Here is a 59,084-nt window from a genome sequence, read left to right as displayed (position 1 = left end):
TTACTAATCTATGTATTACTAAATTATTTGTTCTAATTTAATTAATTATAACAATTGTGACATCAAATTTGGACTCATAGTTTGTTGAACTCTCTGACCGCGTATTTTTTCGCTCCATTTTCGCACATCGCTTTGACAACAAATAGCTGTACGATTATGTAGCCATCTAGCGAGATTCAGAGGAACAATATCGATCTAGCAAAACAAAAATGGCGGGATAACAACGTAATTAATGCGAGCACGTCGAAATCGCGGGATGCGTAAAATTAAACTAGTAGATATTGCGTGCGGAAATCGCGGGATGTCCGGATTAGAGGGTTAACCATAGAGATTCTATATTAAAAGGTGTTCATAGACAAAAAAAAAAACAGATCGTCAAGTTTAACAATGTATTACTTACTTCTAATATTTTGTACTTCTGTATATAAATTAGTTAATAATATAAACGGTAATTTATCGAATGGTCTCATGTAATATGTATCTATATAAATTCTCTACGTTAATTAAATATAATATATGTATAATTATATATAAATATTACTTTAAAATTATATTTTAATTTAATAACTACCGCTTGCTTTAACTTACATATCATCAGATCGAAAAAGCTCGACTAGTTTCAGAATCAATTCGTGATACTTAGCCATGAGTGAGTTATTAGTCAAGCTCGTGCTCGAGTCACAGTCACTCACGATAGATAGATAGATAGATACTCTTTATTGTTTCCTCCAAAAGATTACAATAGTAAACTTATTATAAATATAAACAATTACAAACTCACGACTAAGGACCACGAATTGATCACGAAACTAGTCGAGTTTTTTTTAATTATATGTAAGTTAGTAGTTATTAAATTAATACAAATAATTAAAACAATGTGATTATAAAAGATTGATGAATGTGGAGGAAGCGAAAGAGGTCTGTTTGAATCGAAACATTTGGCGTTCCATTGTTTCTGTCTACCCTAATGGGAGACAGGCGCGACAGATACGTATGTATAAATGATTAGCTAATGTAATAATTAATTCCTCATAAAATTATGTGCAATATTAATATTATATTAAAATATCGCTGTATAAAATTTCGAATTTAATATTTGTAAGTTAATATATAATATTTAGTATTAAGGCTACTCGACTATTAACAATTTCAACGTCAAACTCGTGAAATTAAATGTATTAAAGTGTTTGGAAATATGTATATTGTTGTTTTAATTGTTTTGTTTTATTTTTTATACAATTTAGAATGGCAAACAAGCTGACGATCCACCCAATGGAAAGTGGTAACCGTCGCCTATAGACATGAGCCGTACCATGGACATAACAGAGAATACTGTTTCGCTCATGTAACCTCCCATGCGTCGCCATTCCTGAGGACTATAAAGTTATTGGACGCAATGTTGGACGATCCCCCCTAGATGGAGTGACGACGTGAGTCTAAGTGTCTAGAGACAGAGTCTGAGTGTCTAGAGACAGTCTGAATGTCTAGTGTCTGAGTGTCTAGTGTCAGAATGTCTGAGTGTCTAGAGACTGTCTGAATGTCTAGTGTCTGAAAGTCTAGTGTCTGAGTGTCTAGTGTCTGAAAGTCTAGTTTCTGAGTGTCTAGTGTCAGAGTATCTAGTGTCAGTGTGTCTAGTGTCTGAGTGACTAGTATCAGTCTGTTTAGTGTCTGAGTGTCTAGAGACAATGTCTGAGAGTCTAGTGTCTGAGTGTCTAGTGTCAGAATGTCTGAGTGTCAAGCGTCTAAGTGTCTAGTGTCTAGTGTCTGAGTGTCTAGTGTCAGAATGTCTGAGTGTCTAGAGACTGTCTGAATGTCTAGTGTCTGAAAGTCTAGTGTCTGAGTGTCTAGTGTCTGAATGTCTAGTGTCTGAGTGGATAGTATCTGAGTGTCTAGTGCCCGAATGTCTAGTATCTGAGTGTCCAGTGTCAGTGTGTCTAGTCTCTGAGTGTCTAGTGTCAGTGTGTCTAGTGTCTGAGTGTCTAGTGTCTGAGTGTCTAGTGTCTGAGTGTCTAGTGTCTAAGTGTCTAGTGTCTGAGAGTCTGGTGAATGAGTGTCTAGTGTCCGAGTGTCTAGTGCCAGTGTGTCTAGTGTCTAAATGTCTAGTGTCTGAGAGTCTGGTGAATGAGTGTCTAGTGTCCGAGTGTCTAGTGTCTGAGTGTCTAGAGACAGTGTCATATATATATATATATCAGAATCGATTGACCAACCGACGATCTGAGAACTGCCTCCTTTTTGTGGTTAAACCATCGTGGTTAATTCTAGTCGAATTAGTCCACCTATTAAAAAAAGATCCTTTTAATTCTACCTCACTGATGCCCTGCCAGAATAATAACTCCTTCTGCGCTATCGGTATACACTGGCGAGGCACCACCAGGGATGCATGATTGGTGAGATTGAAAAGGCAGAGTCACCGTGACAAATTCAACGATAAATTAGTCACAATGGTTTCCATGGAAAATCGCATGGAGGCCGCCTGATAGGGTGACTAACCTCTCCATCACTAACAATCCCTTTCCCCTTACGTATACCGTTAGCGCAGGCGGGGTTTACCATTCCATTATCATCTATTAAGAAAAACCTATATGTAATACGGAGAATAATAATAATGTAGGTTATTTATTTATTTACGCTTTATTGCACCATTTATAAATAGTAAATACATTTAACTGTAATAAGATATGATACAAAAAGCGGCCTTATCACTAAACAATCTCTTCCAGACAGCCTCCCCTTTGGGTACATATATATATATATATATATATATACATATACATACATAAACATACACCAACTTAAAAGCACACATACAACAGGAGAGAGTGACACTGTAAGATGAATATAAAACATGGGAAAATAGTACCTAAAGGGAGAGATAATGGGCTTTAACAGAGGTTCTGAAGGTAGCGAGAGATTTAGCGCACCGAATAAAGGTAGGTAGTGAGTTCCACAGGCGAACTGCCTGAACAGTAAAGGAATTACGAGTAGAATAAAAGGAAGTAGAGTGAGTGGGAAATTTGAGACGAAAGTTGTTGACACTGCGTGAAGTTTGGCCAGTGGCCTCACTGAGAAACACAAATCGGTCTTTAAGTTAATCAGGAACAATGGGGTTAAAAAGAATCGCGTAAAGGAGAGATAGGATATGTAAATTACAACGAAAATAGATAGGGAGCCACTTGAGTTGAGGGAGACTGTACAAAAGTGGTTTGCTTGGGTACCTCTGTCCCATTCGTGTTTTAACCGTGAAACAGTTGTGTTTGTATGGCTGTGTTCTGGTTTGAAGGGTGGGATATAGCGTGAATTTACTGGGTATAGAGGAATAACACCTGAGTCCTCAGGAATGGCAACGCATGGGGGGTATCATGGGCGAAACAGTATACTCTGTTATGTCCATGGTACTGCTCATGTCTATAGGTGACGGTTACCACTTTCCATCAGGTGGGCCGTCAGCTTGTTTGCCATTCTAAGTTATATAAAAAAAAAGAAATTGAAAAATGTGATAATATTTGCGAAGACCAAATATGAAGTGAATACATAAATTTTGGAGACGCTCAAGCTTGTTTAATTGCCCTTCAGCAAGGTTTAAATAACAGGAATTCATTCAAGGCGCTAGTAACAGCTAACATTTTTTTGCTAACCTCTGAGATTTGCGGAGACTATGATAAAGTTCTGTCAAAGATAATGCCAAGATTTTTTTTACTTTATAGGAGTTTATTTTTATTTATATATTTATTTATTTAATAAAAAAATCACAGCTCTTAAAAACAAATTACATGCTAAGTCTCTTATAAATACAGCCAATAACGGACTTTATTTATACAAACTAAAATTATAACTCTAAAGCAAGGTAGGCGAGTTAGAGTGGATGTATGCAAGTAATGTACGTGTATGTATGAAAGAAACTATATATAATAATGAGTGTCCATAAAGTCAGGTTAATTAAATATACAAAATAAATAAAATCCATGTTGCTACAGTTCTAGCTGACCCCGTAAACGTTGTTTTACCACTTATTGCGAAATATAAAAATCGCGATTACAGGGGTTGATCGTAAAACGATCAAAATTTAAAGTTGTATGTATTTTTCAATGCTAAATTATAATAATTTAAAAATAAAAAAAATTTACAAAAAAATAAAAAAAAATTTGGGGGGGGGGTCATCCTTATCATTGACGGGTATGAAAAATAGATGTTGGCCGATTCTCAGACCTACTCGATATGCACACAAAATTTCATGATAATCGGTAAAGCCGTTTCGGAGGAGTTTGGTAACAAACACCGCGATACGAGAATTTTATATATTAGATATATTATTCTTAATAGGATGAAACCAGTAAACTAGTTCTAACTAATATAATTCTAATTGCTTCCTCTCCAACATCCGTGAAGTAACGGAATGAGAACACGTGTTACCATTTTATAAGTTAATTTTATGAGAGACGAAAATTAATGTAATCATTCAGGTAAACTTTCCACTTCCTTACCCGTGGGTGTCGTAAGCAAGCATACAATATACCCAACCAGGTCGACCTCCTCGCGGTTCCCCCTGGAAACCATCGTGAACAATTCTTGTTGAATTCGTCACGATGGGCTAACTGACCTACTTCATCCTCGCCTATCATCCTTCAATGGTGCCCCGCTGGTGTATACCGATAGCGCAGGTGGGGCTAACATTCCATTATCATCCATTAAAAAAGCTCTATAGATTAGAGGAAAGGGATTCTTAGTAATGCAGACTACTAGTCCCATTGCTAGCAATATACTCTGACAGGTCGACCTCCACGTGGTGCTCCCTGAAAACCATAGTGCTGAATTCCAGGAGTATTCATCAGGATAAGCTAACAGACTTGCCTTTTCATTTTCACCTATCATCCATCACTGGTGCCCCACCAGCGTATACCGTTAGCGCAGGCGGGGTTACCACTTCATTGTCATCTATAAAAAAAACTCTATAGAATCATGAAAATCAGTTTAGAATTAACGACGTAATCGCCTAACGTAGTCGCAAAAAATTCAAATTAATTGATATAGCTATTCCTTTCCGAAACCGCTTAAAAACCTAATCCGGTATCTACATCTTAAACAAAGCGGCCATCAAAACATTTACATGAAACTCTTTGATTCGTTAACGTCAAGTGAAATACAAAGCTGACACATCTTTGCGGCCCCTTTATAAAGCGTTGCCTCGCAGCGGTCCGTTAAAGTAACAAGACACGCGTCCGTTCCGTTCGGTTTCTGACAACGAAGTGCCCTTCTTCGTTCCAAATTTGAAATGCCCGCCCGCAGCCATTATGAATCTTTGACGTCAGAAAAACGTGTTTTGCGAAAGGGTAAATGTTGAATTGTCGGAGATTGTGTCGTCAAAGCTGATGTCATTTTGTGTAACATTTTCTTTAGTTGATTTTGTTTACATTAATATATACAAACTTAAGATTTTGTTTTAAAAAAAAACTACTTTAATTGTAGCAAAATGGTTTTGCTACAATTAAAGTAGTTTTTTTTTTGTTTTGTTTTAATAAATAAACTACGAAACCGATTTTGATAAAACTTCTATGGTACTAATCTGTAAGTATAATATATCCTTTGAGATAAAAAAAAAGACTTTTTCAAAACGGTTTACAACTGACGAAGTTATGAGGTAATAAAATATAGAAAAAAAAACAACCGAATTGAGGCTCTCCTTTTTGAAGTCGGTTGTAAATTGTGTATTAAAACTTTTATATTTCTACGTCATCAAATCTGGAGATCAAATGATGGAGATTTTGTACAAAAGTCGTTTGCTTAGACACCTCTGTCCCATTCGTGTTTCTACCGCGAAGCAGTTATGTTTGCATGGCTGTGTTTCGGTTTGAAGGGTGGGATATGACAATAAAATTACAGGGTAAGAGGTCTCTAGTCTCACTTTAGTTCTCACGCATGAGGGGTATCATGGGCGACACAGCATGCCTATAATACTGATTTTGTCTATAGGCAACGGTTACTATTTTCTATCAAATAGGCCGTCAGCTTTTTTTATGCAACTTAAAATGGCAAACAAGCTAACAGCAAACAAACATAGACATGAGCAGTACCATGTATACTATAATAAAGTATACTGTTTCACCCATGATACCCCCCATGCGTTGCCATTCCTGAGGACTCAATGTTATGCCACTGTACCCTGTAAATTCACGCCATATCCCACCCTTCAAATCGAAACACAGCTATACAAACACAACTGCTTCACGGTTGAAACACGAAATTTGTTCGATTCCAAATTGCACGAAAGAAATTTTCAAACTTTTTGAGTCGTTACTTCTTGAAAATAAAAATACATATACAATGTATTCATGTGATTGATGTATGTTGGATGGAAGACTGAATTCGTTTTGTGAACTGTCGTTGAAGTACCGTATACGCGTGTGTGTGTACGTAATCGAATAGGCGGTTTACGATTTCGAATAATTACGGACTTTCCCGACATTTTAATGCAATAAAGAATATATTTAACAACAACAAGTTAATAACAATGTTAGCATTGTTTTTCCTTTTTTTCTTTTTATTCTATAATCTTAATAACCACTAAGTTGAATTTGTATCCTTATTTAAACAATAAATTAGATTTGCACGCCTACAATTTTAAGGCAATTAAACAGATGCCAAAAAGTTTTGTCACATGGCCCTTAGAATGTCAAATGTCTGTTTAAAGCAAATAAATATTTCATTTCATTTCATATAGATATGAGACTGTCACGAAGGGAAACTTTCAAAAAACAAAATAATCATTAGAAGCGGTTCAACATTAAATGTTTATGCATGGCGTATTGAATACTAATCGAAAACATCCTCTTTTTGAAATGAAAGAAAGAAAGATGTAAATTTTATTTAAATAAACTTTAATTTAATCATTCTTGAATGACCGCTAACCATGAGTCTAACATCCATTCGGAATACAATTTTGATTGAGAAGAACGGGCAATAAAATCAGCTGTTCCTTTTTTAAAAAGTTGAAATTTATAAAAAGTCGCTTATGATTCGACTTCAATCTTAACTAAACTACTTATTATTGGGATGAATGTAAATGTGTTTGTTTTGATAAAAGAGTTCAACAACTTTGTGTCGAAAGTGTAGAAAAGCAAAAATAAACAATTACTTCTTTTTTAAGTCAGTTCTCATACCCTATCAGCCGTTAACTGCCCACTGCTCAACGTAGGACTTCCCCATAAGAGGAATTTTGCCATTGGTTGCCATATTTGGCGGGTTGGCAACCGTAGTTAGACTTTGGTGATTTTTAAGAGGGACGCTGTTGTACATCCCTCAACCATTAAATCCCCATACCAAAGGAAAAAAAGAGACGGCTCATTCTACGCCGGGACCACACGGTGAAGTAAAAATTTTTAAGTTGGTTAATAATGCAAAATAACAAAATAGTTTATTTAAGAACTTTCACATCCGCCCTGTGTGGTCCCGGCATAGAATGGGCCACCCCTTCCTTTCTCGTGGGTGTCGTAAGAGGCTAGAGGATGGGATGAGCACCAGAGTCCCTCTTAAAACATCTTTAAAAGCCTAACTGCGGTTGCCAATCCGCTTGCCAAGCGTGGCAATTACTGGCAAAGCTCCCCTTATAGGGAAGACTTATGCCCAGCAGTGGACAGTCAACGGCTGAAATAACAATAAAACACAAACAACCAAGGTTTATATACAGCCACGTGTGGCCACAATACATTTTAAATCAAAATTCGTTGTACGGGGACTGACGATAGATGCGATGGGCACTCGGCGTCAGCCGTGCCGCGTGACAGACGAACTGACAACACGGACGCCTGCTTAATTAGATGCCCGCAACACGGCCACTCGAACTCGTCGAACGCGGATTAATCCTGTCTATTCGTCAATTTGGAGACACCCTACAATTGTCTATGGCATGAATATGCCACATCATCTATCAATTGGCTTTGTTAGTTTTAAAATAAGAATAGAAATTTATTTATTTATTAATATTTTTAAGTTGTACAATTTTTTTTTATACAACTTAGAATGGCAAACAAGCTGACGGCCCACCTGATGGAAAGTGGTAACCGTCGCCTATACACATGAGCAGTACCATGAACATTACATCTTACAATTACCGAACACCGACCAGATGGGGGGAAAGGGATTGTTAGTAATGAGGTCTAATTGATCTACTGCTAGCAATACACCCTGTCAGGTCGACCTCCACGCGGTTCCCCCTGGAAACCATCGTGGTTAATTCTAGTGGAATTCTTCACGATGGGCTAACTGACCTGCTTCATCCTCACCTATCATCTAACACTGGTGCCCCGCCGGCGTATACCGATAGCGTACCATTACCGTTCCATTATCACCCAATAAAAAAAAAAACACCTACCAGAAAGCAATAAAGTTGCCATATTTAGAAACGTGTGGATTGCTTTCTCAACATTTATAAATTTATACTTTTGCACACATTAAAATATGTCTACAGGGCGGACTTAATGCCTGATGGCATTCTCTAACAGTCAACCGTTACGATCAACAGAGAGTCAATGGCGGTATATTGGTCTAATAAAATCAACTTGCAATAAATATTTTGTGCTTATAAATTTACAGATTAAACCGCAACAAAATAATAATATAAAAATTAACAATACTCAATTAGAACAAGTAAATACATTTAAATATTTAGGCAGTTTAATCACGTGTGATTCCAGATGTACTCCGGACGTAGTCACGAGAATAGCCACGGCCAAGCAAACCTTCAATAACAAAAAGCAACTTTTACAGGTTAAGATAACAAAAGATATTAGAAAGCGGCTTAACAAAACCTATATCTGGAGTATAGCTCTGTATGGATGTGAGACGTGGACATTAACTCAGAAGAAAATGGATAAACTTGGAGCCTTTGAAATGTGGTGCTGGAAAAGGATGGAGAAAATTAGCTGGAGGGATCGAATTAGCAATGAGGAGGTCCTGCTTAGGGTTAAGGAAAAAAGACAAATTATTAGAACTATTGAGGACAGAAGGGGAAAAATGTTGGGACACTTGATACGACACGACGAACTTATGAACATTATAATAGAAGGTAAGATAGATTCCTTCTATCTTAGGAAGGAGGGGGAGAGGGAGACCGAGACATAGTTACATCGGGCAGATCAAGGAAGGAGTTGGTGTCGTGTCGTATCAAGAGGAAAATCGTAGTGAGTGGCAAGAGCTCCACCGACAAGAGCGCAGCTCTTAAATAGGATAGATAGATAGATGTACAGACATCGTTTAGATACAATGTACAATGATGGATGATCGTCATTTACCTGACAGAGATGAACAAAATCAAACCCCAAGGAATAAACTGTGACGCCCATGACACAGCTCGTGCAGTGCCACGAGGTCTAGGCCGTACAACAATGTACAAGTAATGTACTGCTCAATAAATACGAGGAAATACCATTTTCATGTCTTATTGGATTACAATTACGCACAAAATCATTATTGTGAATCACGTATGGCAATTAAAACACAGCGGTGACTCAGAAAGGTGGTCAAAACGGGTTCAACTGGTGCCACAGTCTAAAAATATTCAGTACATCCACAATAATTTTTGCATAGATATTAGTCTATAGCATTTAGTCCGCTTTTTGTACCACTTTTTTTTTATCAATAATAAAGAGTTAAGATATCGCCTTTGATAACTTTGTTCTTTATTTGTTGTTATTACATTATGTTATGGTGCAATAAAGAATTTTTGTGAGACTTATACAAGCTAAAAAGCGCTAAACCCTAGAAATCAATATAATGAAAGGAAAGGAGGTACTTATAAAGCATATAAAACAATGAAAACAATGAAAACTTGCTTCTAAGGATCAATATGAACTAAATTTTTATCAAATATAGGTATACCTTATTATAAATTTATTTATTTATTTTTACTTTATTATATACAAAAATTTAATTGTTATAATTTACTTTGAATAAAGATGTACAACAGGTTAGCAGGAGCTTAACTCTGTAAGAGTTCTCTTCCAGCAAACCCTGAGTGGAAAGGAGCATTAATTACCAGCGGACAGTGTGCGTACAATAAGAAAAGAAAACAGTATAGTTGTTTATATTAAAAATAATAAAAACGCTTACCTAAATACAAAGTAACTTATATATTTACATTCAAAATACATATATATATTTGTATATAATTTAGTTTACGATGGCTCATAAAACGATAACTTTGCGAAGCTATCAAATTAAAACATTATATGAAGGAATAAGCTTAGAATGAATCCGAATGTGTACTTGTAAGGATGAGTATATAGCAATACCTATATATTTTAGTTATAATATGTATATACTGGTGCAATAACGAACACGTTATAAATCTGTTACCCAAAAAATAATATTGGATAACAGACTTTTAACATATTCGTAAATAGATATCCGACTGATACTCGTATGGGCGAAATCAAAATGTGTCATCACCTCTTTCCATCATCAATGTCTAGAAGAAACCAGAATATAGAGATCAGATAGGTATCCATAATTTTTTTTAATTTGGAATGGTAGCCCCACTCGTGCTATCGGTATACACCGGCGGGGCACCAGTGAAGGATAATAGGTGAGGACGAAGCAGGTCAGTTAGCCCATCGTGACGAATTCAACAAGAATTCACGTTCACGATGGTTTCCAGGGGGAACCACGTGGAGGTTGACCTAATAGGGCATATTGTTAGCAATAGGGCTATCAAACTCCATTGCCAACAATCCCTCTCCCACCGGTATACATATTGTCCATATTGCCCATGCCTATTCCTAAGTCTTTTCTGCATTTGAACTACCGATATAATGCTACTCTGTAACATCGATTTATTAGTGCATCGACATATCTCGTCGTAAACAAATTATTTCCATTTAGCAGACAATCTTCGCGGCCAACACTAGTGTGTAGAATCGAGATACGCCTCACAATGAGGACTCTGGTATGTACAAAAACTTTACTTCATTAATTTACAAATATTTTACATATAACTGTAAACTAATGATATGTACAAACGCTACCTAGGTATATTTATTTAGTTTTTTTTTTATCTGTTTGACCTTAAATAAAATAATTTGTAAACTAAATTAGATATTCGATGTACAATAAAATACTGTGATAGGTATTGTTTAGAGCAGGGGTTTCTAAACTTTTAAGATTGTTGTAGTATCAAGTTTATTGATTCAATAAAGTTCCAAAAATATTTATATATTGGTCATGAGTGGTAACAAATATTTATTGGGCGTCTTATTTTTGGAAGGTGGCAACTCCTTTTTTTTTTTATTAGTATGTGCTCTCTCTTGTCTGTGGTCCGTTTAGAAAAAGATTATCATGTAAAAGAAGTGTTCTATATGACAGGGCAGGCAGTTTTCGTCCATACGTAACCTTTTTATTTTTAAAAGTGTTGCCATCTACAATTGCAATGTACAAATAAATGAGATAGGGATGCCATATATGCAACAAGAACTGTTAAGTAAAAATAAAGATACCAAAATATTGTCTGTTGTTTTTATAAAAAAAAAACCATACCAAGCTTCAATATAAATTTACATCAAAAATAAATGGAACGCCCACCAAATACCTTTTATTTTATGAAACAACATATCAAATGATTACAAATGAAAATCACTGTAATTTTAATAAAAAAATAAAAGGTTTTATTAGAAATATTTTAAAAGCATAACTCTTTATAGAATTTTCTTTAAACCTTCTTTGCATGATTTTTATTTTATTGGCGAAATAAATCAAGGTGATATAATTCATGTTCAAAATTAAAGGACAAATTGTTAATAAAATAAATTTGACAGCTATGTTTTTTTTTTCTGCAATGGACATTAAAAAGGTATCGAGACACGATCAACTTAACGTGAACTTGTCCTTTTATATAATTTTTGGGCATTCAATGTTATGATGGGAATTTCCACCGTTTTATCTTTTTCCAGAATTTTTAATGTGAAGTATGAAATTGTTTGACTGTATAAATAATTTCTCGAAATGCTGATGAATTTTTTACGGAACCCCTAGATTCGCGGAGTCCACTTTAGGAATCGCTGGCAGAGAGATAATATTCAATTCAATTTAATCATTTATTGTTATTTCATGTTGTAACAATATAGGTCTTAAGCTATTAAAAGTATAGAATCAACATGAACCCTGGAAGGGCACAGCAATCGCATTAATAAATATTTCATAAAGTATATAAATAAATTTTTACATTATATATATATATATATATATATATACATCGTCGATTAACATAAAATAAATAAAACATTATTACATTAAAACAAATAGGTACAAATACAATAAAATTTTTTCATTGAAAAATTCCTGTAGCGTATAATAACTTTTTGTAATTAAATATTTTTTTAGCGCTATTTTAAACTTTTTAGAATCATCCTCACCTTTTAAGTTAATTGGTATTTTATTGTAATTTTTTTTTTTTGTAAATTTTTAATAATTGTAATAATTACCTTATTGTAAACATTTTGTTGAGGAATTTGAAATTTCTCGTATGCATACATGTCATTATTTATCTTGTAAATGGCGTTCATTACAATTTTTCCTTACGATATTTAGAATGGCGAGCAAGCTAACGGCCCATTTGGTGGTAAGTAACCGTTGCAATAGATATGAACAACAGTTTAGGCGTCACAGTATACACTCTGGCAACCGCAGTTACACTTTGCAAATGTTTTAAGAGGGACGCTGCTGCCCATCCCTCGCCCTCCCTCAGTCGCCTCTTACGACACCCACGGGAAAGGAAGGGGTGGCCTATTCTATGACGGGACCACACGGGACCAATAACAATTTTATTCCACTATATTTCATCTAATGTATAAAATGTGAAAATTTCCAGATATTCGTCCTGCTTGTTCTAGTCGTGGCGTGGATGGGATCTACATCACCCATAGACCCCAAAAGACAGCTCATCAACCGACCCAAAGTGGATATCTACCATAGACAAAGACGCTCCCCGCAAGATGTTAAAGGAGGGAGTCGAAATGCAGTAAAAGGGGGTGAGCGCCAATTTAATCCTAATTAAATCAAACAAAATTATGAATAATTTTATTGAATCACCTTCTCTGTTGAGTAATTCTTATATAAGGTTTCCCCGGGTGAATTCTAGACATATTTATTTATTTATTTCACTCTTTATTGCACCGTAAAAAGATAAAAATAAACAATGACATATAAACAATGTACATAACATAGTAAGTTATTCAGTATACCTTTGTAAATGTTTATATTTATAATAAGTTTACTATTGTAATCTTTTGGGGGAAACAACAAAGAGTATCTATCTATCTTTTTCACTCACGAATTACATGAGTAATTCTCTTTTAAGGGCCTGCAATTATCATAATCAGCAGTTTCTCTCTTTAGACTTATTCAGAGAAGATCTATACTTATTAAAAAAATACGTTAGAGAGGATCTCGGTTTGATTACAGAGAAAAAAATAATATATATATATATATAGATAGATAGATAGATACTCTTTATTGTTTCCTCCAAAAGATTACAATAGTAAACTTATTATAAATATAAACAATTACAAGAAATAATCACCTTTTGATGGAGAGGAGTAATTATAAACAATTTGGTGGGAGGCACAATGAAAAATTTTGTTAGTTCTAAATATGGGAGATGTGATACATATAATAATATAAATATAATGTATATATATATATCTCGTTTATTTAATGTTTCGAGTTGATACGCCGGTAAAAGCTACACAGGAAGGTTGAGGTGCAATAAAACGACGAAGTGGTTGGTATATAAGCACTATTAATATTATGTCAATGATATAATATTTAACGCCACACCATACATATATAAATTCAATCAATTATAATTATTTTCCTTCACCGTATACATAAAAGCAACCACCATGTTTTTTTTTTTTTAAAAAAATTTCCTGTCAAAAAGACAGGGTTGCCACAAATGTGTTTGTTGTGGAAACTTCACTGATTCATATTACTGCTGTGTTTACTGTTATATATGTTTTAGGTATTGTATTGTTGTATATGTTCCTCTATTAAGGTAAAATTAATGTATATTAATAATTCTGTTTGTAGGTCACACGCCACCTACGATACATCCGAGAAAAGGCGAGTACGTGTGTGGAGACAAGATGTGCAAGCTCAAGCCGGGGGAAGTGCCCAAGAATTGCAACGGAGTGTGCCAGTACCGGGTGGCTTGATCAATAAAAGACTTTTTGGAAAATATTACAAAAATTTTGAATTAATTTTCAAAAAGAAGTTTCCATTGTTCCTACCTATCCTAATGGGAGACAGGTGGGGCTAAAGGGATTGTTAGTAATGGAGATTAAAAATCCCATTGCTAGCAATATATCCAACCAGGTCGACCTCCTCGCGGTTCTCCCTGGAAACTATCATGGTTAATAAACATGAACTTGTTTTATGGTCAGGATAATTATTCGTTTACATTTTCATTAGGTTTCGTTGAAACTATACCTATATATATGTTTTTTTATACAACTTAGAATGTCAAATAAGCTGACGGCCCACCTGATGGAAAGTGGTAACCGTCGCCTATAGACATGAGCAGTACCATGGACATAACAGAGTATACTATTTCGCCTATGATGCCCCGCATGCGTTGCCATTCCTGAGGACTCAGGTGTTATTCCTCTGTACCCAGTAAATTCACTGCCATATCCCACCCTTCAAACCGAAACACAGCCAAACACAACTGCTTCACGGTAGAAACACGAATGGGACAGAGGTACACGAGCAATCGACTTTTGTACAGTCTCCCTCCGGTGTGTGTATGAACCGGTTATATTGATTTAAAACTAAACAACACAAAGGATTTTGATAAAAAAAAAATGTATGGGATCAATCTGTAAGTATACCTTGTCAAATAAAATAAGATTTTTTCAAATCGGTTAACAACTGACGGAGTATGAGGTAACAAACAAATATAAAAAAATACATCGGAATTGAGAAAGAGCTCTCTTCTGTTTGAAGTCGGTTAAAATAATAAAAAAAAAGATTAATGAATATTTATATTCAAAAGACAAACCACTTAGCCCTCAGACAATTCTAAGAACTCCACCACATCATACTCAGGCTTTTGGGAATTCCTTTTATACCCATTCGACTATGGAATAGTCTGCCATCCGAAATAAGGGAATCAACAAGTAAAGGCATGTTTAAGCGTCGTCTAAGGGAGCATTACTTGTTACTATGCTGACGTATTTTTTTTTGGTGGGTGAAAATGGTATGGTAACCCCGCCTGCGCTAACGGGATACGCTGGCGGAGCACCAGTGAAGGGTGATAGATGAGAATGAAAACAGGCCAGTTGGCCCATCATGATGAATGCATCAGGAATTAACCATGATAGTTTCCAGGGGGAACCGCGAGGAGGTCGACTTGGTTGGGTATATTGCTAGCAATGGGATTCTCAGTCTCTATTACTAACAATCCCTTTCCCCCTATGCTGACGTATTATGTATATGTGTATGTATATTTATGTGTGTATATATATGAATGTGTATATATGTGTATGTTTACAGGGTTTATGTATTTTATGTAATTTATAATGTGTAGTTTGTATTATTCTTTGTGTATACATGTCTTATGTGTTCATACAATGTACGCAGATCGTATGGCTGCCTATTTTTATTTTTAAAATAACATCCAATTTACATGAAAAGGTTTTGCTGGAACAAATCTCTTATTAGAGATAAGCTCGCCTTTGTACATTATGAATTGTGCTTAACATTCTATTTTGTATACAATAAAGAATAAAGAAAAAAACCAAACAATTACAAACATTTATTATCAGTCTTCAAATGCGCTTGCTCCCACTTCTTCTGGGACAGTTTGAACGTGTCGACGCCTAGCTTGTTGGCGAGCAAGCGTCCGTACTGCGAGCCGTTCAGCAGGCTGCTCTTGTCCGATATCTCGAGCATTATTTTGATCCTCTGCTCGTTGGACGCCGCGCCGTAGATTTGCTCGAACGCGCGCGAACCGTACTGAGATAGGGCCAGCTTTTGGTAGAATCCCTGAAATGTAAGTAAAATGGCGAATACTAAAATCGGACCAATAAATGGAGTTTAACATTTCGTTCGTCACACATCCTATCATAAAAGTCCAAAGGAACAATATTTCAATATTTTTAATATTTCCAAACGGCATGTATTATGTAATTTTAACATCAAATTTGTGTTTCGTTTGGCTCCGAAATTTCGGAAAACATTTCATGGTAGGCCTTCTGTTTACATCATCTGGTAGCCCGACGGTGTGTGCCAATAACGAGGGTAGGGTTGCTATTCCATTATCATCCAGTAAAAAAACACAACTTTTTGGTGGTAGAAACAAGAATGGGACAAAGGTACCCACGCAAACGACTATTGTACAAAGACTCCCGCGGATTAAATGTGTTGCCTACCTTTAGTTTCCACACAAGTTTATCCCTGGACTTCACTCCAACACACTGGCTCTTGCAGAAGGCGTCGGCCACGTGGCAACCCTTCGCGTCCGTGAAGATGACCAGCAACTCCTCGGGGGTCAGCTCTAGGAGGCTCGTTACCGCTTTTGCGGGTCGCTGGAAGTAAAAATAATAATGTAGGTAGCATACAAGCAATGCAAATTTTTCTTCGAAAAATGAAAAATGTATTGAGTTTGGAAAACCTTCAAATTTGGAGAACCATATAACAGATGGGGGTACCCATTACATTAAGATAATAAAAAAGATTATTTAAGTAAACTACTATGTCCCATCAATCTATTGGTGATCATGGTTCATGTCTATGGTAGACACATGCATTAAGCCTGGATGGTCATGTACAGCGTAGTCTCAGAGATGCTTCCTTCCACAAATCCTCAGCTTATGAAGTGAGCTCCTTGTCAAGGTTTCCCCAAGAGACTACAGCATGTGGTTCTTCAAAAATAGGGTTAAAAGGTTACTTCAGAGTTGGCCTATACCCCAGGTATTGCAGGTGTTCATAGGCTATGGTATGGTAACAGCTTATCTCCTGAGTCCTCAGGAATAGCAACGCATGGGGGGTATCATGGGCGAAACAGTATACTCTGTTATGTCCATGGTACTGCTCATGTCTATAGGCGACGGTTACCACTTTCCATCAGGTGGGCCGTCAGTTTGTTTGTCATTCTGAGTCGTATAAAAAAAAATTATCATTCAGTGGACCACTGGCTTGTTTGTCTTGTGGTCAATTTTTTCTGACATGCTTTCATCCTCACCTATCATATCTTACTGGTATCCCAGCCAGTATCATTAATTAAAGAAATAACTCCCAATATCCAGCTGTACCTGGTGGGGGGAAAGGGATTGTTAGCAATGGAGTTTGACAGCCCCATTGCTAGCAATATGTCCTATTAGTTCGACCTCCACGTGGTTCCCCCTAGAAACCATCGTGAATTCTTGTTGAATTCGTCACGATGGGCTAACTGACCTGCTTCGTCCTCACCTATTATCCTTCACTGGTGCCCCGCCAGTGTGTACCGGTAGCGCAGCTCGCCTTACCATTCCATCATCATTCATTAAAGAAACAACTCCCAATATCCAACTGTACCTGGTACTCGAGTATACACTGCAGTATGACGGAGCCATGAACGTTGATGAAGTACTCTTTGTCCAAGTTGTCCAGCTGCACGCGGTCAGCTGGCAGCAACCGCAGGCACAGCACCGCGAAGTACCTCTGATGCTCCTCCTTAGCAATCAGTACTGACTCTAGGCTCTGTAAAACGAAAAGTAAATTTTTATGATACTCAAAATGGAAAATATATGGACATCAAACTGAAAACGATAAAATAGGAAATCGAGACATTCAGCAAAAACTATCAGTCCAGACTGAACAGCCATAAAAATAAATTGGCCGATCAATTACAGGGATCGGGAAGCATTCGTTTCTCTCAATTAAAAAGACACAGCATCCAAGGACTGATAGAAAGATTTACAGACAGAGACTGAGAGCTGGTTAATAGATTGGCCTCATCGTATATTAACAAGATTTAAACTTGACATCCAAACAGCAGATTGGATTATTGTTCTATAAGGAACAGATTACCAATTATCAGGCTAGAAAAAGAAACAAAAAAATGGTAAACAATCTGTTTACCTGATGGTAAAAGGTAACAGTAGCCTATACACATGCACAGCATTAGGGATATCTTTGTGTCGCTCGCGGTACCCCTAATTTGCTGCCATTCTTGAAAACAAAGATTTTTGCTCTACAAAGAAAATTGGCGACTTCAACATTCCATTCGTAGAGACCAACCATATAATAATTATCATCATATCAGCTGTAAAATGTCAACTACTGAATATAGGCCTCCCCCCTAAGGGGGGGTTTGCCAATAGATGTCATACTTGATTAAATTAATACTTTGACGTTAAAACTCATTAAATTAATAATAATTGACATATAAGAGAAATTATGTCTATTTTATTTTAATTTGGTGATTAAATGATTATTCTTTGTTATATTAATTGTATTGTCAAATATTTCATATTTATTTGCAATCAAGTAATGGTAATAGTATTTGAATGTTTCAATGTTAATGTAATTGCTAGCTAATTACCTGTTCTTAAATTGTTGCATGTCCGACAGGGTTTTTTTTTAAATGGATGATAATGGAATGGTAACTACACCCGCGCTATCGGTATACACCGGCGGGGAACCAGTGAAGGATGATACGTGAGGATGAAGCAGGTCAGTTGGCCCATCGTGACGAATTCAACAAGAATTGTTTACGATGGTTTCCAGGGGGAGCCACGTGGAAGTCGACCTGATAGAGCATATTGCTAGCAATGGGGCTGTCAAACTCCATTGCTAACAATCCTTTTCCCCCCTGCCCGATAGGGTATAACTGTTGACACTGATATCAAATCCAAAGCAATGGTTACTGCTATATGATCTACCATCTGTATCGCCTTCATTGGTACCCCATCAGCATACACCGTTAGCGCAGATGGGTCACTATTTCATTTCATCCATTACAAAAAACAGATCATCTGTTTCATGTATATTGTAATATTTTTATAAATAAATGATTGATTGATTGACAGGAGTAAACCCCAGAGATTCCAAAAAAGAATATATAAATGCAATAAAGAATCTATTCTTTATTCTTTATTCTTTATTGTACACAAAACATACTGGTAATTACAATTCATTATAAACATAATGTACAAAGGCGAGCTTATCTCTAATAAGAGATTTCTTCCAGCAAAACCTTTCCATGTTAATGTGTTATTTTATAAATAAAAATAGGCAGTCATACGATCTGCATATATTGCATAAACGCATAAGTTATGTATACACAAAGAATAATACAAACTACACATTATAAATTACATAAAATACCCTGTAAACATACACATATATTTACACAAACATACATATACACATACATATATATACACATATAAACATATATAAATATACATACACATATACATAATACGTCAGCATAGTGATAAGTAATGCTCTCTTAGACGACGCTTAAACATGCCTATACTTGCCGATTCCCTTATTTCGGATGGCAGACTATTCCATAGTCGAATGGATATAACTGTAAAGGAATTCCCAAAAGCCTGAGTATGATGTGGTGGAGTTCTTAGAAGTAATCGTGTCTGAGGGCGAAGTGGTTTATCTCTTGAATATAAATATTCATAACGCTCGCGGAGATAACAAGGAATGGAGGGATTATGCAAGATATTGTAAAGAAGCGTCAGTATATGGACATTCAATCGAAAACGTGAAGGTAACCATTTCAATTCTTTTCGATATTTGGAGACATGATCAAACTTACGCAAACCATAAACGAAACGAATGCATAAATTTTGTAGACGGTCAATTTTAGAAAATAACTCTGAAGTGGCGTCAAGAAAACATACATCTGCATAATCCATAAGGGGAAATAATAATGTTTGGGCTAAATTGACCTTTGTTTTAATAGGTAGAAAATTTTGTAGACGTCTGAGTGAGTGAACAGTCGCATGTACTTTTTTACTTATCTGGTTTACGTGAGACGTCCAGGAAAGATTTCTGTCAAAAAGTACGCCCAGATTTTTAACGACATTTGTATATGATATTATTGTCCCCTCATACACCACAGGTGGAACAGTCATACGATCTAATAAATCTGTCATGTATCTGCTTCCGATAATAATAACTTGTGATTTTGTTGGATTCACTAATAGACCATATGCATTTGCCCATCTTGAAATGTTTACCAGATCATGATTAATCAAGTCTATAGCAGTACCGATATCACAAATGTCAAAAAAACTGTACAGCTGCAAGTCATCTGCGTATAGATGGAAGTAGGATGAAAAACGTCCTGCCAAGGAATTAATGAAAATAGAAAATAGAAGTGGTGACAGGACGCCACCCTGTGGAACGCCGGCAACAAGACCACACCAGTCGGAGCTGGTTTCATCCGACCGAACACACTGCATACGCCCCACAAGATAAGAATTAAACCATGCTATTACCAGTGGAGATATATTAAGTGAGTCAAGGATACCGAGAAGGATATCAAAATCTATTGAATTAAAGGCACTACTAAAGTCGAGTAAAGTGAGAATACATAGCTGTTTCCTATCCTTAGCAAGACGAATATCCTCAGTAACTTTTAGTAGTGCAGTGACAGTACTGTGAGCTGTACGAAACCCAGACTGAAAAGGAGTAAGGAGTTTATTTTTAAAAAGATAAGATGACAATTGATCGTAAACTAGATTTTCAAGTACTTTAGATAGAACAGGTAAGATAGAAATAGGACGATACTCGGAAAGGTACGTGGGATTGTTGGTTTTGGGAAGCGGAATAACGTAGGCTTTTTTCCAGGCAGCAGGAAACGAACCTGTTTCCAGAGAATAATTTAATATGTGAGAAAGAATCGGTGCAAGCTCATCTAAGAGAAGACGAAGCATCTGAATACAGATTTTGTCATCACCAACTGCTTTGGAAGTAATAGACAAGATTGATTTTTTAATATCACACGTAGTAATAGCTAGGAAAGAAAATGGTTTACAATTGGGTTTAGGCAAGTTTTTGAGTTCTCCAAGAGTAGTCTTTTTAATATGGTCCTCCATAATTACCGGAGGCGTCGAAAAATGACTATTCAATGCGTTGCTATCTAAATTAACTGGACACGAGTTTAAACATTTACCAATCCCTTGTGTTCTTAGGAGTTTCCAGAGTTGAGCTGGCTTAAGACTTTCAGCTGATTCATGAAAGTAGCGTCTCTTAGCATCTCTGCACATTCGATTACTTCGGTTTCGCAACCTCTTATATTTATTTAAATTTTCGATGGAGTGATTCTTTTTATACCTACGTTTAGCCTGATCACGTTTTGCCATTATATTGCGTATGTTTTGTGACAACCACGGGGCCGGTAGATGCTTCACTCTAACTTTTCGGATAGGAGCATGTTTATCGAACAGATTATTTAACGTTTGATTAAGATATGTGACTTTTTCATCAATAGTATTTAAATCATAAAGTATGAACCAATCAATCCTGCCAAAATCACTCCGTAATTTCTCCGAATCAATTTCCCTAAAATTTCGAAGCTCAAGAAATTTTACTCTCGGCTTAGGCATACGAATTTTGTAGGACAGATAGATTAGATCATGATAGGAGAAAGGTGCACAAAACTGACCGAAAGTAGTAACCTTATCAGGATCTGATACAATCATGAGGTCGAGAAGTGTAGGCGCACTGTTTGGAGGCGAGTGTGTAGGTTGAAGTGGAAGGAGATGAAGATTAAGAGAGGAAGCAATAGAGCACAATCTTAAAGAACGTGAGTCATTTTTGAGTAAGCAGGTGTTAAAATCACCAAGAATAATAGTTTCATTGTATATGGGACAAAGTGATTCCAGAAGAGCCTCAAAAGACTGAAAGTAGTCCACACGAAGAGATGGACTATAATATACGCCAAGTAAGATTTTCGAATGATGGATACACAATTCCAGAAAAAGATACTCCGCTGAAGCACTATATACTGAGTCAGATTGACTAATTATTTAGTCTGGTGGAGGCCAAAGCTCCCCTAGCCGACTTCATCGGGGCCGCCGCGGCTTTCGTGTTTATTTCTTTTGTTGGATACTGTGTACTTAACAGACGAAACTCACTCATTTGTTCGATCTTGCGACGCGTCTTATTAGATAATAATATTACGATTTTGCCATCAGAAGTCCAACAGTTCTTAATTCCAAAATGTGCTCTGGCTGCCTTAAATGTGTCATACCTTGATTTTGTCAAGAATTCAGACATCGTGACCTGCGTCCCCTTTAAAAGAGTCTTACTTTTCCAAACTTGACTACGGATAGCATAACTCATAAAACGCACCAATATAGGCCTTGCTTTAGTTTGCCCAAAACCAAGCCGATGAACAACAGATATATTAGTGATACAATCTGACGTCATTTTTAATTGTTCCGTGAAGACTTTTGTAACCAAAGTTTTAGCATCTTCATCTGTATTTTCGGGAATACCATGCAATAATAAGACCTTTCTTCTAGAGGACATTTCATGACGGTCCAGACTTATCAGCATAAGCTCCATTTGGTTTTTCAACATTGCAACTGATTTCCAAATAAGCTGCTTAAAATCATAGAACTCACGTGTCAAGGTTTCGAGATTTGACTGCGAGGGTTTGGATGTTTGCTGCTCCTGAATATTTCGCTCCATTTGCTCCATCCGCGAGTTAAATAAGTCAACAATGGCCTCCATGTTAGAACTCAATTTTGCATACAGATCCATATTAATAGTATCAAGCTTTCTTCTTTTCTTTTCTTTTTGAAAGTGAGAGTATTTAGGGAATTAATAATCCAAAGTGTTACAGAGCTAGTAAATTACACAATTCCTTGTTTAAAACATAGAATAGATAAAATTAAACTATATAAATAATTAAAATATTACGGACCTAGTTAACTTTGATGTTATTCGTACGGCTACCCCCTTTTTTTTTTCATATCTATGAATGAATCTATACACTTGAACAATAGATATAGCAAATATTTTAACAACTTGTCAGCAAGGGAGGGCTTATCTCTAAAAGATATCTCTTCCAGCCAACCCAGTAGTTAGAGAGAAAACAATAATAGAGAGAATGCTTAAAAAATTTGGAATTAATAAAAAAAAATATAATTCATATTTTTCTAACTTTAGTCCTGCACTACTCGGATCGTGACATTGTTCTTTTTACCACTACCTTCCATTCCAGTAAAAGAAATACTATATAATACCATACTAACGTTGATGAACTGTATCTGTTTAGCTTTGATCCTGAGGCAAGCCTTCGCGAGCGCGACGAGTACGCCCGTGTTGCCGCTCGCCAGTATCGCGTCGAACTTGCTCGACAGCTCGTCGAACATTGGCTCCAACTGAAATGTTCAATTTATACTTTTCTATTTTGCCTGCGCTATCGGTATACACTATGGTAGGTCCTGAACCATACGTTGCACTTGCATCAAGTATTGTTAACTATGCCCTTGGAGAGTATGTGAGGAAAAAATAGCAAAAGAAATGGAGGACTTTGAAGGGTCTTAGACAACCTAAAAAGTTCTTAAATGACAATGTTGAGGGATGGGATAAACTCATCTACAGCGGTGGCAGACAACAGGCAAGACTCATTATGGGTGCCCTAACTGGACATATGCCAATAAGGCATATACTACACAAGATGGGTCTATCTTCGGACACACTGTGCAGACTGTGCGGGGAGAAACCGGAATCCATGGAACACTTGATGTGCAACTGCGATTCGTTGGCAAGTATGAGTCTACTGGGAACGACTTATCCAGAACCAGGGGACTACAGATATCTTAAACCGCGGGATATCATTAGGGTAACACATAGGATCTATGAAATGATGGTAGAAGCACAAAAGATCCATATGGGTCGACGTGATCGGTATACACTGACGGGGTACCAGTAAGAGGTGATAGGTGTGGGTAAAAGCAGGTTAGTTAGCCCATCGTGAAGAATTCCATGAGAATTAACCACGATGGTTTCCAGGGGGAACCACGTGGAGGTCGACCTCTGACTGATAGGCTATACTGCTAGCAATGGAACTTCTAGATCACATTTTTTTTTTACAACGGGGGCAAACGAGCATGCGGCTCACCTGATGGTAAGTGACTACCGCCGCCCATGATCACCCACAACACCAGCGGCATTGCAGGTGTGCTGCCGGCCTTTTAAAAAGGAATATACTCTTTTCTTGAAGGTTATGTTGTCGTATCGGTTCGGAAATACTGCTGCTGGAAGTTGATTCCAAAGAATGGTTGTGCGTGGAAGAAAGTGCCTTGAAAAACGCACGGTGGAAGACCGCCACTCATCCTTTCCACACATTACTAACAATCCCTTTCCCCCCAAGTATCTATATATTTACCTACCTCTTCTTTTATCTGACAGTTGTCTATGAGCCGTTGGACAGTGAAGTTGAGCATTGGAACTGTGGAAAGTTGGCCCAGTCTGTTGATGAAGCAACGAGCATATATTTGCGTGTACATCTTTTTCTTAGCTACAAATAATGCTGCTTCTAATAACCTGTAATGTAATATTATATACTGTTATTATTATTCATCTTGGAGTAACAAACAAGCTAAAAGGACGAAACGACTGCGCGAGCTGCCAGATGACGCCGCTCACTGCAGTCCAGTCATGACCAGGACATGGTGCAATCCACATCGAAACATTGGCAATAAAGAGACAGGTATGTAAGTACTATTTACCTGTAAAAGCTATTTTCATCCTGTCAAGTCTCAATTGTGTATTTAAAATATAGGACATATTTCTATTATGTCCATGGTACTGCTTATGCCTATAGGCGACGATTACCACTTTCCATTAGGTGGGCCGTCAGCTTGTTTGCCATTCTAAGTTGTATAAAAAAAAAAATTATTTATGCAAATTATATGATGAAGCTCCTGCCCTTGTGGTAATTTTGCTCTGGATATTCAGGTGTTCACTATGAGTTTACAAAATTGATTATTATATATAAAAAAATAATTATTAAAATAATAATACCTACCTCACAGCAGATTGATTCTCAAATACTGGTGGCAAACTTCCAGTTGTAACACCATTCGTTTTTACTTCTTCTTTATCGTCAACTTTCTCTTCCTCCTTCTCTTCATCAGCACCAGATGTCACCCAGTCTTCGGGAGCGAAGCTTTCATTCAATAACTTCTTTAGCAACTCCTTTGTAAGGCTTTTATCTACATTCTTAATAGAATATAACAACACTTGCAATAACGCAGATGTTAAGTTCTGGTACGGTAGATCTTTAAACTGAGGCCAAGCTGAGAGCCTGCTGGCGAATTCTCTGACTAAATCTTTAAACTCATCTGGCACGTTCTTATACTGCATTTCTGTTTGATGTGGAGGAATACCCTTGTCAGTTTGGACGGTCTCTCTAAAAAGGTTAACTTTCGGCTTCTCTCCTGGTAAAAGTGTAATTCCACTTAAACATTTCAAAGCACTTCTCAGTATATGATTAGCGTATGAATCCCATACAAAGTCCTCGAGATTATTGAGTGCGTATTTACATATTTTTAATGTGAATTCGTAACAATTCTTTATGTGTTCTTCGCTGTACTTAGATTCTGTTTTCTTCTTCTTCTTCTTCGGTTCTTCTTCAGTTTCGTTCATTTGTAAATGTTCAGTTGCACGGCCACAGGACACTCGGAGCATTGTCTCGATGACATGACTTGAGAAATTGTCAGAACATAATCTACGGAGTTCCGGTGATAGTATTTCAATGAACCGTTCCAGATCTTCTGCAGAGGAGTATGGTAGGAGTATTTCAACCACTCTACAACCGAGCTGGTTGCCGACTATGTTTAATTCTTCCCCTTTGGTACGTTCTAGGACATTGTTTACTAGAGATGCTGAAATTTATTATTTAAAAAAGTTTTTAATGTACATTTTTCAATATTCAAATAGTAAAAAAATTTTAAGTATCAATAAGCTTTAAAAGTTATTATTACAACTTTTTTATGCAAGGTGAAAAGGAATGATGCCATTATTTTTATTTTGTTACCACACCAAGACCTGACAATAGAAATTAACAATTCTTTTTAATTAAACATCCAAATATTTTATATGTAGATATTGTTAGGATCTTCAAGCTCGTTCGATATTAGATCCTATCCAATATCTGTCAGCTTACTACCCATCCTCATAAATTAAATCAAAAGGGTCCAAGATCAATAGGGTTGCGTTGTTTTATTACAAAGTTTCTATGGTGGCCATTCAGTTCAGGTATCCATAAAATTATAGAATTATTGGGACACCGATAAAATCATCAAAATTTTTCTTAATCCTTGGCCCATAATGCGAATATCTAAAGGCAATATATCAACAAGCTTAATAAATCGATTATAAAAGCAACGACGAACGAAAACACATGCAGACGAAGTAAATATATATAAATGAAAATCTTCTGCTATGATAAAAGTATTGTGATTTACCTCTTTCCTCGTAATCCTCACTGCCCTGTTTCATCACTTCTAATATACCGACGAAGTATTGATACAGTTCCTCCGACATCCTGGTCCCGCGGCCCATTTGTCCCTTTTTTGCGTATTTCTTAGCATTGGCTAGGAAATTTTTACGTTTCTTTCTTATTCTCTTCTTATTAGGATTATTATCAACTGTTTCTTCACTCATTTTGATTATTATTTTTAGAAAAACACAACAATAACAATAAAGAGGTACTTTTTAGAGGTTATGACAAAATGTCAAATTCACGTTGACGTGACGTCACTGACATTAATTTTTTTTAAAGGCTTTCTTTAGCCCAAACTTTTTGTCAAAGACAACTAACACTATACAGCTATAAATAAGTATAAAAGTTATATTTATTTAAATCTGTCTAGAAAAATCAATTGATGTTCGTTAATTACACTAAAATAATAAAAAAAGTTTGACCGATTTGAATATGTTTTTTTCTGTTTTTATTTGAATTTGTTATATAGATTAGCTAAAAAAACCTAAAAATTGAAAATAAGTAATTTTGTATGGGAATCGGACTATTTTTAATAGATGGCCATGTAGATGTTACGAAATTCGTTGCACCGAGTCATCTAGTTAATAATAAATAAAGTCTCATCAAAAAATGACAATTTTATTTAGGTTTAACTTTTATATTTATCTGTCTTAAGAATAGCAAACTGGCATATAGCCCGCCTGATGGTAAATGGTTAGCATGAAAGTGAGTGGTTGCAGAATTATTCAGAAGTGTCTGTTAATTTTTGTATGATATGTAACTAAGATAATTAAGTATACTTTACTCGCATCTATCATACCGAACAAATTTTAAGCATGATATTATGGTACCTATGGAAAAATTACCAATTCTTCCATTATTCATTTTAAAGTACTTCTTAAACGTGAAGTAGTGGTGTAGTATTAAACGATTTGAACAAAGTCTGGCAAGTTGGCCAGTATAATACTTACAACAAATTCACAGCCTGCTGTGAATACTAAGTGTCAATTCGTCGACATTAGTGATTCATATAAGCGTGGCTGGTTATCAGAACTATAGTTACCGTGAACGGCAAAGCAATCCAAACTTTAAAGGAATAAAAAAGGAATCGTATACCCCTCTCTGTCTATTTAACGCATGTAAACGAATGCAACTATGGGCACCGAACCAAACTAGTTTGGCGCCGGCTTGCGCGGGAGTGCTCGTTGGTACATATTCCTGCAATACTGCTCGAAATAAAAAACAACACATGACTTTCCAATAGTCCTTTATATAAAGCACATTTAAAAAAAATTTAAGCATAAATTTAAAAAAAATAAAAATATCTTTTCAATGAATAAATTTAAATAAAAAAGAAATAAAAAAAATACATTTTTAAATTCGAAAATATTGGCATAGACAATAAAGTAGGAAATTTACTGAATTTTTTATTCTTTTTTTTTTTTGAATAAGTTTCATCGCGTTTGGAGGAGAAGGAACAATAATCAAGGTGAGTTTAATTAACGCCTCTGCAAGTTGTGAGACAAGTTGGGAAATGCCTGGGAAGGCAATGACCGCTCCCGCGCCGCGGTGACACTCGTGTAATCAAGCTTTCTTATGCGGTGAAAATATAGTTTATCCTATTTGTGTTAGATGAAGTCAGGAAATTAAAACAGCAATATGCCTGTAGATAAAAAATAGGAATTAAAAATTTTTATTTATTATTTTTATGTTTTTCTTTTTTTTATAGGTTAGAAATTATTTCGAATTTGTAGAGTCGAATTTAATTAAACAGAAAATACTATACGTTTATTCACAAAGTTACGTAACATTTAAGTAATTTTTTTTTTTTAATTGATTCGACCATGATTGAGTCTGGGCCCTAATGGTGGTGAAGAACCACTGTTCAGTGGACATAATTAGCTACATACTGTTAGAATACCAATTTACACCGACTTGTGTAAGATATTTACGCAGAAAATGACTAATTCAGTTTCTAATTGAACACAGAATATAGAGATTTTAAAATAGAGAACTTAATTAAAAAAAAAAATATACAGCATAACAGTCGTGGTCATGGCTGGAAAGAAGCCATATAGTATATTTAAAAAAGAATGATTTGAATTTTAGCATACCATTCTTGTATTTCTTCATGTAATGTCTTATAACTATAACTTTGTTATGTAAATAAATATAAAAAACACTAGTGGAACTATAAAAGTGGTATCATTTTAGAGTACGTCGTCTAGTCGAATCTAAGATTAGTAGTCAAATAATAGGCAAATGGAATTCTTAACAGAGTATAAGAAGGGCGCGAACACAAAAATAACCGGGATGTAGATTTTTTTTACCCCATAGCGCAAAAACGTGTTTGTTTACAAGATTAATGTACGAGTGTCTACCAAGTTTGCAAATAGGAATGTTGTTAACAAATATTTTCTGTTCGAAATATAGCGCTAGTACCTATACAACCAATCTTATTGCTAGCAATATACCCTGTTAGGTCGACCACCACGTGGTGATCTCCACTTTCACATTTATAATATTACTAACGATAAGTAAGAGATTATCCTAGCAATAAGATCGCCTTCTGTACCCTTATGTGTATATTTTAATCTGTACTTTTCGCTACTGTATTTCATTTGAATTGTTTATATGTTATTGTTTATTTTTATGTTTCTGGTGCAATAAAGAGTTAATTGAATAAATAAAAAAGATTATTGAAAATACGGGAAATACGTCATCACTCAAAGCCGCGGGCAAAAGCTTGTGTAGATTAGATTTTAAAATATATAGCAAGTTGAAAGTGTAGCTAGATTAAAATCAAAGATTTAAAATAATCGTTTCAAAACATTTCCTTAACCATATAAAAAAAGTTCGAACTATTATTGTTTTGTCTATGCCTCTACAGTCGGTAACGCGCGGGAACTGTCCTATGGACATTAATGTATGTAATTAAATACAATGACCTATTCTAAATGACAACGCTACTTGAATTACAGTTGTTGCACGTAGCTGGATGGAATCCGTATAAATTGGTATTGTCCCTAAATGGAATTTATAATTATAACAATAAAAACATGCAATCAGCTGAACGAGCTTCCTGTCGTATTACGTCGAGTAATACGACAAGAAGCTGATTTCTTTCTTTGATTATTATAGATAGAGCATTGAGTCTCGAAACGGGTCAACTTTCTGTCAGTTAATTGTCAAATTAGCTGACTCGTTTTTTTTTTATCAGTGTTCACATAATGTATCTCGACGTATCTATATTTAATTATTAAATAAATAAAATTAAGTTTTACACGTTAAAAATATGCAAAAATTATAAAACAAAATAAATATAGAAGTTGTAAAGGAATCATTCATAAGTATTTATCACGTAAAATTGTATGAAAAAGTTGACCCACTTTTCTCGAAGCATTTGTATGGAGACACTGTCTATATAATCTAAAAGTACAAATAGAAAATAAATTTAATTGATTAGATGTTTCGATTTGTTACTAATTTCATTAGTTACTGTAATATTTTTTTTATACCACTGAGGTGGCAAACAAGCATACGGTCCTCCTGATGGTAAGCGGTTACCGTAGCCTATGAACACCTGCAATACCAGAGGTATTACGCGCGCGTTGCCGACCCTGAAGAAACCTCTTTACCCCCTTTTGAAGATTTCAACAAATGATCACGTTTTCACTAAATTTTATTACAACAAATTATAAGCAATTCATTAGCTATGTCGTATATTTCCCATTCCGACTCTAAAGAAAAAAAAACCTCCTTAGTAACTTCAGACAGTTTTTTGACCTTGAGAAGTTCAATACCGTTGAACATGGATATATAAAATAAAATCCTAATTCTTCAAACTGGAATCGATCTAGCGGACCGGTTTATCCGCGATAACTATATTTGTACCGCTGGCAAGCCTATTCCACTTTTTTCAATCGATTTTGAAAAGAAATAGGTTTCTTTTTTATTGATTTTTTCGATTGTATTTTTTTATATTTTATTGTTTTATTTTTATTTTTTATGCTACTTAGAATGGCAAACAAGCTGACGGCCCACCTAATCGAAAGTGGTAACCGTCGCCTATAGACATGAGCAGTATCATGCACATAAAAGAGTACTGTTTCGCCTATGATATCCCCCCATACGTTGCCATTCCTGAGGACTCAGGTGTTATTTCTCTGTACCCTGTAAATTCACGCCATATCCCACCCTTCAAACCGAAACACAGCCATGCAAACACAACCGCTTCACGGTAGAAACCCGAATGGGACAGAGGTGCCCAAGCAAACGACTTTTGTACAAAGTCTCCCGCTCTCATAAAGCAGTCTAATATGTACTGGATTTGGAAAATACTTTTTTTTTATCTGAAAGGATATATTTTCGCATAGAAATTTTGTCATAGTCAGTTTTGTTGCTTAGTTTTTAAATAAAAATAAAATAAAAAAAAAATTCTAAATCGACTCGCAACTTTTACGGACTGACGGAGTTGGAAGGTAACAGATTTAAAAAAATAATACCACCAAATTAAGCACTTCCTTCTTTTTTAAAGTTAGTTAAAAATACTACGAAACAAAGACACGCGAGCGAAAGTTTAGCACTTTTACCGAGTCTCGAAACAATCCCGTATCAGGTAGGAGATTCTTGCCGGCTTAGATCACCGGTGACCGCTTATGAAATTGACCCGGATCGTGGACCGCAGGCTGCGGCTTTAATCTGGGAGATAATTACTATAGCAACCCGTTCATTGAGGCCAACTCAATAGGAGCATAGCGCGGACGTGGCTTGAGAGACAAAGCGATTTAAGGATTTTTATGATACGCTTGCTTTTAGACGCGACTTCGCCTGCGTGGCCGGGGTATGTTGACTGAATAGGTATAGTCTCCAACCCGTATACTATTTGTATACTAAATTTCATAGTGATTGGTTAAGCCGTTAAGGTGTTAAGAAGTAACAAACAATTTTACTTTCTTATTTATAATATTGGTCGGTCCCGGCATAGAATAGGCCACCTTTTTCTTTCCCGTGAGTGTCGTAAGAGGCGACTAAGGAAGGACGAGGGATGGGCAGTAGCGTCCCTCTTAAAACATCTCCAAAGCCTAACTGCGGTTATCATCCGCCTGCCAAGCAGTCCTGGATTTATAAATAGGCCATATAAGCCGCGGCCTAGGGGCGGCATCGTCCTTGGAGTGGCAAATTTTAGAGGGGGGACACGGTCACTCGAATTCAGAGGATAAAAATCAAACACGTCCACTGGTTTTCTCATATTTTTTTTTTATACTTTAAATAAATCCCTATAGAAACTAATTCCTTTTTTTTTTATTCGTGTGGAAATGCATCATGCAGACCCAAACGCCCCGAGGGAGGCGTATGGGTACTGCCGGACTCCTACCGGCTAAAACCACCACGGCATCCCTCGCCGCGCCATAATGTTGGGGACCCGGGTTCCCTATCGTAGTCCACCGAGTCCCGCACCGGCTTGCGGGCCCCGACTCCAATATGGAGCAGGCGCCTGATGTTAAGCGCCCGCCCACTCTTCAAGGGGAAGCACGCGGGGATGCGCGCGCAATAGAAACTAATTCCTATAGTAACCTATATTATCGCGTGAGATTGGTTGTTCAACTTCAGAAATCCACGTGTAAAAAGTAATGACAAAAAGTTAGTCTGTAATAAAAACCTTTTATCAGGGGGGAAAGGGATTGTTAGCAATGGAGTTTGACAGCCCCATTGCTAGCAATATGCCCGATTAGGTCGACCTCCACGTGCTTCCCCCTGAAAACCATCGTGAAGAATTCTCGTTGAATTCGTCACGATGGGCTAACTGACCTGCTTTATCCTCACCTATCATCCTTCACTGGTGCCCCGCCGGTGTATACCGATAGCGCGGGTGGGGTTACCATTCCATTATTACCCATTAAAAAAAAACCCCTTTATCAAGCGTGACTATTCTTTTTTAATTAGAATCTAATAAGAAATAGCAGTGCGTCAGTGTAATCGATTTTGATGATTCATCAAAATCGATTTAGAATTGGCAAAGATATGGTGTAACATATGTTTATAATTACTCCTCTCCATCTAAAGGTTGGCTGGAAGAGATCGCTTTTAGCGATAAGGTCGCCCATTGTTTTCTCACTGTGATTATTTCTTGTAATTGTTTATATTTATAATAAGTTTACTATTGTAATCTTTTGGAGGAAACAATAAAGAGTATCTATCTATCTAACATTTACACGAAACATGCAGACATATAGAACTCCCTACTCCCTGTAATGGCTTAAAAATTTTTTTTTTGACGGGTGAAAATGGTATGGTAACTCCGCCTGCGCTAACGGGATACGCTAGCGGAGCACCAGTGAAGGGTGATAGATGAGAATGAAAACAGGCCAGTTAACCCATCATGATGAATTTATCAGGAATTAACCATGATAGTTTCCAGGGAGAACCGCGAGGAGGTCGACCTGGTTGGGTATATTGCTAGCAATAGGATTCTCAGACTCCATTACTAACAATCCCTTTCCCCCCTGTTGATTACTATTAGATTACCATAGATTTAGATTTATGGAATGGCAACCCCGTCTGCGCTAACGGTACACGCTGGCGGGGCACCAGTGAGCGATGATAGGTGAAAATGAAAAGGCAGATCGGTTAGCCCATCGTGATAAATACATCTGGGATTCAGAACGATGGTTTCCAGGGGGGACCACGTGGAGGTAAAACTGACAGGGTATATTTTACTAACAATCCACTTTACTAACAACCCCCCCTCCCATAGATTTAATTTAGTAGATACCTACCTATCGTTCTCTGTCTACGCGACAATAATGCAGCCGAGCGTGTCATACATAAATACATTTGCATTTAATGAATGAAAGGAACAACTAAAGAATGTTTCAATGTCAAGTTGACCATTTCTATAAATGGACGTACCTAAAACGTGTGTTATAATATGTAATACAGAGTAACACTGGTAATACTAATATAATTAGCATACTTATTTCTTGCATACTTTTCGTGAACAGTATTTATATATTTTTATGTATTTCTGTAGGCATGTATGTATGTATATGTATTTGTATATGTTAGTATATATATATATATATAAATATATATATATATATATATATATATATATATATATATATATATTATATTTATATTATTATATGTATCACATCTCCCATATTTAGAACTAACAAAATTTTTCATCGTGCCTCCCACCAAATTGTTTCTAATTACTCCTCTCCACCCAAAGGTTGCCTGGAAGAGATCGCTCTTAGCGATAAGGTCGCCCATTGTTTTCTCATTGTGATTATTTCTTGTAATTGTTTATATTTACAATAAGTTTACTATTGTAATCTTTTGGAGGAAACAATAAAGAGTATCTATCTATCTATCTATAATTATACAATGTCTTCTAAGGTTGCATGGAGGTTGACCTGACAGACTGATGAAGAGGAACATAGGCTCTTTTTTAACCCGTTTAATCAACTCATCCCAGAAAGTGATAACCGTCACCTGTAGACATAAGCAGTACCATGGACATAACAGAGTATACTGTTTCGCCCATGATACACCCCATGCATTGTCATTCCTGAGTACTAAGGTGTACCCTGTAAATTTACTACCATGTCCCACCCTTCAAACAGAGAGGGGAAAAGGATTATCAGTAATGGGGATGTACAATCCTATTATTAGCAATATACCCTATTCGGTAGACCTATTCGCGGTTCCCCCTGGAAACCGTCATGGTTAATTCTATTGGAATTCATCACGATGGACCAACTGACCTGTTTTCATTATCACCTCTCACTGGTGCCCCGCCAGTGTATACTAATAGCGCAGGCGGGGTTACCATTCCATTATCCTTCATAAAAAAAACTCCTTCAAACAGAAACACAGCCATGCAAACACAACTGCTTCACAGTAGAAACACGAATGGAACAGAGGTACTTCTATACAAAGTCTCCCTCTGGTAAACTATTACCACAGATAATATAATACTATACTAGTACAGATACATCATCTTGACACATATTTTATAAATGATTTTGTTTGTTTTCTAAGACTTACGGAAGCATTAATAGTAAATCGCGACTAGTATCGCCATCTATCAAAAAAATTTCCGCGCGGCCATTTCATTTTTCGTTATCATGTCCCCCTGCTATTACTAAAATAATAACATACTATTATGTAAAATAATTTATCATTAGCTCTAATCAAGTTTAAGAAACAAGTATTGCTATTTGTTTAATGTGTTATGTTTGTTTCAAATGTCTTGGGAAATTATTGTCTAAATTGGCAGTCTATGTGTCCGCATGTAAATTACGCTTCAGTATGCATCCACTTACTTTACTATTACCACGCCTGCTCTCAAGTTTGTCTTTGTCTACATTATTTGAAATATCGAGCGATAGACGAAATGTGTAAGTTATGTATTTTTTATCATCATTCTCATCTTAAGCCTTCTTTCACCACTTCTTCGGTTTATGTCACTCGTAGATCCAAAAACACTACAGAAAAAAGTGTTTTTTTCTACTTGTCAATAAATGTTTTTTTCATTATCATCAAATAATCATCATCATCATCAGACGTTAACTGTCCTTTGCTGAACATAGGCCTCACCCTATTGGAGAAGGTTTGTAGTTGCCACGTTTGACAGGCGGGCTGACAACAGCAGTTAGGCTTTGGTGATGTTTAAAGAGAAACACTGCTGCCCGTCACCACATGGCGAAAATATTTTTTACATTAAAGTTTGTTGGGCACGAGATGAATTGATTCGAGTCAAAACATTTTCACCGTATGGTCCCGGCATAGAATGGGTTCCCACCTCCTTTCCCATGGGTGTGCTAAGAGGCAACTAAAGGAACTTAATGGTTGAAGAATAGGCAGCAGCGTCAATCTTAAAACACCACCAAAGCCTAACTGTAATTGCCAATCCGCATGCCAAGCATGACAACTACTGACAAAACACCCTCAGGACTGGACTGAAGAGGCAGTGTGTTCAGCAATGGACCGTTAGGAGCTGATATGCTAATAATTTTGATCATGTTATATATGCTATAATAATAAATGCCCATCTATTTTTTTTTATACAACTTAGAATGTCAAACAAGCTGACGGCCCACCTGATGGAAAGTGGTAAACGTCGCCTATAGACATGAGCAGTACCATGGACATAACAAAGTATACTGTTTCGCCCAAGATACCCCCCATGCGTTGCCATTCCTGAGGACTCAGTTGTTATTCCTCTGAACCCAGTAAATTCACTGCCATATCCCACGCTTCAAACCGAAACACAGCCATGCAAACACAACTATTTCACGGTTGAAACACGAATGGGGGAGAGGTACCCAAGCAATAATAATAATGGAGTGGTAACCTCACCTGCGATATCGGTATACGCTAGCGGGACACCAGTGAGAGATGATAGGTGAGGATGAAAGCAGGTCAGTCAGCCCATCGTGACAAATTCAACAAGAATTAACCACGATAGTTTCCAGGGGGAACTGCGTGGAGATCGACCTGATAGGGCGTATTGCTGGCAATGGGTCAGTTAGACCCTATCACTAACAATCCCTTTTCCCTCTATCTATCTATTTAAAAAGAAAAAAGCACAATACATTTTATTATCATAAAGTTATTTCATACGATCATTGATTCTAGAATTTGCGCGCGGGAAATTTCAACGCACTTCGGAATTCAATTATAAATTCTGTTCAGACGGATTTAAAGGTGAAAATATTGATTGTAAACAGTAACAGCCGGGCTCCGTGCCAGCTTCAAATCTCAACAAACTGCAAACAAAATTGTCTGACATATGATTTTAAGAAATACCTGCGCAGATCCAAGAATTGTTTATAGATCAGTAGTATATCTATAGGTTTACCAGAGTGAGACTTTGTACAAAAGTCGATTGCTTGGGTGCCTCTGTTCCATTCGTGTTTCAACCGTGAAACAGTTGTGTTTGCATAGCTGTGTTTCGGTTTGAAGGGTGGGATATGGCGTGAATTTACTGGGTACAGAGGAATAACACCTGAGTCCTCAGGAATGGCAACGCATGGGTGGTATCGTGGGCTTAACAGTATACTCTGTTATGTCCATGGTACTGCTCATGTCTATAGGCGACGGTTACCACTTTCCATCAGGTGGGCCGTCAGCTTGTTTGCCATTCTAAGTTGTATAAAAAAAATAAGTTTTTGTATCAGGGGTGTCCTTCTCTAGAACCGATTCTAAAATAAGGGCATACGGGTATGCGACCCCGGAGTTCCGAGCCGCTGCAGAGTCCCAGTCCTTTCCGAAACTGCAGTGCCGTCCTTTCCTTTCCCGCATAAGTCCCTTATTCCTCTCATTTACCAATTTCCTTTCCACAGTTCCAACGTTCCCTTCCTTTTTTCCACAATCTTTTCCTCCGTACCGTAGGTGGCGGAAACCACCAACAAATACATTCCCAAAGAGGGTTGACATCAGGCAGGCGGCCGGTTGTAAAACTATAAGGCAAATCTTTTTGTAATATGTATATAAAATAAAACAAACTACGTCGACCCCAAATAATAGTTGGGATAAGGGTAGGAAGGTGATGATATATGTACAGGTTTTCTTAACAATGTAAAGTCTACCCTATGTTTGAGTTAAAAAAATACATATTTACAAAATGTAAGTACTCTTTATTGCATTAAAACATAGAGTAATAATAACAAATAGAAACAATGTGGGGGGAAAGGGATTGTTAGTAATGGAGACTGAGAATCCCATTGCTAGCAATATACCCAACCAGGTCGACCTCCTCGCGGTTTCCCTGGAAACTATCATAGTTAATTTCTGATGAATTCATCATGATGGGCTAACTGGCCTGTTTTCATTCTCATCTATCACCCTTCACTGGTGCTCCGCCAGCGTATCTCGTTAGCGCAGGCGGGGTTACCATACCATTTTCACACATCAAAAAAAAAATAGAAACAATGTAAACAAACGTGAATTAATCACTAAAAGAGATCTCTTACAGTCAACGTAACACAGCGGCATAGGAAGTAGTGAGTGGGCAGCAGTGGTGCAAAACAAAAATCGAAATAACAATAAATGTTTATATAATTTACAAATTATGTGTCTACATTTGAAATATACAATACTGATACATATATATGAGGCGTATAAAATCAAAGGCAGCTAAACGCCATAAAATCGATTTCATTTTGCACACTGTACTCAAATATTTCTCTCAATTAAAAATCAAAAAGAGGTAATGCTGCCAGTATCTTGGGTGCGCTGCCTCGGCGTGGTGCGTTGGGAGATTACTTATAATTAGTATTAGTATTTAAGGAATTGTATATTAACTTTAATTTATTAATGTATTGTATATATAATTAAATAACTGAAGTCATTAAAATTTATAAAGATATATGTGAATAAGGCAGGAAAATATCAAAAACTAATATTCTAATGTTCTACAATCTGATTTCAAATATAGAATATCGTTCCATATCCTTGATAAAAGTTTTTGTAGGTTTCTTAACATTTGACAGACTTGGATTTAGCTGTCTTTGATTTTGTAGGCCTCATGTGTATTAGATATTGGATAGATACGAGTATTAATATATAAATAGATTTCATAAAAAAATAAATGAACGGTTTCGGAGATTGACGTAAACGAATAACGAGAGATTGGATAAAAATGACTGAGTATTGTTTGAACTGTTGGTAATGTAAGTAGCTATGATTTAAACAAGATAGATTCAACAGTGAAAGCAAATAAGACTGCTGGAGCGCGTCTTGACCCATCCGCTCGATGGTGTGTGACTGCTACTCATAACTGAGCAATCTTGTTTGGGTACTGCTGCTTAAAGGAACAATATTATTACACGTATTACATCTCCATATTTAGAAATAATAGGATCATCATCGCGCCTTCAAACTGTTTACAACTACTCCTCTCCATCCAAAGGTCGCTTTTAGCGATAAGGTCGCCCATTGTTGCCTCATTGTGATTATTTCTTGTAATTGTTCTGTATCTATAATAAGTTTACTATTGTAATCTTTTGAAGGTAACAATAAAGAGTATCTATCTATTTTGACTCGATTTTTTACACATATGGTCAATTATAGTTTCCCAATTCATTTTCTTGTCAATGCATAGTCCTAAAACTTCATATTCATTCATTAATATTCTTTCCATTGTAACTAATGTCAAATTTAATTTAATTATCATTTAGTCGCTGTTTAAAATACATTAATTTTGTACTAAAACCACAATGTTTTTCTACAAAATTACGATAATAATACTAAATTCCTTAGATAGTGCATTTTTCTACAAATAATACGCTGGCAAATGCTAATTGATATTAAAAAAAAAGGACGTGCTTATAAAATTGGATAGATCGGGGGACGGGACGAGACTCTATAAGAAATAGTGTTCAGTACGTGGCCAGTAGTTGCCACGATTAGCAGGCGGCAACTGCAGTTAGGCTTCTAGAGATTATTTAAGAGGGACGCTGCTGCCCATCCCTCGACTACATGTCAATATATTGAGTAGAATCCAAATAAGTAATCAGCATTCTTTCTAAGAGCATAACTGAATATGTTTATCATAGAAACTTCTTCAAACGACGAGTAATCAAGAGCTTCCCATGCTTATGGTTTAATAACACAATCGCTTAGGTAAACTCTGGTAATTTAGTGTCTTCTCGACATTTCGACCAGGTTACACCATCCGTGGTCACGCGTAGATTGATCTAGCACTATCATGCCTCCATTTCTGAGGCAGAAGTTTTTTTCGTCTACCCGCTCATTGTGGGGGGAAAGGATTTGTTAGGAATGGAGATTGACACCCCTATTGTTAGCAATATACCCTATTAGGTCGACCTCCACGTGGTTCCCCCTGGAAACCATCGTGAACAATTCTTGTTGATTTCGTCACGATGGGCTAACTGATTTGCTTCATCCTCATCTATCATCCTTCACTGGTGCCCCGTCGGTGTATACCGATAGCGCGGGTAAGGTTACCATTCCATTATCACCTATTAAAAAAAAATACCCGCTCATTGTCCCAGATCATAGTTTATCTAGATGATCCGTCTCTTTGTTAACTATAAACAATGCAACGCGATAGCTTTAAAGTTAACATTCCCATACTACGAGTGAAACTAATTCACTGGTTTTCTAACCGTGAAAGTGAAGCCAATTGATTCTTCCTCCAATTTTTTGCTCTTTTTCGACCCATATTGCTCTCTGGGAAAAATATTCAACTTGATTGGTATACACTCTTTAAAGAATGCTAAGTGCCACCATTAAACTTGGTATTTGGTCATCTCTAAATGAGGCATCTTCAGGCAAATTATTACATTATCCTCTCGGTACCCAAACTACCCAAACTCTTAGACATCTCTAAACCCTGACTGCGGTTGTCAATCCGCCTGCCAAGCGTGGTAACTACTGGCAAAATCCCCCCAAGGGGGAGGTTAATTATTCAGCAGTGGACAGTTAAAGGCTGACATGACGATGATATAGATGATATACAATGACTATGATTAATATACGTAACGTACTTACATATTTTTTTATACCACTGAGGTGGCAAACAAACATACGGCCCACCTGATGGTAAGCGGTTACCGTAGCCTATGAACGCCTGCAATACCAGAGGTATTACGCGCGCGTTGTCGACCCTGAAGAAACCTCTTTACCCCCTTTTAAAGAACCTCATGGTGTAGTCTCTTGGGAAAACCTCGGCAGGGAGCTCATTCCATAACCATAACGTAGTTGTTATAATAATATTGCAGGTGGCATTATGCGCGAGAGCTTGCGCCGGCTGGCTTCAGACGAGGGCATCAGGGAGCGGCGGGCAGGCGGAGACACGCGCCGCGTCCGTGTCGAGCTCATGGACGGAGACCACATCACCGTCGAAGTTCATGTAGGACCCTTTTTAAGTGATTTCTATAAGGGGTGAGGATGATTACACTGCGCCCATGAGGATCGTGGGTGCAGGGTAATCTGTGCTGTTCATATTCTTAGGCGACGATTGCCATTTTCGGCATTCTGAGTTTTATAAATATATTAGAGACCCGCCCCGGCTTCGCACGGGTGCACATTACATTCCATCACATTAGAAACCTCTAAATTTGTCAGTGTTTCTCTACAATATTATGCATGTATTATACATATACCATAAACCTTCCTCTTGAATCACTCTGTTAAAAAAAACCGCTTCAAACTCCGTTGCGTAGTTTTAAAGATTTAGGCATACATAGGGATGGATATATATATATATATATATATATATATATATATATATATATATATATATATATATATATATATATATATATATATATATATATATATATATAAATAGAGATATAGCGACTAGTTTAACAACTAGTTAGCAAGGGTGGGCTTATCTCTAATAGAGATCTCTTCCAGCCAACCTAATGCAGTTAGAGAGAAAATATTTAGCGGGTTAGATTACCCGTACAGGAAAGGTACAGGTAAAAATGTATACAAGGTAAATCGAATACAAATAAAATAAACATACACAATTTACAGACATACATTTTTAGTGATCGGTCAATACTTTTTTGTCTCAGCAAGTTTGTAAATTCTTAAAAGGCGGTGATCTAAATGTGAAACCAATAGCTATTATCAGGTTATTAGACGCAGTCGAGCGCGGACCGAATGCAGTCGTGATGGCTCGGCGAAAACATTTCGTTGCCTCATTTTTTTTTTATTTACAATCAGTTTTTTTTTTACTGGATGATAATGGAACGGTAACCTCGCCTGCGCTATAGGTATACACCGGCGGGGCACCAGTGAGCGATAATAGGTGAAGGTGAAGCAGGTCAGTTAGCCCATCGTGACTAATTCAATAATGAAACAATCACGATGGTTTCCAGGGGGAACCGCGAGGAGGTCGAACTGATAGGGTTTATTGCTAGCAATAGGGATGTTAATCTCCATTACTAACAATCCCTTCTCCCCCCAAACATCAGTTTTTGGACAATAGACTTTGACGGGTTTAAGAGGAAAATAGTAACCCCGACTCCGTTATCAGAATGTGTATACGCTGGTGGAGTACCAGTGAGGGTCAATAGGTGTGGATGAAGTTAGGTCTATTGGTTTATTATGATGAATTCACCAAGAATGATGATGTGTGAGAGGGGGGGAGGGGGGTTGGAGGTTGACCTAATTCTGTGACGCCTATGACTTATACAACTTAGAATGGCAAACAGGCTGACGGCTCACCTGAGGTAAAGTGGTAACCGTCGCCTATAGACATGAGCAGTACCATGGACATAACAGAGTATACTGTTTCGTCCATAATACCCTCCATGCGTTGCCATTCCTGAGGACACAGGTGTTATTCCTCTATACACAGTAAATTTACACCATATCCCACCCTTCAAACCGAAACACAGCCATGCAAATACAACTGCTTCACGGTTGAAACACGAATGGGACAGAGGTACACAAGCAATCAACTTTTGTACAAAGTCTCCCTCTGGTGATTATTAAACAATTTACTTGTTATTGTTTAATTGTCCAATGAAATAGGACGTTATTTTTATTACTTTTCAATTTAAACAAAGCAACTAAAGTAATTGAGTAAACTATAATACGTCAAAGTCTTAACGACGTGAACAATTGAAGACGCAGTATTTTTTACGAAGTTAGAAACAGTTCATTAAGTCACTTACCATCAGATGAGTCGCATGCTCGTTTGCACCATGTGTAATAAAAAAATTTGCCGTTAATTGGTCATTGTTAGGCATTCCTCATAAGGGGAGATTTACCATTAGTTTCCACGCTCAGGTGTTATTTCTCTGTACCCTGTAAACTCACTGCCATATCCCACCCTTCAAACCGAAACAGCCATGCAAACACAACTGCTTCATGGTTGAAACACGAATGGGACAGAGGTACCCAAGCAATCGACTTTTGTACTTATTGAGGGGGTTTTGTCAATAGTTGCCACGTTTAACAGGCGGGTTGGCAACCGCAGTTAGACTTTGGTGATGTTTTATGAAGGACGCTACTGTCCATCCCTCGGCTATTAAGTTACCTTATTTACCAGTTACGACACCCACGGGAAAGTATGGTGACATGGATTTTTTTTAATGGATGATAATGGAATGGTAACCCTGCCTGCGCTAACGGTATACACTGGCGGGGCACCAGCGAGGGATCTCAGGTGAGAATGAAAAGGCAGGTCAGTTAACCTATCGTGAATACACCTTGGGTTCAGCTCTGGGGACCACATGGAGGTCGAACTGATAGGGTTTTTTTTTGATGGGTGAAAATGGTATGGTAACCCCGCCTGCGCTAACGGGATACGCTGGCGGAGCACCAGTGAAAGGTGATAGATGAGAATGAATACAGGCCAGTTAGCCCATCATGATGAATTCATTAGGAATTAACCATGATAGTTTCCGGGGGAAACCGCGGGGAGGGCGACCTGGTTGGGTATATTGCTAGCAATGGGATTCTCAGTCCCCATTACTAACAATCCCTTTCCCCAAATTATTATATGGATCGAAGATCGAATTTTTATTTTTTTCAATTACAGCGTAAGGCGCGAGGGGCCGATCTGCTGGATAAAGTGTGCGACAGTTTGGACATTGTCGAGAAGGACTACTTCGGCCTCCTGTACTTGCTGAGGGGTGACCCGCGCGTCTGGGTCGACCTTGGCAGGCGACTCTCGAAAACTTTCAGGAGTGAGTATAAAAAGACAGACACTCAACCAAAAAGAAGAAAATAGCAAATTAGCAAAGCGAATTAAAAGTAGCAAAAATGCATGCATGCAATACATTAATTATAGCAAATTTTAAATCAGACCTTTAGAAACACCAAAATTTAACTTCCTAAATTTAACCTCTTACCACAGGGTGACTTTGTACAAAAGTCGTTTGCTTGGGTATCTCTGTCCCATTCGTGTTTCTACCGTGAAGCAGTTGTGTTTGCATGGCTGTGTTTCGGTTTGAAGATCGTGAATTTACTGGGTACAGAGGAATAACACATGAGTCTTCAGGAATGGCAACGCATGGGGGGGGAGGGGGGTATCATGGGCAAAAGAAATGGGGGATACGGTATGATATTGATGATATCCGTTTATACATAGAAGAAAAAGAAGAAACCCGTCTTTAAAAAAGCGTTCACGCTCACTTTTTTACTTTATCCGAGCAGTAAGTGCTTTATATTATTCTCAATTTCGTGTATAATATAGTATATGTCATATATGTGTAAGTATATTTGTTATTCATATATATTTATTTGTTTATATATGTAATTTTAATATGTATGTATATCAATAATTAGTAGTACCGCATTCGAGTATTCTGACACTTCCCTACGGTTGACTGGGAGAGAATGCTTTTAGCATTAAGTCCGCCATGTATCTACATATATTTGTACTAATGAATAAATAAATAAATAATAAGACTCTCGCCTTTTTTATATAAAATAATGTTTATTTCCAATTTAATTAATTTGAGAAATATAAAATTTTCCAGATGAGCCCTGGGACGTGCGGTTTGCGGTTAAATTTTACCCCCCGGAGCCGTCAGAACTTCAGGACGATATGACCAGAAACCAACTGGTGCTTGCCGTCCGTCGAGACTTGGTTGAAGGTAACTTTGACATAATTATATAGCATATTTTTATCCGACTATATATATATATATATATATATATATATATATATATATATATATATATATATATATATATATATATATATATATATATATATATATATATATTTATTGCACTTGTAAGTTACATATAAAATAATGTATTTATAAATGTTGTGAGCAAGGGTGGACTTATCTCTGACAGAGATCTCTTCCAGTCAACCCAGTACAGTAAGAAAGCATTTCGTTAGCGGGCAGCTGAAGTGATACAGCTATTAATACATAAACAAATATACAGTTAAATAAAATATTAAAATATATAATAAAATATTACATACATTTATACACTATAAATACATATAATACCTACCTACTTATATAATAAATGTTAAAGTAAATGAATATACTACTTACATTAGAAATAATAATATATAAATGATAATATTTTACCAGAAGGAGACTGTACAAAAGTCGATTGCTTGGGTACCTCTGTCCTATTCGTGTTTCAACCGTGAAGCAGTTGTGTTTGCATAGCCCTTCAAACCGAAATACAGCCGTGTTTCGGTTTGAAGGGTGGGATATGGTGTGAATTTACTGGGTACAGAGGAATAACACCTGAGTCCTCAGGAATGGCAACGCATGGGGGGTATCATGGGCGAAACAGTATACTCTGTTATGTCCATGGTACTGCTGATGTCTATAGGCGACGGTTACCACTTTCCATCAGGTGGGTCGTCAGCTTGTTTGCTATTCTAAGTTGTATAAAAAAAACAAAACATTACAGGTAGGTAATATAGGTACACCAATATCTATATATTTTAGTTATATATACTATAATAGTAACAAGTAAGTTAAAAGTCTGATATCCAAAAAATAATATTGGATCACAGACTTTTAGACTTTCCGTTAGACCGCATTCAAAGTCGGGCAGCTCGAATTATTGACGATTGGCGCCTTACTATCCAACTCGACCCACTGAAACTGCGTAGAGATGTTGCATCTATGTGCATCTTCTACAGAATTTATCATGGGGAGTGCTCTGACGAATTGTTCGGATTGATACCTGCTGCTGATTTTCACCATCGTACAACCCGCCATAAACTAAAATTTCATCCCAACCATCTGGACGCGTGGCGGTCTTCCACCATGTGTTTTTCAAGGCACTTTTTTCCACGCACAACTACTCTTTGGAATCGACTTCCAGCAGCAGTATTTCCGAACCGATACGACAACATAACCTTCAAGAAAAGAGCATATTCCTTTTAAAAGGCCGGCAGCACACCTGCAATGCCATTGGTGTTGTGGGTGATCATGGGCGGCGGTAGTCACTTACCATCAGGTGAGCCGCATGCTCGTTTGCCCCATGTGTTGTAAAAAAAATATATTCGACAATAGATAGAATAGATCCGACCGATATGGGTGATATCGAAATGGATGTTTACCTTTTTTTCGCCAATCAATGTACAGAATAACCTAATATAAAGATAGATATCGGATCGGTATTTATGCCTACAAAATAGTAGATACTTATAAAATAAAAAAATAAAAATATACGAACTATTTAAAAAAATATATAGCCCGTATCACTCGGGATGATTTAAAGATTCTAACTATACCCTACACATATAAATCTGTTGAGGTATTTAGAAATTATGATACAACAAGGAAACCGCATACAGAATACCTGAAAAAAATTTAATCCATTTTTGGAGGGTAGTCCGTCCTATAAATAAACTTTCACACCTACAGGTCGACTGAACTGTTCCAGTATTACCTACGCACTACTGGCTTCGTACAGACTCCAAGCGGAGTTGGGAGACTACGAGCCGGGGAGGGTGTCACCGGCACTGCTCGCTGAAAGTGGACCCATACCTCTCAGGGTCTTCACACCGGACATGGAGGAGAGAGTTGAAGAACTGTACAAGAAACACAGGTAACTCTGAATGTTATCAGTTTCTTGGATCAGAGTGCAATGGTAACCCTCAGCTCCACCCCTGCACTATCGGTGTACCTTGACGGGCACCAGTAAGAAATGATAGGTGAGAATGATAACCAGAGGGAGACTTTGTACAAAAGTCGATTGCTTGGGTACCTCTGTCCATTCGTGTTTCAACCGTGAAGCAGTTGTGTTTGCATGGCTGTGTTTCGGTTTGAAGGGTGGGATATAGCGTGAATTTACTGGGTACAGAGGAATAACACCTGAGTCCTCAGGAATGGCAACGCACGGGGGGTATCATGGGCGAAACAGTATACTCTGTTATGTCTATGGTACTGCTCATATCTATAGGCGACAGTTACCACTTTCCATCAGGTGGGCCGTCAGCTTGCTTGCCATTCTAAGTTGTATAAAAAAAAGGTTAGTTGGCCCATCATGGCAAATTTACTAGGAATCAATCATCAGTTATTCTTCAGTTATTCCCTTACAATATAATATGGGGCATTTCCAAAAACGTGCCTAAAAACATTTAAAAGATCTGCAAAGCACCACCTCTCGTGCTGCAGGTGTTCATGGGCCACGGTAGCCGCTTCCCATCAGGTGGACCGTCTGCTAGTTTGCCTCCCTAACTATAAAACACAGCTTCCAGGAAAAACCGTTTAGAGGTTGACCTGATAAGATATATTGCTAGCAATGAGGTCAACAATCCAATTAACAATTCTGACTTTTTTTTTATACAACTTAGAATGGCAAACAAGCTGACGGCCCACCTGATGGAAAGTGGTAACCGTCGCCTATAGACATGAGCAGTAGCATGCACATAACAGAGTATACTGTTTCGCCCATGATAAACCCCATGCGTTGCCATTCCTGAGGACTCAGGTGTTATTCCTCTGTATCCAGTAAATTCACGCTATATCCCATCCTTCAAATAGAAACACAGCCATGCAAACACAACTACTTCATGATTGAAACACGAATGGGACAGAGGTACTCAAGCAATCGACTTTTGTACAAAGTCTCCCTCTGGGACCTCGTCTGTCATCCCTTACTGGTCCTCCGCCAGTGAATACCGATAGCACAGGTGAGGTATTTTAATCCCATGATATAATATTACATAATCCCGGCAGGTTATACCTATATCAGGTTTACTGATGTTCTGATGATATTTACCTGATAGTGCTGCTTCCATGATGATACATAGCTAGGATTTTCTTTTAATGGCTCTGGCGGGGTACCAGTGTCCCTCACACGATAAGTGAAGATGAAGCAGGTCAGTTAGCTGATCGTGACAAGTTCACTAATGAATCAATCAAGATGGTTGCCAGGGGGAACCGCGAGGAGGTCGATCTAATAGGGTATATTTCTAGCAATAGGGTTGCTAATCTCTATTACTACTAATCCATTTTCTCTCGCGTAACTAGATTTTTTTTATTTTAATGAATGATACTGGAATGGTAACCCTGCCTGCGCTAACGGTATACGCTGGCGGGGCACCAGTGAGGGAAGGTAGGTGAGGATAGAAAGGCAAGTCAGTTAGTCCATCGTGAAGAATTCAACGATAAATTAGTCACGATGGTTTCCAGGGGAAACCGCATGGAGGTCGATCTAATGGGGTATACTTCTTCTTTTCCCCCCACGCAGTTAGGATTAGTTCAGAGATGCAAATTTATATATTTGTCAGGGCTAAATCCCAAAATCCACTGTCCGCAGAGGTCAAACCCCGGCGGAGGCAGAGTCGAACTATTTGGAGAGCGTCAAGAGATTGCCTTTATATGGTGCTGAACTGCATTGTGCCCGGGACAGTTCCGAGGTGGACATAGTGCTAGCTGTGTCGGCTCCAGGAGTTGCTGTCCATAGAGATGGGTAAGATGTGTAAATAGCCATTTAAGGATAAAGGCTTTTTAATACTGTGACAATGGTACAGGCATATTCGCCGTGTGGTCCCGGCATACCAATTATAGGTTTTTGACGATGTTTTGAGAGGAAAGCTTCTGTTTTTCGCTCGACCATAACACGTTGAGCCCGGCGCTGGTCCCTGGGGACCGGCAGCGAACGTTCCGTGTAGCCGGCGCCGGTCCCTGGGGACCGACTGACACTCAGGTACTGGTCACTCGGACACTCAGACACTCGGACACTAGACACACTGACACTAGACACTCGGACACTGGACACTCGGACACTGGACACTCAGACATTAGACACACTGACACTAGACACTAGACACATTGACACTAGACACTCAGGCACTAGACACTCGGACATTAGACACTCGGTCACTAGATACTCTGACACTCAGACAATTGACACTCGGACACTAGATACTCTGACACTCAGACACTTGACACTCAGACACTAGACACACGGACACTAGGCACTCGGACACTAGACTCTCAGACACTAGACACTCAGACACTGGACACTCGGACACTAGACATCAAGACACTAGACATCTAGACACTCAGACACTAGATACTGGACACTTAGACACTAGACATTTAGACACTCAGACACTAGACACTGGACACTCAGGTACTGGTCACTCGGACACTCAGACACTCGGACACTAGACACTCAGACACTAGACACTCGGACACTAGACACTCGGACACTAAGACACTCGGACACTAGACACTCAGACACTAGACACTCGGACACTAGACACTCGGACATTAGACATACAGACATTAGACACTCAGACACTAGACACTCAGACACTAGACACTCAGACACTAGACATTGGACACTCAGACACAGGACACTCAGACACAAGACACTCGGACACTAGACACTTGACACTTGGACACTAGACACTCGGACACTAGACATCTAGACACTCAGACACTAGACACTAGACACTCAGCCACTAGACACTAGACACTAGACACTAGACACTCGGACACTCAGATACTTGGACACTAGACACTCAGGCACTAGACACTCTGACACTAGACATCTAGACACTCAGACACTAGACACTAGACACTCAGACACTAGACACTAGACACTAGACACTGGACTGGACACTCGGACACTCGGACACTCGGACACTCGGACACTCGGATACTCAGACACTCAGACACTCGGACACTAGACACTAGACACTCAGACACTCAGACATTACACACTCAGACACTAGACACTCAGACACTAGACACTCAAACACTAGACATTCATACACTAGACACTGGACACTCAGACATACGACACTCGGACACTCAGACACTCGGACACTAGACACTCAGACACTAGACACTCGGACCACTAGACACTCGGACCCTAGACATCCAGACACTAGATGCTCGGACACTAGACACTCTGACACTAGACACTCAGACACTAGACACTCGGACACTAGACACTCGGACCCTAGATATCCAGACACTAGACACTCGGACCCTAGACATCCAGACACTAGATGCTCGGACAACTCAGACACTAGACACTCAGACCCTAGACATCCAGACACTAGACACTCAGACACTAGACACTCTGACACTAGATACTCAGACACTAGACACTCGGACACTAGACACTCGGACCTTAGACATCCAGACACTAGACACTCGGACACTGGACACTCGGATACTAGACACTAGATACTAGACACTGGACACTCGGACACTCAGACACTCGGACACTAGACACTCAGACACTAGACACTCGGACACTCAGTTTGATAGTTTAAAAAAATCGATAATTGCCTCGGCTACGTCTCGGCCCACATTTGCACGTCCATCAATGCCTCAGTTGCTGGCCGCTGCAGTAATGTACTATATATATACATATATAAGATTACCCACTGCTAAATATTTACTTTCAATTTCAGACAGATAATGAACCGATTTCCCTGGACGAAAATAACCAAGATAAGCTACAACAAACGGACATACACGCTCCGGCTGAGAGCTGGAGAGTTCGACGATTACGAGACCCACCTTATATTTCGGTTGACTTCCACCACAGCTGCCAAGAAACTCTGGCGGTGCAGTGTTGAACACCACATGTTCTTCAGGTGAGTTCGAATTTTTTTGTAACTTTAACAAGCTAACAGCCCACCTGATGGAGAAAAGAAAGAAGAAGAAGAAGAAAGTAAGAATTTATTCATAGAATTTTTATTTATTTATTTAAACTTTAATGCACAGTAAAATTCTACGTACATTTAACGGACTTAACACCGGACGGTGTTCTCTACCAGTCAACCATTGGGCAAACCGAGAAATACGTAAGCGGTGCATTTTTGAATAGAGGGAAAATAAAGCAATACTTAATGAATTATATAAATATTATATATGTATTTCTTATGTATTACTACGTATAATTATTTCAGTATGTTGCTATAATTATGTCACATATTTTTCACCACATCTGCCCTTCATACGCTTTCTGTTTTCACCTAATGATTAGCTGGTAGAGAATGCTATATGGCATTAAGCTCGCCACTTGTACAAAGTTTTATTGTGCAATAAATAATAAATAAATAAATTCGTGTTTCTACCGTGAAGCAGTTGTGTTTGCATGGCTGTGTTTCGGTTTGAAGGGTGGGGATATGGCGTGAATTTACAGGGTACAGAGGAATAACACCTGAGTCCTCAGGAATGGCAACGCATGGGGGTTATCATGGGCGAAACAGTATACTCTGTTATGTCCATGGTACTGCTCATGTCTATAGGCGACGGTTACCACTTTCAATCAGGTGGGCCGTTAGATTCTTGGTCATTCTAAGTCGTATAAAAAAAAATTAATATTGGTATATTGGTGTGGCGACAGACGTGAAGCGCCGGTGGTGGTGGAGCGCGTGGCCGGGTTCCCGCGGCTGGGCTCGCGCCGCGTGTCGTGCCGCCGCACGCTGCGCCAGCTGCGGGCCTCGGCGCCTGCGCACGCGCCGCCGCTTGTCGCCTGACCGCTACGTACCGCTGTACCGTACCGCTACACCGTACCGCACGTCGATGTATCGTACGATATTATCCAATACGATAATAATAAATTACCTTTTGTTATTAAAAATAATATATTTTACGTCTTTATTAAAATAATTTAGCAATAACATTGTCCGAAGTGGTGATGCTAATAATGTTGTAAATAGCAGGATGCGATAATAAAACATACATTGGTTACACAGCTCACACTCTGGGTTTAGACGGTAGTCCTACACGGACGCGTGCAACAGGTTGCAGCTGAAAATCAGTGCTTTGCTTTTAAGCAAAACTATCACTGAGCTGTAGCCTATTTGGGTCACTGTGACACACATGGTGAAAACATATCTCCATACTTCATCTTTTGTTTTATATTTGAAAAAATGTAAATAATCAGATTGTATAAACTTATTTGTTAATTTACGTGTGTCATAAATGGCTCAAATAAAGTGTTTACCTATCTATCTATCTATCTATATGTATTTGAGATATAAAATAATGTTTAGTGAAAAAAATACGAGACATGTCTTATAGAAATCTGACATAGAACAAACTTAAAAATTATACATTGTTCTAAAAAACCTCAGTGTCAACAGCCAGTATTAAAACTTCAACAAATGATGACCAGTATTATGTTTTATGTGTACAGTAATTAATTATGAATATAAATAATAAACAGACATTTTTTTTTTTTAATGAATGATAATGGCATGGTAACCCCGCCTGCGCGAACGGTATACGCTGTCGGGGCACCAGTGACAGATGAGGATAAAAAAGCAGGTCAGTTAGCTCATCGCGAGGAATACACTTGGAATTCAGCACGATGGTTTCCAGGGGGACCACGGGGAGGTCAACCTGTTAGGCTATATTGTCAGCAATGAGACTGATAATTCGCATTACTAACAATCCCTTCTCCCCAATAAACAGACATTAATCACGTCAATTATACACATTTTATTGCACAATAAAGAATAACACTTCCCTATGGTCAACTGGGAGAGCACGCTTTTAGCATTAAGTCCGCCTTGTACACATATATGTACTAATGAATAAATAAAATAAAAATATAAAAAACAAAACAACTGGAAAATAAACTGCAAAACTTAAAACAAAGGATTCCATAGAAGGAATGATAAAATAAAAACTGTAAATCATATGGTTGTCTCCTTTCTTCTTGTGCAAATATAATTTGTAAAAAGAAGACGAAAGATACACCATCAGTTGCTATTTTTCTCAATTCATAGCAGGCTAGTGTATAGAAAATGTTTGATATGTCAGTTATTTGTCAATGACAAATTTTACATTACTATATTATATATTCGACACAGTTTATGTAGAAAGTATGCAAGCAGGTTGTATTTGAATCTGGTAGGGTTATACGGCCGTATAACATTTTCTTTACACTAGCCTGATATGAATTGTCAATTTTATCACTCCCTCTATGTAATTCCTTGTTCTTAGCTGCAACATAACATACATAGAATATATATGTGTTTATAATTTAAGTGTATTTTTATTTTGTATACAACAGAGTTAATTTATTGTTTCTTCCATAAGATTACAATAGTAAACTTATTATAAATATAAACAATTACAAGAAATAATCACAGTGAGGAAACAATGGGCGGCCTTATCGCTAAAAGCGATCTCTTTCAGTCAAACTTTGGATGGAGAGGAGTAATTATAAACAATTTGGTGGGAGGCACGATGGAAATTGTCATTTTTAAATTTACATATATATTTTATATTATAGTACAGTCAAATATATTTTCCGGTCAAACTGATTTCAACTGATAATTGGTATAAAATAATTAGGTAACATTAGATTAATTATATCTTAAAGCAATCAACTTAGGCATACTTCATTGACTTTATTTAATTTTTAAGCTATTAGAAACGAGACGGACCTTAGACGACTTTAGTACCAATTTAGATATTTTCGGAATCGATATTAAAATAGTAATTTAAAATTTTCAGTATACACAAAAGTATTTTCCCATTTTTGAACTTACTATGTTTTTTTTTTATAAACTAACCTATTGTTTTAGATTATATACATAGAGGATCAAGTATTAAAAAACAGGCCAATAGAGGCCGAATTTTTTTACATTTTTTATTTTTAATTTACGAACACAGATACAGAATTCGAATTTTTGGCAGCGACATGCCAAATGTCAAATAGGCTGACACATGTTTTTTTTTTTAATCAAAACAAAAGAACTATTTTCAGTGTTGTAAGTGTTGTATAAAATAAAATTAGATTTCAAAATTTCCCAGATCAGAACGATTCTTAAATTAGAATTAAAAATAATTTTTTTAAATTATTGTCATCACGTCTATTGATCTTATTAGAACCCCTCATAATTTTAAGTTACATTTTTAATATATTAGTAAGATTATGTTACTTCTAAGAAGAGTCATACATTTTTGTTTTATGTTGTTCACTTGACTATTATTTTAATTAATTTTATATTACAGTAATATAAATTAGATGTGAATACACTGAATTAGTTATAATTTATAAGATAAATGTCTGAAAAAAATCACGTACGTGCCATTTTAAATGAGAAATTAAATTAAATTTTATAAAAAAAATGTAAGTAGTAAAATTTATTACATTTGAAACATTGTAATGTTGATTAATTTGTATGAAAAATAAATGTAGTTACATATTTAATTGTTTTGTTATTATTTTGTATATTGATAATTTCTGTTTGTTTACCATGCCATACCATATCAGCCATTAAATAAAATCAGGTTGGGATAAGACCGTTCACCGACATAACGATTGGAATGATTTCGGGGGACGTCACCCCCCACATTTATTATTATTATTTTTTCAGACATTAACTGTCCACTGCTGAACATAAGCCTTCCCTAGAATGAGAGTTTTGCCAGTAGTTGCCACGCTTGACAAGCGAGTTGGCAACCGCAGTTAGGCTTTTAGGGGATATTTTAAGAGGGACGCTACTGTCTATCCCTCGACTGTTAAATTCCTTTAGTAGCTTCTTACGACACCCACGGGAAAGAAAGGTGTGGCCTATACCATGGCGGGATCACATGGCAGTGTTTTTTCTCATTGCTTCTAACGCGGTGGGGGAAGGGATTGTTAGTAATGCGAACTACCAGTCCCATTGCTAGCAATATACCCTCCTCCATCTCAAAGACTACGTGTACTACAAATTTCATAGAAATTGGTTAAACAATGAAGGCGCCAAGAGGTAAGAGCGCCAACAAACAAACACAATTTCATACTAATAATATAAGTGAAGATTTAATAAATAAAATATACTATTATATCAGTAAATGGCTCATGAGCCATACATAATTCATACAAGCTTTGCTTACGTCATTCACGTGTATGAACTATTTCCCCGTATTTACGTGATACGTTTACTAAAAGCTTCACAAGCAATCACGCATGCCAGTATTGTCGCATTAGATTCTTTTTCCCAGTTTCGGGCAAAAATTTAGAGTTTTAAATAAACTATTGTAAATACAACGTTTTGGTAGTTTCCCACAAACTCATTACTTTACACAAATTCATTATTTATTTATATAATTAAAACTTTTTGAAAAAAAACAAGTATTGAGGTTCTCGTCGGTTCTTCCTGGCTGAAATTATGTTCCGAATTGGCGGTAGGGAAAAGAAAAAGCGGTAGAAAAAGCTTTATAAACAACCAGTGCAACTAATACCCAGTAAATTCACGCCACACGAATGGGACAACCTTTTGAACATAAATTTGTAACTAAGTTTTTTTTTTTATGCAACTTAGCAATTAATAACATAACAACTAATCTATCTATGGTAGTTCGCATTACCACAAATAATATATTACTATATTTTTTTTTTTATGGATGAAAATGGTATGGTAACCCCACCTGCGCTAACGGGATACGCTGGCGGAGCACCAGTGAAGGGCGATAGATGAGAATGAAAACAGGCCAGTTAGCCTATCATGATGAATTCATCAGGAATTAACCATGATAGTTTCCAGGGAGAACCGCGAGGAGGTCGACCTGGTTGGGTATATTGCTAGCAATGGGATTCTCAGTTTCCATTACTAACAATCCCTTTCCCCCCCATATTACTATACTAGGCTTTACTAACAATCTCCCACCTCCCAAGCGTACTCGTGACATAAATCGTAAGCGACTGCATAAGTACACTTATTAAGTATTATAATTAAATTATATACTTGTATATACATATATGTAGCAAGATCAAGGTTATAAATTAACTGCTTCGATGAACGCAAGTGACGTCAATTCATGTCACAGTCGTAGATTTAAACTTTTTATTTATACACTTGTATGTATGCGTATTTACTTCCTTAATTTATATTAATTAGTAGAATGATTCAGTTAAGGAAATGCCTTACTATTATATTAGCTTATTATAGTATTTTTTTATATGTTATATTAAAATTTTAATATGTATTGCTTTTAAAATAAAATATAGTAGGTACTATTGCGTTCTTAGGGAGAAGATCCGTGAGTTAGCGCGCCGGGAATACGCGGCGCGCCAACTCACGGATCTCCTCGGAGAGGGCCCCTGTGAGGTGGTAGCACTGCCGGTGACGCGGAAGACTGCAACCGCGAGCTCTTGTCACAGGCACATGGCGTTGAGAGGAATACCGGGATGTTTTTAGTGGGTAAAAATCCCGCAGTACCCGTCCGTCGTTCCGCCGGCGGATAGGTCTCTTTCTGAAGATTTTCACCCTATTTAAAAAAAAAAGGTACTATTGCGTTCTTATAGTGTGTTATGTAAGTAGTTTGTATGTTGCACATGTCTAACTTGTAACTAAAGTTAACATACACGTGTTATACCTTCGTATAACACGTGTATGTTATTACTTGTTTATAAACTTTTTTTATACAACTTAGAATGGCAAACAAGCTGACGGCCCACTTGATGGAAAGTGGTAACCGTCGCCTATAGACATGAGCAGTACCATGGACATAACAGAGTATACTGTTTCGCCCATGATACCCCCCATGCGTTGCCATTCCTGAGGACTCAGGTGTTATTTCTCTGTACCCGGTAAATTCACGCCATATCCCACCCTTCAAACCGAAACACAGCCATGCAAACACAACTGCTTCACGGTAGAAACACGAATGGGACAGAGATACCCAAGCAATCCGAATGGGGCTTCTAATTATGCGTAAAAACAAGTCTGAGAATAGAGAGAGGAACGCATATAGTAATAATTGGTAAACAGTCCACAAATGAGCTCTATATCATTAGGAATTACAATCGTGAGCATATTAAAAAAAAAACATTTATTTTTTTATAATGAAAACAAAGATCAGTAAATCAATAGATGCAGGACTATGACTCACTGTTATTTTTTGGAGGTCAACTTAATTAATTATAAATAGACTAGAGGTCATCCGTTGAAGGTTAACCCAATTTTTTTTTTCATATTTTGTCACTTGTATTGTGAATTACTATGCAATAAAGGAATTTGTTGAATTGAATTAAATTTGACAGGCGACCTCCGGATCGTAAGCTGTCAAATTATAAATTGTCTGTCGACAAATTTTAGAAAGCATTTAAAAACATTTGGATTCTTTTAAAATATTTTTAGTACAATTTAAAAAGAAGGGGGATTCTTATTTCGTTTATCCTGTTTATAAAGATTATATTTTATATTTATATTTTATTATATATATATATATATATATATATATATATATATATATATATATATATATATATATATATATATATATTTTTTAATTAATTATCTCTAATTATATATATAGGCTAGTAGTTGTATTGTTCTATGTTTATGTAATTAATTTTACGTAATTAATTTTGTTTGTGTACATATTATTAATTTTTATAATAAATAGATGACATTTATATATAATATGTCAAACTATATTATATTTTGTTATATATTTATTATATTATATAAAGCTACTTTAATATTAGCAACACTGGAAGTGTTTATATTTTTTTATATGCAATATTAAAAAAAATAAGATATATCTTCTGTGAATATATACATTAAGCGATATATTAAACAAGAACTAAATAAATAACGAATCAATATTGACAACAAACTGTGACAGCCGTTCATCACCTTCATCATCATCACCTTAGACCTCTATCGTTGTTTATTGATATTGTTGATTTGTCAATAAAGAATAAATATAAATAAATAAACATTTATGATTCTTACGAAGTGTCAGCGCCATATTGCTGCTACTGCTGTCCCGCAGCGATTCCTAAATAAGGTTCCACGAAACTTTTTTTAATGGATGATAATGGCATGGTAACCCCACCCGCGCTATCGGTATACACTGGCGGGCCATCAGTAAAGGATGATAGGTGAGGATGAAGCAGGTCAGTTAGCCTATCGTGACGAATTCAACAAGAATTGTTCACGATGGCTTCCAGGGGGAACCACGTGGAGGTCGACCTGACAGTATTTGCTAGCAATGCGGCTCTTAGTTCACATTACTAACAATCCCTTCCCCCCGGGTGAGCGTACTAGGAGACTGTAAAGGTCACTCAGTTGATCAAATAAATATAATTTTTTTCATATAGAATGACAATCAACTGATGGCCCTCCTGATGGAGAACAGCATCCATTGTCTATGGACATGAACGGAACCATGAACATTACCCTGTAATTTCACTGAATTACTGAAACACAGCCGTGCAAGAACAGCTGCTGCACAGCGGAAATACGAATGGTACAGTAGTACCACTTACTGTTTACGTACCAGACGTTTACCAGAGGGAGACTTTGTACAGAAGTCGTTTGTTTGGGCACCTCTGTTCCATTCGTGTTTCAACCGTAAAGCAGTTATATTTGCATGGCTGTGTTTCGATTCTAAGGGTGGGATATGGCGTGAATTTACAGGGTACAGAGAAAAAACACCTGAGTCCTCAGGAATAGCAACGCATGGGGTGTATCATAGGCGAAACAGTATACTCTGTTATGTCCATGGTACTGCTCATGTCTTTAGGCGACGGTTGCCACTTTCCATCGGGTGGGCCGGCGGCTTGTTTGGCATTCTGAGTTGTATAAAAAAAAGTACCCAAGCAGACGAGTTTTGTACAAAAAATTCTTCTGGCAATAATAATGTACGTTGGTCGAATTTAATCATAAACAAATTGCTGTATTTCCCTGTTTTTCTCAAGTTCAAGCGACGACTTGCTTCTCTTGACCTTGCCAGCATGGTAGTCCGGTTCACCGTGGACTATTTATAGTATTGAAGTGATTAAATAACGCCAACCGTGTAATCTGCAAATTAAAATCATTTATTCTATTGCGAGGAAAATAACCACACCGTCCTGTCCTGTGGTTATGAACAAACAAACAAAATTTACATTCGGAATGTGTTTATCTTCAATAATTTATTCTTTAGTTATAAAAATATAATTAAATACTTAACAATATAAAATAAGTTGAAATTCATTCTATTTTTTTTTTTATTTGAGAGGGAAACTTTGTACAAAAGTCGATTGCTTGGGTACTTCTATCCCATTCGTGTTTTAACCGTGAAGCAGTTGTGTTTGCATGGCTGGGTTTCGGTTTGAAGGGTGGGATATGGCGTGAATTTACTAGGTACGGATGAATAACACCAGAGTCCTCAGGAATGACAACGCATGGGGGGTATCATGGGCGAAACAGTATACTCTGTTATGTCCATGGCACTGCTCATGTCTATAGGCGACGGTTACCCCTTTCCATCAGGTGGACCGTCAGCTTGTTTGCCACTATAAGTTGTATAAAAAAAACACCCTATCAGGTAAACGTCCACGTGGTCCGCTCTGGAAATCATCGTGCTGAATTCCAGGTATATTTATCACGATGGGCTAACTGACCTGCTCTTTTATTCTCACCTATCACTTCTGACTGGTGCCCCGCCGATATATAACGATAGCGGGGTTACCATTCCATTATCATCCATTAAAAAAAATCTGAAATCATCAAGAATAAAGGGATTATTATGGGGAATAACAGCCCCATTGCTGGCAATATATCCATTCAAGACCTCACTTTGTTCTCCCTGGAAACCATCGTGATATTCTTGTGAAATCACTATGGTCTAACTGTCCTGCTTTCATCCTCATCTATGACCTTTCACTGATGCCTCATCGGTGGATATCATTTCAT

At 37.3% G+C, this 59,084-nt stretch overlaps 3 protein-coding genes across 4 annotated transcripts; 2 read left to right on the top strand and 1 right to left on the bottom strand.

Moving 5' to 3' along the window:
- The first annotated feature begins 10,795 nt into the window (after positions 1 to 10,795).
- LOC116413367 (uncharacterized) lies at positions 10,796 to 14,223 on the top strand. Its single transcript, XM_031912079.2, has 3 exons — positions 10,796 to 10,936; positions 12,854 to 13,013; positions 14,074 to 14,223. Exons 1-3 carry the CDS (start codon positions 10,925 to 10,927, stop codon positions 14,196 to 14,198), a joined length of 297 nt encoding a protein of 98 aa, XP_031767939.2. The 5' UTR covers positions 10,796 to 10,924; the 3' UTR covers positions 14,199 to 14,223.
- A 1,561-nt stretch (positions 14,224 to 15,784) lies between these two features.
- LOC113511127 (nucleolar protein 9) lies at positions 15,785 to 26,766 on the bottom strand. The gene is made up of 7 exons (XM_026894724.3): positions 26,475 to 26,766; positions 25,034 to 25,892; positions 24,396 to 24,549; positions 23,253 to 23,381; positions 17,560 to 17,724; positions 16,416 to 16,571; positions 15,785 to 16,029 (listed from the first exon to the last, which is right to left on the bottom strand). The coding sequence occupies exons 1-7, from the start codon at positions 26,671 to 26,673 to the stop codon at positions 15,790 to 15,792; spliced, it is 1,902 nt and encodes a 633-aa protein (XP_026750525.2). The 5' UTR covers positions 26,674 to 26,766; the 3' UTR covers positions 15,785 to 15,789.
- A 716-nt stretch (positions 26,767 to 27,482) lies between these two features.
- On the top strand, positions 27,483 to 53,519 carry LOC128202591 (band 4.1-like protein 3). 2 transcript variants are annotated; one of them, XM_052903421.1, is made up of 8 exons: positions 27,483 to 27,980; positions 40,249 to 40,379; positions 43,029 to 43,176; positions 43,972 to 44,088; positions 45,841 to 46,024; positions 47,741 to 47,893; positions 49,857 to 50,042; positions 50,798 to 53,519. In XM_052903421.1, exons 2-8 carry the CDS (start codon positions 40,257 to 40,259, stop codon positions 50,928 to 50,930), a joined length of 1,044 nt encoding a protein of 347 aa, XP_052759381.1. In that variant the 5' UTR covers positions 27,483 to 27,980; positions 40,249 to 40,256; the 3' UTR covers positions 50,931 to 53,519. The 2 variants fall into 2 exon arrangements, with proteins under 2 accessions (XP_052759381.1, XP_052759376.1); XM_052903416.1 differs by lacking the exon at positions 27,483 to 27,980 and adding an exon at positions 34,785 to 34,899.
- The last annotated feature ends 5,565 nt before the right edge of the window (positions 53,520 to 59,084 follow it).

This window comes from Galleria mellonella, unplaced genomic scaffold, assembly GCF_026898425.1.
Source record: "Galleria mellonella isolate WM207_F2 unplaced genomic scaffold, CSIRO_AGI_GalMel_v1 utg1053, whole genome shotgun sequence".
Classification (NCBI taxonomy): Eukaryota; Metazoa; Arthropoda; class Insecta; order Lepidoptera; family Pyralidae; genus Galleria; species Galleria mellonella.
Note: the sequence above shows the minus strand (reverse complement) of the source record. Positions and strands in the feature narration are given on the sequence as shown.

Bases quoted from the DNA above. Each gene is read 5' to 3' on its own strand.
- LOC113511127 (XM_026894724.3), bottom strand. From the start codon at position 26,673: ATGAGTGAAGAAACAGTTGATAATAATCCTAATAAGAAGAGAATAAGA. The intron at 24,550-25,033 runs GTAGGTATTATT...ATTACATTACAG, and splicing joins GAGAATCAATCTGCTGTGAG to GTTATTAGAAGCAGCATTAT. The intron at 16,572-17,559 runs GTACAGTTGGAT...TTTTACTTCCAG, and splicing joins AGTGTATACTCGAGTACCAG to CGACCCGCAAAAGCGGTAAC.
- LOC116413367 (XM_031912079.2), top strand. The intron at 13,014-14,073 runs GTGAGCGCCAAT...TTCTGTTTGTAG, and splicing joins TCGAAATGCAGTAAAAGGGG to GTCACACGCCACCTACGATA.
- LOC128202591 (XM_052903416.1), top strand. The intron at 46,025-47,740 runs GTAACTCTGAAT...CACTGTCCGCAG, and splicing joins GAACTGTACAAGAAACACAG to AGGTCAAACCCCGGCGGAGG. The intron at 50,043-50,797 runs GTGAGTTCGAAT...GTGTGGCGACAG, and splicing joins GAACACCACATGTTCTTCAG to ACGTGAAGCGCCGGTGGTGG.